Consider the following 72,089-nt stretch of genomic DNA (forward strand, 5'->3'; position numbering starts at 1 on the left):
TATTTCTAGCAAAGTCAACATTGACATTGTGTGGTCCATGAGGAGAGAGGATATTGCGAATTTCCAGTGTGATCTGAGTGACTTGTCTTGACCAAGTCTCTTAATTTGACTGTGCCAACTTGCTGTCTGTATCAGGAAATCAGTAGGCTGAGGTGGATCCAAATATCTGATCTCACAAAGCGCTAAGGAGTTCAACAATTGTAAACTTTATTCAGATACTAAATATAGTCAACAGTATTAAAACATCAATTCACTAAATACATACATCTCAGAAAGGATGTCCCCTGTTCCTTCAATGTTCCGTATTCAGTGACGGTCGCGGCAGAGCTCACCTCGCATTAGATTTCGATAGTTAATTTGTATTCCGAGTACCAGGTAAATTATCAGTGGATTTATCTGATACTAACAGCAATTAATGTCTTTCCGTCCATTGTAAAGGGCAATTTTGATATCGCTCGAAGCTAAGCAAATTCGAAGAGACGCCATCTTAACCAGGAAGTAACTTGCTACTTTACATGTTTGACCTTATTTGACATGCATCAAAAATGTAAAATGGAGGATATGCACAACCGGTCTCTAATTGAAGATAGACTGGTTGCCTGTCCCATTCAATATGAATCTAATTGAAGATAGAACCCAGTAACCAGTCTATTGGGTCGTGACATCTCTAACTGAAGGTAGAGACCGGCAACCAGTCTACTATCGGATAAGCCGAGGACCTCATCCTCGCTTGCCAGGGGTCCAGTATCACTCCCAAACTCGCTTCCACCAGCCCCCTGGCCTCACGAAGCGTGATTTCATTACTGGCGCTGTTGCGCATGACGTCATATATCGATTTGCGTCATACTTCCTTTTTCGCTAAAACGTTCGCTGATTGGTCCATTTAACGGGAAAACCAACAGAAGTCTACTGTCGGTTTGTTACAAGCGCTGAGATTGGTACGACCGAATTCTGGTCGGCTAGTAACGACTCCAACGACTCGTGAGGTCAAGGGGTTCGGGGAACAGCTTTAGCGTAGTGGGTTCGAATCCCTTGGCGGGTGAAGATGCGAGGACCTGTGCATCTGAGTTAAACTACAGCGTCCCGTGAGAGTATGAGTCAGTCTATACACAAAAAAATTGAAATTTCGATAGCTGTGGTTCTGTCTTCTCTTGATCCGATCTTCATTATCACATTTAATGTTTCGAATTGATGATATCATTGATCTGAAATAAATAAATTACGAATAAATTTCGATTATTAACATGTTCTTAACATTATTCTGAGTGTATATAGTAAATAATCGAGTGCGGTTACTTTCGACATTTCGGCTATGAAATGCAAAGTTTTCATTTTCACAGGCCCCAGGTCCTCTCTCGGGACATGCTGCATTGCTGCAGTTTAACCTGTTTCGACCTGTGACGCCTTGTTTTGCTGATCGTTAAGATCGATCGACTACGGTACGCACGGTTTGTTTGAATTCAGATTTCTCATACCGTATTGACACATAGCCATCGGTGAAGCACTTGCTGGTGGATTTGTTTCTGTCCCATTTAATAATTAGGCCATAAGGCAATAGCCAACTACTCGTTGACGTTGTAAGTAAGACAGTGTTAGGTAACGAAGTAAAGTCGTTTTTTCCTGTTCTCCCCCACGAAAATTTTTTAATCTAACAACGCCACCTCAGAGTGAGAGTGTCTGAGACAGAAAATCACACTGGAATTTGTGAAAAGTTGATGCCAAGCCAAATATCACTATAGAAATAAATAAATAAAATCTATCATTAACGAAAACTGGGTGAATGGTTCAGTTACTAAGTCTATTTTTAGAGAAACTGACGACAGGTCATCCTTATTACCGAGATGACGTATTTTACCGAGATGTTCCGAGATGAACCGTGATGAAATTAAATATAGCATATTTATTTATTCCTTATCGATTTTAACACTTGAAATCATGTTATATCAGTAATAAATACCTTCTAGAGTCATATTTTACATATTTTTTTTATTAAAAAAAATTTTGACTTCAAATACGTAAACTTGGTTAGCAATAAAATTTCATTGAATTTGATTGATCGACGATCTCATCTCGGTAAAGTTAAGTTATTTTTCTACAAAAATATCCGACAAAATATGTAAAATATGACTCCAGCAAGTATTTATTACTGATATAATATGATTTCAATTGTTAAAATCGATAAGGAATAAATAAATATGTTATATTTCATTTCATCTCGGTTGATCTCGGTAAAATACGTCATCTCGGTTATAAGGATGACCGCTGACGACAACCTACGCACTCAGAATGAATCGCATGAACCGGTCCTCCTTATTACCGAGTTGACAGGAAATATAGCATATTTATTTATTCCTTATCGGTTTTAACACTTGAAATCATATTATATCTGTAATACGGGATATCGACAAATTCAAGTTCTTTAATTACTCGTTTGATGGCGCTAGTCAGAACCGGAATTGGAACATAAATCCGCCATGTTCTAGTTCATTTGCAATAAAAATCTCTCGCTTCAAGTTTTTAGTTAGTGATATTTTACTTACTATATATCGTCACGCGTAATCCTTTGAGTATGATATCCTGACAATCTGTAAACGATAAAGATTACTAGAAATGTAAAAAAAACTACCAAAAATAAATTTAGCGATGACGCTCGAAGCATATAATGGAAGTAATGACTGGTGCCGGGTGTCATCACTTTGTTGTTGAGTTCAAGACTCTAAGGTTAATTTATTGCAGGCAACACTGATAAACACTGATAAATATGAAATAATATTATGAAATAAAATTGATTTTAGAAGGACTAAACTCGTAGATTCATAATAAAAATATGAAATGCACCAGGACTCGAACCAACAATCGAAATTGGGCCGTCAAGTGCTGCCACCATGTGATACCTGGCAACCAGTCATTACATCGTCAGCCGTTGCAAAATGTTTTTTGATAATTTTAGGACATTTATAGTGATTTCTAGCCTTTGCAGTGAGGTTTTATCATATCCAACGTAGCGGTAGGATAACATATTTCAAGGTATTTAATACTGATATAACATGATTTCAAGTGTTAAAATCAATAAGGAATAAGTAAATACGTTATATTTCATGTCATCTAGGTTGATCTCGGTAAAAACGTCATCTCGGTAATAAGGAGGACCCGCATGAACAAACACTTACATGCAATTTTTTTAGAAAATAAAGCAATACGATTATGAAGCATAAAATATATTTTGATGAAATCAAATATAACATATAAGATAAGATATTTCATAGGCAACAGCGCTGAGGCAGCGTGGCGTGTTGCGAGAAGAACATGCCTCAACACGAGGTCTAGTTTTAGTTTTCCAGGAAACCAGGTAGGCCTACTTGGCACTTGGCCAGGGATATCAATACATTATCACACTCGCGTTGAGGCTGACGATCATCGCTACATATCACTTTTTAGCCCACTTGTTGGGACTTCAGTCCCAGCGGGCTATTGCGTTCACTTTTCATCCATCTGTCCTTTCATCCGTTGGCGTTATAGTGTCCGTCCGTAGACGGAATCCAGTTATTTTGGGTAGTTTTGAAGACGCTTCAAGGTCATGTCTTGATATTTGGTTCATACATGTATCTACTCTAGACACATCTTCAGCCCAAAAACTGGCCCTTTCAGATTCAAGATGGCCGACTGGCAGCCATTGTTGTTTGCCAAAATTAGCACTTTTTACACGTTTTTGAACTTTTTGAGGGAAATTTAGAAGACGCTTTGATCAATTACCTTGATCTTTCGTATATATGTGAATCCCCCAAGGGCCCATCATAAGAAGAATTGGGTTGATCAGACTCAAGATGGCCGTACTATGACCTTTTTAGTGCTCAAAAATGTAAATTTTTGCCCGAATTCTTTAGTCCTTTAGTTTCCTACTGGTTTGCCATTTTTCATTGCAATTTGTGATGGGTATTCTTTGAAAAGAGATCTTTTATACCCGAGACAGGTATTTTTGATCAGGCAATTATGACGCAATTGGCGGCCATCTTGGTGTCATCAGTACTCATTCATTGATGGAAAAAAGTTTTCCCACATTATATTGATACTTAAGCATATTTTGTTACCACAATCGATTGCAAAGTTGTAGCTCATGACATGTTCTATAATTGTGATGAGTTTCAAGCCCATCAGTTTTTAGCCCACTTGGGACTTTAGTCCCAGCGGGCTATTGCGTTCACTTTTCGTCCGTCGTTCGTCCGTCCGTCCGTAGACGGAATCCAGTTATTTTGGGAAGTTTTGAAGACGCTTCAAGGTAATGTCTTGATATTTGGGTTAGGCCTACACATGTATCTACCCTAGACACATCTTCAGCCCAAAAACTGGCCCTGTCAGATTCAAAATGGCCGACTGGCAGTCATTGTTGTTCGCCAAAATCAGCACTTTTTACACATTTTTTGAGGGAAATTTTGAAGACGCTTTGATCAATTACCTTGATCTTTTGGATTTATATGAATCCCCACAGGGCCCATCAGCATAACAAAAATTGGGTCGATCGGACTTAAGATGGCCGTCCTGTGACCTTTTTAGTGCCCAAAAATGTTAATTTTGGACCGAATTCTGAGTCCTGTAGCTTCCTACTGGTTTACCATTTCTCATTGCAATTTGTGATGGGTATTCTTTGGAAAGGGATGTTTTATACCTGAGACGGGTATTTTTCATCAGCCAATTATGACCAGCAATTGCGGCCATCTTTGTGTCACCAGTACTCATTCGTAAGTGGGAAAAAGTTTTTCCACATTATATTGATACCTAAGCGTATTTTGTCACCACAATCATTTAGAAAGTTGTAGCTCATAACGTGTTCTATGATTGTGGTGAGTTTCAAGGTCATTGGATTTTGTATATGGCCACCAGGGGGCGTTGAATAATGCAATATCTTAGCATTTCTATATTATATTCGTACCTATGCATATTTTGTAACCACAATCAATTGGAAAGTTGTAGCTGATGACATCATCTATAATTGTTGCGAGTTTTAAGGACATTAGTTATTCTATATGGTCACCAGGGGGCGTTGAATAGTAGAATAACTTAATATTTCCTTATTATATTGGTACCTAGGCATATTTTGTTACCATGATCAATTGCAAAGTTGTAGTTCATGACATGTTCTATGATTTTGGTAAGTTTCGAGGTCATTTGATTTGAATATGGTCACCAGGGGGCGTTTAATAGTAGAATAACTTAGTATTTCCATATTAAATTGGAAACCAGGCATAGTTTGTTATCACAATCGATTACAAAATCGTAGCTGCTGACATGTTCTATGATTGTGATGAGTTTCAAGTTCATTGGTTTTTGTATATGGTCACCAGGGGGCGTTGAATAATGCAATATCTTAGCATTTCTATATTATATTCGTACCTATGCATATTTTGTAACCACAATCAATTGGAAAGTTGTAGCTGATGACATCATCTATAATTGTTGCGAGTTTTAAGGACATTAGTTATTCTATATGGTCACCAGGGGGCGTTGAATAGTAGAATAACTTAATATTTCCTTATTATATTGGTACCTAGGCATATTTTGTTACCATGATCAATTGCAAAGTTGTAGTTCATGACATGTTCTATGATTTTGGTAAGTTTCGAGGTCATTTGATTTGAATATGGTCACAAGGGGGCGTTTAATAGTAGAATAACTTAGTATTTCCATATTAAATTGGAAACCAGGCATAGTTTGTTATCACAATCAATTACAAAATCGTAGCTGCTGACATGTTCTATGATTGTGATGAGTTTCAAGTTCATTGGTTTTTGTATATGGTCACCAGGGGGCGTTGAATATTGAAATTGTTAAATTGTTAGATTGTTGAGCATTTGGAACCACTTCCCAAGTGGGCATGGTGTCCCTGGACCCCTAGTTGTATATGGCCATCAGACCACAATAACTTAGTATTTCTATATTATATTCATATGTATGCATATTTTGCTACCAGAATCGATTGGAAAGTTGTAGCTCATGACACGGTCTCTGATTGTGGTAAGTTTCAAGGACATAAAATTATTCTATATGGTCACTAGGGGGCGATGAATAGTAGAATAACTTAGTATTTCCTTATTATATTGGTACCTAGGCATATTTTGTTACCATGATCAATTGCAAATTTGTAGCTCATGACATGTTCTATGATGATGGTGAGTGTCAATGTCATTGGGCTTCGCGTATGGTCACCAGGGGGCATTAAATAGTAGAATAACTTAGTATTTCCGTATCGTATTGGTACCTAGGCATATTTTGTTACCACAATCAATTACAAAATTGTAGCTGTTGACATGTGCTATGATTGTGGTGAGTTTCAAGGTCATTAGATTTTTTCAAGGTCATTGGATGGGGCGTTGAATATTGAAATTGTTAGATTGAGCATCTGAAACCACTTCCCAAGTGGGCATGGTGTCCCTGGACCCCTAGTTTGATGTGTTACCTTTACTGTTTAATCTCAGCTCAAAGAAAACCCTACTAGATATATATGACACAATATCAATGATGCAGTCAACAAAAATGTATATAAACTTCATTTGCGCATACATTTATTGATGATCCACAGACGCCAAACGAACATTATTGATCAGTGGCACGTGCCATATGCAGGGTGAGCTCTCGTAGATACTGAAAAGGCTCCAGACACTGAGCTGCCAATCATTCTTGTGACCGCCGTTATCTTAAAAGTTGGCTAAGTCCAAGTACTAGAACAATTCACGCATCTGATTTCACAACTTAGTAGGTACATCGTGATTTAGCTTCCCGTAAATACGACAACGAAAAAAATTTAAGAAGGGCAGTATAACCATCAGGCAGGGCGCTGAGTTTTTAGCATGGTGGCATATAATTTTAGCAGGGCGGCTGGCCCTGCTAAAACAGCCCGTGGAGAACACTGATACGTTTAAAAGATAATGGCCTCTGACTCCACACATGGCGACCTCACAAAATACTGAAGAAACTTCGTTTTTCAATCTAAAATCAAAACATTTATTTTATACGACACTTACTAGTGATATAACAGTTATATATCCTATTATTCCATCCGACTGTGAGACACTATGAATTTTTGAAACGTCTTGAGTAATATAAAAGAAAAGGTAGTTGACGAAGCATGAACGTATTGGAAAAACTTTACAGGCGTTGAGATGGCAACACTGAAGTCTATTTTTTTTTGATTGTCCACCATCTTCATGGGATATTTCGCTTAATTTTGGGTGTGCATGCCTCAAATAGGCCTAGGTCTTAATCAAATCAGTAGGGTGGTGCAGTCCAGATAAATCATCGTTTTTATATCCATTTTGTACCGAAGTCTATTTTTTTTTTATTGTCCACCATCTTCATGGGATATTTCGCTTAATTTTGGGTGTGCATGCCTCAAATAGGCCTAGGTCTTAATCAAATCAGTAGGGTGGTGCAGTCCAGATAAATCATCGTTTTTATATCCATTTTGTACCGAGTTGAAATATTGATGAATATTTTTGAAAATTGAGCTTTAAATCGGTAAGAAAGACTTGAAATCATCAGTCAGAGATCACCAGGGGGCGTTGAATAGTAGGATAACTTAGTATTTCCTTATTATATTGGTACCTAGGCATATTTTGTTCATGATCAATATTGTTGAAGTTCATAAGTTCAGTATTTCCATATTAAATTGGTAACGAGGCATATTTTGTTATCACAATCAATTACAAAATCGTAGTAGTATGTTCTATGATTGTGGTGAGTTTCAAGGTCATTGGTTTTTGTATATGGTCACCAGGGGACGTTGAATATTGAAATTGTTAGATTATTGAGCATTTGAAACCACTTCCCAAGTGGGCATGATGTCTCTGGACCCCTAGTTGTACAGGTATTTGCGTTGAATAGCACCTGGCCTCCCATTCCTATAATCCTATTAGTGACAGTAACTTTAACTGACTGGAAAATGCATTTAAATGCTTAAGTGTTCAGAATTCCTAGACTAACCACACCCCCATCAGTATATCTGTCTGTGGTTTAATTTCATAACCAGATATCATAACAAAGCCTATCCAATTATAAATGTTCACCACCAACATCATAAACTATGCATACATCGGCATGAGAAGCATAAATCAGCATCAGAGAACTGTGCCATGCATTATTTTGATATTGTGTATGTAACCTAAGTTGGTCAGTAAATCACTGTAGTACAGTACTTAGCTGTTGATGGCAAACACCTTTTTAACCAAATTTTAACCCTGGCTTAAAATGAATATTGCAACTTCCTCAGATCAACAATCTTTTTAAAACATGTAACTTAACGGGAAAAATTTGAGTTCAGCAACGATGAGTGGGTACATTAATTGCAGCCTTCAACGCAGTATTTTATTGTATAGATGATATTGTTGAACATTTCATGAAGTAGGGATGGTGTAGCTGAACCCCTAAAATTCATCACTACTATTACATGTAATTTTGTTTCAGGGAAATGATTGAGGTCACTTGTAATGATCGATTGGGAAAAAAAGTAAGAGTCAAATGCAAGTATCCTTTTAAATAGTACAATATAGAAAGATAAGTTTTGGGCGTATGCGCCTGCTGCCAAATAAGTACAATTTTGTTGTATTTCACGATGTCCATTAGCTTAAAAAGATTGAAACCCACTATCTACAGATTAAAAGAATTTAAAATCAAGAATTTATTAATTCGAACAATTTGAAATATATAATAAACACGACGTTTCGATCTCACCCTAGAGATCATCGTCAGGTGTGAGGATGGACTAAAAACAGGGGTATATATACTTAGGAGAACAGGTTAATTGAGAATACATGTTTGTCTTATTTTTACCAGCCAACAGGCTTCCAAAATTCATCCGTTCAATGTTTATGTTTGATGATTTTCAGATATTTGTCTTTTTCGACATTTTTCAATGAGTTTAATTATATGAATAGAATATATTTAACGGATATGAGCTTCCTTGTTTTCTTTAGAAATCCAAATTCAAAACGAACCAGTTATCTGAAACAAGAAAATTAATTTTAGAAAATTATTTGACGCCTGCGAAAAAAATGTATAATTTCTGGGCTAAGCTAATGTGGAATTGCAAATTTGAAATCGAAGTTTTAAGAAATTTGGGGAATGATGAGATTTGGCGATTGGGTAGATGATACAGGTCTTCGACTCTAGTAGTAGTTTAAATTTTTTTTAATGAAAATTCTCAATAATTGATCGCGAACTTGCGACCGACTTCATTTACTTATGCCTCTAAGCTGGTCTGCAACTTCATAGCCTCCATGGTTGAAGAGAGAGCTCTTCTGATGTCTGCTTCATCATGACTTCGAGCATATCGTGTGGCCTAGCCAGCCGGCCCGGGCCACGGGTTTGGCTGTCACTCGATATCCTAGAGTCTTGAGTCTGGGTGGGTTGAAGTAGACATTGTCATTTAAAATAACATGCTTATGTTGTTCTGTATGAATTACCCGTGTGTCATGTATGTTGTATTAATTTATTTTAAAATTTGTATTTATTGAATTTGGGAATTTTATCCCGAAATTTCAATGTAATAAGGATCAATAAAGAATTGAATTGAATTGTCACCTAATACACATGCCATCAGAGGACGCGGAGCCGTATATGATTGCTATGCTATTATAAATTGCTAATCTCACGAAACCTGCATACTCCTAATATCAAACATATTTTCTAAAACGTTTGAATATTGAAATTATATGTTTACACATTTTCATATTGACCGCTTTTAGCCGCTGATGAAATTCACGCCGGCCCTACACACATCGTAGATAGCTTCGTCATTCCACCGGCATGCCCACGTCAGGGTCTGACTTTTATATCAGACTTCCAAATCGTGTATACATCCGCCATTTAACCGAATAATCCGATTTACTTATCATTTCTATTTATGCCTGCCCCTTCTGATATAATCATACATCCTTTACTATTACAATACGTCTTCTAATGATATTCAATGCAATATAACATTTCGACGTTCAAATATAGGTCATTATATAATCACAGGAAGCCATTCTACATCTATGTCAATAATATTTTGCCAGATAGCTTGTTTGTGTACACATAGACCTGTGACGTTTTGCACATCGATTTACGGCTGTCGTTTGTAAAATGACGCTGAATGGTTAACATTGTTTAGGTTTCATAATGGTAACGTTTTATAAGGCGTCAAAAAAGTCTGCACAATATGATTCCTCACAGCATTGCCAATATCTCGTCCTTCATGCGGCTCCAACCAAATTGGAATTTATTGTTGTGGCTCATATTCCATGTCGGGTTCTCCAAATTCTATAGCTAGATTATGTAACACAAAGCACGCCGCAATTGCATGACAACAACATTTTGGTTTCAATTGCAGTTCACCATGAAGAACCTGAAAATTATGTATAGAAGAATTAGTATCCTATTTCTCTATAGTTGATTTGATTGTTTGATAGATTCTCAATCAGTTAATCAGCTGCAATTAATTGTTTATCCCCTTGAAGTATGTATCCGTGTTTTTAAAGAGTATGGAAAATCGCGATTTAATCGATGCATCCTAAAAACCTAAAAGAAATGTAGTTCTTGAATAGTGGAAGTTGAATTCTAGTCATAGTTGCTTCCCAGCAATTGGGTAATTTGATAATTACCAATAAACGTTTTTTCAATTCCCCAAAAGCCATTTCAATTCGTACTCTTGATGATATATGCGCTCGGTTGTAACGCTCCAGTCCTAGATTACTTGGCCGCAAATAATGTGTCATTAGGTATGATGAGCAACCGTAGCCACTATCACCAATAATCAATCCGTCTTCAAGGGTTCTGTAATTATCTTCTCAATATCTTCAATACAATTTTCAGACAATATATATGAATTAATTCAGACAATATGAATTTAAACTAGGTACCAATTTTTTATCTCTTGAGTGCCGAGTTGCAGAAAATATGTCAGTCATGGTCATGGCAGGAGCCTGGTCACTTTGCTACAACATTGATTAATTTACCTATTTAAAAGAAAGTTGATTTACTGATAAACTCGATACTGACAGAATAAACCAACAAACAAGAAGCAAAACTTACCTGTATGGTCCAATACTGCCTGGGTATTTATTGAATGAAATCCTTTTCTATTGACATATGCATTTTCATTCTCTTGCGGGCCCTTGATACGAATCTGCGTACAATCAATTGCACCTAACCAATACAATCAGGAAAACCTCCAAAATCGTAGAAACCTTGTAGTATTCGATTTTTATCCTGATCTGTGGTCAGACTATATATTCGTTACTTTTCCTGGCAAGCGCCTCTGATACTCTATGGACACATTTCCAAACAGTTGATTTAACAAGACCAAATGTATCACCCAGTGCTTCCAAATAACTACCCGTTGCGTAATATCGGAGAGCAACCTTCACTTGTAACTCAGCAGAAAGTGCTTTGGAACGTTATGTATCATACGTTATATCTTCTCGAATTAAATCTGATATACGTGTGATATTTTCGGGACTTAATCTATTCTTCTGTCTCACTTCATTTTCTGAATAATCATTAATTGCAAATTTAACTGTTTCGTGATATCGATATCGGTGTGTCTGTAAATTCGTTCTTGATAGATATAAAAAATGGCAGCCATTTTGATGATTTATCCTGGTGATAGTGTTGCTATCACCACGTTGGAGGTGTGGTGACTTTATCACTGGGATAGCTGATTTTATCCCGGTGATAAAGTTAACACAGGTTTGAAGCACGCACTATCCCATTGATGAAAATATTTAACTCCGGGATAGTGATTTATCATCGGGAAAACGCAGTCCCGGGCAGTTGTTAAAGCAAACAGATCTGCATAATTTAAAGAGTAGTAGAATGAACAATGTAATATGTTTTAATTGATATTATAGAAAAACTTTACCTCGAGAACGCAGGACCTTTGGTCCTCCAGAGCTGCCAACCCATACAGTTTCTCCGTATTTTCATACGGCAGTGGCCTATTGTGTACGGTGTTACGGTCGCTCTCTATGTAGTAAGGGTCTTGAATAGAATTCTGAAAATTGATAAAATAATTGACTCAATAGTCAATAGTGGGCCTACAATTAGTAGTGGAACCCTATCAGCTATTCATCTTATCAACGTCAGTATTGTTTCATCTTTCAACACCTGTTGGCATGCAGCCAGAGCAGCCTATGCTTTCGTAATACTATAGTCTCACACACAGACACACTTCCCTGCTGTAGTAGCAGTGATCAATAGAGAACATATATAGCTATTAATACATGCCCTGTATTGTAACACTACTGAGACGCACCCGGAGAGCTCTGGCACGCGTCTTATGATTTAATTCAATGATAATAAAAGCTTTAAATTACGAGTAAATTAAGACCTTTATGAATCATAAACTGTAATAAGGGGCTATGAATTAATAAAGCAATTAGATTTAGAATAAGAACCGCTATCATTAGAACCAAAAACTCCAGAATCTTTGATGATCATAAAAACATCAGCTTTTTTCGTGTCGCGTTATTCTTGGAAAAATACTGACAACCTCAAGAAAATACTGACAAACTCAAAAAATTGTACTGACAACATCTTTCTGAGGTTGGCAGCTCTGGTCCTCTAGTTAAGAAAAGGGACTGTGGATACGGCTACGATTTAGGAATTACGAAGTACCTATTATCCAATGGAAATTGGAGGGAATAACGATGAAGGAAAAATTGGGATCTTTCGTAAAAATTAGGTGGTTATACAAATTAATCGACATCGAATTAAGCGAGTCAACCTCTGAGGCTGTATGCACAATATCCGTATATTCATGTAACAAAAACAGAATATCGATTTTTAATGCTTTCATTGAATTATGAATTTGATAAGGAAATAATAAGTAGTGAATGTAGCTGTAAAGCAGTGATAATGGGTTTCTGCCTTGCTGGACGTATCGGCCCCACTCCGCGCGGTTGCGCCACCGCGCGGTATTTACGTGAAGCAGCAGAACACAAACATGGCCACTCTCTCAATTTTCAATGATAGAAATCGTGTGTGCATTTCAATTATTTCGGCTGTTAGGGTTTTAAGACACAATATAAGTTGATGATGTGATATGGCGATGTTAATTAATGATAATTCCGCAGTGAAGCTAGTCACGAACGGTGCCAATTGAGTGTACAGCTGCAAAAAACACTGAAATGTGCGTAGTTGCGTAACTATTTGCAGTGAATTGCAGACGAAACATGAGGCCTTAACGGCCGTTTAAAAGAAAAATTATACCAATCGCAATTGTAAAAATATAGCAGCGATGACGGGTTTTCTGCAAAGCCATTCAGAATGATGGGAATATTAGTCAATTGAAATATCGATACATAGAATAAAATGCATTGACAGATTCGAACCTATTATACAACCACTGTGTAAACGTCAAATATGATTCAGCTTTGAAACCAAACATACGCGTACGTACAATCAACAAATATTAATTGTGTTTCCTAATAAACGGGAGAGTCACTCTTGATCTGAGTTATTAGAAAAATAATGTTCATTTAGTTATAGAAATTCATTGCCTTTTTGGAAATTCTGTAATAATATTTGTTCTGTCCTAATTTTTATTACTGTATGAACCAATGATATGCTTTGTAAATATGATGTAATAAAATAAATTTGAATTTGAATTAAAATTTGAACATGAGAATCAAGCATTACTTGTGTTTTTTCAACTTGTCTTACTTGTCTTTTGTTAACAGTTCCAGAGTTTCAATTACGATCAAATCCAAATTGGCTAAAAAGTACATAGGACTAAATCAAATGAACTGTTAGTTACTGCAAACCTATTCCAGTGTTATGTCGATCGTGTTGAATCACTTTCCTTGAGTTGAAAGAATCAGATCTTTTATTGCGCAACATCGGTCGAAGAGAGATATTTTGGTGTTGACTGTCCTTGACCATCTAACTTCATGCGTTTGACATTGGAATCAGCATCATACCCATTTGAACTGCAAAATATTCACACAACATGAAAACCTACAGTACATGTATACAGTAATCAAACTTTCACCGATGTTGGATGTTTGAATGAACGTTTGGCTTATTTCAGTATTCTAAAGCAGGAAATAATAAGCCCAATCAATAGGCCCTATTCCCATTGGAACAATTGCATAATGCGTACAGCTGTACCGTACACTTATCAGTCAAGAATGGAGAAATCGGTATACCAAACCTACGAACAGCAAAATGTACATACCTACAATGATTTCTGGTATACAAGCCATGACCACATGAACGTTTTGGTTTGACTATTAATGTCAGCAGGTCAGAGGAGGCTTGGCCAAATTTAATCACATGGCTCAAATCAATTAGCCTTTCTGCCTGTGAATACTTCACTGTATTGTTTTAAAAATAGGCCTATCGAGTGAATTAGTACCAGTGCTTCAACTAGCCAAAAATGGAGGGGCGGTCCGCCCCGCCCCCGAAAATAGCCGCCCTTGTGCCCTTCAGATGTGTCCCATGCTCGCCCTTGTGCCCTCATCACTTGCCGTAGGTCTGCCCTCGAGTCACGAGTAATCAGTCAGGGCTTTCAAAATAGGCTTTCACACCCGACTGTTAGTAAGAATCGTGCGACGGCTATGAAATATCTCGTATGATATCAACGATAGTAGCTCATGTGATCAGTGATTATATTTAAATGTCCTGCAGTCAGTGTGCATCGTGTGAAAACGTGCCTCAGACGCGTGGCCTAGTTTTAGTTTCCAAGAAATTGGCTGCCTTCCAAACTACTGCCAATCATTCTAGCGACTGCCGTTGTAAAGCTGGTAGTGTATATTCGATGGATTGTTTCGTTTTGAACACATCGTGATGCTCTGGATCTTTGTATCTAGACTATTAGACAAATTTTATATACACAAGGTGAAAAACTTTTTGCAGTGAACTCACAGAGAGACTTGCAGAGACAATTTAGTTTGAGTGGCCTAATAGCAATATTGTGTTCTTAAGCTGGCTGCCTACCAATTATCAACAGTCACTCGCCAATCACTAACACTATCAATTTAAATCAATTAATTTGATATTTCTAACATTAAAAAATGCAATTTCATGTAGGCCTATACACTATTGCTGGCTTTTTTTCGCTGTATCATTTGCTTTTTGAGATTGCTTTTTTCTGCCATTTTTGTCTGCAACTGGTTTTCCAAATAATTTTGAAAGCCCTATCTGATTATTTTTCTTCATTGACAGACATAGGTGTAAGGATGTACTGTGGTCAAGTGTGTCACTCATGGCAAGAGTTAAACATAGTTTCTAGTCCTCAATTGTAGTAGGGGGTACCTCGATTCTATGCAATAGGGAACATTGCAGGTTGCCCCTAAAACGGACGTGAGTGCGTTATTATGTGCCCTTGCTCCAATGGAATCACGCATAAAAATGCCCTTATTTGAAATCAGCACCCTGCCCTTTTTTAATGCTAGATGAAGCACTGTAGTACATAGACTGAATTAGACTTTAGGCTAGTCCTGACCAAATCCTATCCATGTTATAATGGCACCAGTTATAGTAACATCACTGTAGGGCCGATAAGAGGGAAAAAGTGTGTCTATATAGTACATAGGCATGGTAGGCTTGTCGTACTCACTTAATACTTAAAACGCTGTTGTAACCTGTATGTGACTGTACGGTGATTTCTACAGGTTAGCCGTATGTGAGTACGTTGACGCTCAGACTTGCAATATTGGGATTCGAAACCAAACGAAAAAAAATCCAGTAGTAGTCCAGTGATTTACTCACTGTGCCACAGAACGTAACTGCATGGTGGATGAAATTTGATTTACAAATAGCCTCGCCTCACCTAACCCAAACTCTATTCTTTCACGCATGCGCGTTTGCAGATTATAGGAACTCACGTACGGCGTTTTTAGGGAACTCACGTACGGTTAACCTGTGGATATCACCGTACAGTCACGTACGGGTAACAACTTCGTACCAAAATGGTATTGGCTACTAGGAACTCACGTACGGCGTTAGTAGGGAACTCACGTACGGTTAACCTGTGGAGATCACCGTACAGTCACGTACCGGTAACAACTTCGTACCAAAATGGTATTGGCTACTATATAATAGGCCTGCTATAGACATATAAATACCGGTAGGCTTTCTTAGCTTCCACACTTCACAACCGAACCAACCGACCAACCAGTATATTCAGTCCCAGTAGGCACCAACCGGCGCAGGCCTAACACTGTTTGTCAACTGTGTGTACCGTAGTAGGCTATCGATAATCACCTGATACTTTTCTGTCATTTGTTTTCTCTCTGAGATGAATGTAAGTCTAGTAGCCTTCCGCGACTCAACGACCTTGATTTATACTTGATCAATTCCAAATCTGTTTATTGACGCTTTTGGTTACATGAACTGATCAGCAATATACTTAAATAAAATAACCGGAATAACAAGAAATCAAAAATATTAAAGAGGTAACAAACAAATGCCCGTAAACCTGTCAGACACGCGAACGCCGGACTCGTTAACTCTTGGACTCAGACCCGCTGAGCAATAAATTCATAAAATTGACTTTGAAATTGATTGTTGAGAAGAGAGGGAATTATTCGATAGCTCTTCCTCGAAAAGAAGAGAGAAATATCGGAAAGAAAACACAACATGGCTACTAATTGAACGGAGCCAAATTTCCGATGTTTACGGCTCGACAGTGCCTTTATAACGTGGATTTATCAAAATTCCCATGCAGTATCTGGAGATTGAAGTGAGCTGAAGGATATCATACGGATTGTATCGGCGACAGCGGTAAGGTTAAGGAAGCCTTTACACTTTTAACAAAAACTATGAGGAAAAGGGAAAAAAAAAATAAATATAGCTGCAAAGCAGCGATAACGGGTTTTCTGCTGTCTTAGAATCCTGTTCATCGGAGGATTTCGACAAAGCATTTGATAAGGCACAACATCAGCCATTACTAACTAAACAGGCTATTAGGAAACAGTATCAATGATAGGTCGCCAAAATGGCTCAGCAGTTTTCTCTGAACGAAAACTTATAGCCAAAATCAACGGAACGCCTCATCTTGGAAAAAGTCGGTCTAACTAGTGGAGTCACGCTAGGTAGTATTCTAAGTGGTGTACTGTTTAATGTCCTGACAAATGACATACACAGTAATCCAAAATATACCGCAAATCAATTGTGACAAAGTATTGATGCGAATGACCTATTTAGTTCATCGACCATGTACCGAACACTATTATTGTGCCTCAGCAACAGATACAAGTCGCCATATCTATGTCGATATATCGCATCAAGTCGACATGGATATGTCGACATATCGTGACGTTTTCACGACAAATTTCGCTTTTTTGCTCATTTTCCACGGGACAAGCCGTCATTTGAAGACATGTCTAAATGTAAGATGAGGATGCCAGTAATATGACGACTGAGTTTCAAGTCGTCATGAATATGTCGACATGTCGTGAGGAAAATGGTCGGGAAAACGAAATATGTCGTCAAAACGTCACGATATAGCGACATATTCGTGTCGACTTGACGCGATATATCGCGGTATGTCGACATAAATATGACGACTTGTCGAGTTGGAACGCGACATCTCGAGGCCCCTTATCGCTTCCGTACAAAATGACCTTAATATTCGACACTATATCTACGGAAGCGATAAGGGGCCTCGAGATGTCGCGTTCCAACTCGACAAGTCGCCATATTTATGTCGAAAAAAAAGCGAAAAGCGAAATTTGTCGTGAAAACGTCACGATATGTCGACATATTCATGTCGACTTGACGCGATATATCGCGATATATCGACATAGATATGGCGACTTGTCGAGTTTGAACGGGACAACTCGAGGCCCTTTATCACTTCCGTACTATATCAGATTAATCGACTTGTAAATAGGCGAAAGCATAAGTCTTTATTACGTTATTAATCGGCCTAATTATTCAAAAGCTAATAAAGTGGGCGACAAAACCAAAAAAATTAATTGTCGCGGGCGATAAAACCAAAATAATCGATTGTCGCGGGCGATAAAACCAAAATAATCAATTGTCGCTGGCGATAAAACCAAAATATTGAATTGTCGCGGGCGACAAAACCAAAAAAATAAATTGTCGCGGGCGATAAACCAAAATCTTGAATTGTCGCGGGCGACAAAACCAAACTAATGAATTGTCGCGGGCGATAAAACCAAAATAATGAATTGTCGCGGGCGATAAAACCAAAATAATGAATTGTCGCTGGCGATAAAACCAAAATAATGAATTGTCGCTGGCGATAAAACCAAAATATTGAATTGTCGCAGGCGATAAAACCGCGCCAAAAAAAAAATTGTCGTGGGCGATAAAACCAAAATAATGAATTGTCGCGTGCGATAAAACCAATATAATGAATTGTCGTGGGCGACAAAACCAAAATATTGATTTGTCGCGGGTGACAAAATCAAATTAATGAATTGTCGCGTTATTTTAGTTTTGTCGTTTTTTCATAATGTCGCCCTCATTTGCATATACGTGTTTTTTTTACGCATGGCCCTTATCAGCCACCATACTAAAGCCTTAAGGTCGCGTAAACTCGATAAACACTTCAAGCGACACAGCGAACGATCTCCTTTCCCCCACAGCAAACACTTAACCTAGTAGAGGCTACTAGCCTATGTATATGCGTAGGCCTAACATCCGGACAGATTGGTCGTAGGCCTATTGAATAACAACCCACCTAAATATCCTAAATTTTGTTATGAAGTTCAATCCAATGAGTCCGTTAATAAACGCAACAATTATACTGTGTTTGTTTGAGACAGTAAAGCTCAGTACCGGTAGGCCTAAAGCCGCGTCAAACTCGATAAACACTTCAAGCGACACAGCGAACGATCCCTTTCCCCCACAGCGAACGCTTACTCCGAATGTCAAGTGTGAGTCCAGCATACGGAAAGGATTGTGTTATATACTTGTGTTTAGTAAATACCTTGTGCATTTGACAATGATCGGTATGTACTGTAGGAAATATAGAGTATTGATGGTATTGATATAGAGGTTGAAGCGGCCGAATAAAATAATATATTCTTTTATTTTGATACCTCGTCGACATAACAGCTTTTCTCCGCTATATCTCTTCGGCGTGTTTCCTTTAGGCCTACGACTCCCCGGTACACTTATGATTTATCTTAGTAAATACACGGTTAATTTGATAAAGAAAAATAGGTATTGCTAAATTAACTGCTTGACGCCCGCAGCCAAATCACTGGTAGTAATAAATTAATTTGTACTCGATTTGATTCTCATGATGAGGTGAAACTCGCAGCTGATCCACGGAACGACGATGTAGTGACACACGTCGATTCGTCGATGTTTACGGCTCGACAGTGCTTTTAAAATCTCAAGTAGTAAATTTGCTGTATATCGGTAATGCGATTTGATGAGGAAAATGGGCTATTGTTAAAAGTAGTTTTTTAAAACCGCGACAGAATGTGCAATCTTTGGGTAATAAATTTGTTAATTTATGCTTGAATTGATAATTGATGTGACAAGAAACGTGCGGTAGATTTCGGAAAGAGGACTTAGAAAAACATGTCGGCTCTTTGAATGGGGCTCAATTTTCGATGTTTACGGCCCGACAGTGCTTTTGTAACGATGATTCTTCAAAATACGCACGGGGTATTTGTAGATCGAAGTGAGCTGAATGATATCAGACGGATTGTATCGACAACAGCGGCAAGGTAACAAAGCCTTTGTTATTTTAGTAAAAATAGTGTGGAAGAAAAAAATAATAATAATCACGCAGATATCAATAGGGTTTTCTGTGAAATAACTAAAAACCTTAATAATAATCACGCGAATTTCTATAGGGTTTTCTGTGAAGAAACAGAAAACCCTAATAAAAATGATATAGAACCTAAGTTAAAATTCTGGCCATTTCTGAAATGTTATTACTAATTTTTAGTCAGTGCGGAACGTTTAGTTTTCCAACAATAATGAGGGGTGGTAGGTAGTCATGCAATTCAGGTCATCATTTATTACACGTTATTTCCGTGAAAACCTCGCTAGTCCTAGACCAAACCCCAATGAACAATGTGATCTGTGTGCTGGCCACAAATGCACACAGATCACACTACACTACCCATTACACACTCAAGTACCCACAGCTTTCATATATCCATCCAAATATTTAGTGTCTTTCTTCCTGGATAAAATGTTGTACTTGGAGGTGTACTAAGATTTCATCAAAATAAGTTCATAATATCCGTTTTTTTAAGGACCACCTCCAAGCAGTCAACACATACTAAAGAAATGCTATGAAAATTCTTCGGCTCCATTCACTCAACAGGATAACCTCATTTAATGCGCTAGGCAGTTGATGCATAGAAGAGAAAAATACCACTGCTAGGTTCACTACTGATATGTGCCATTCACAATATAGCCTCATTAAACAAATGGATGATATGGGGTACTTTCAGTAGGATACAGTGTGAAAAAGAGGGAAAGCAGCAGAAACCCTGATAACAAAGGTACACTGATTCAAATGTTTTGAATTTGTCCTTAACCAAGCTACAGTGCTGATGATACAGTAGGTGATTTGAAAAAATTAATTGCTGCACAGACTGGAACTCGACATGATAAAATTGTCTTGAAAAAATGGTAAGTTATGATATTATATGTATTATACAACATTGGGATAACATGTAACAGGGACTTCCTCCAATCTAATAAATATCCTTCAGTGTTGCCAGACTTTAAGAAATTTCCGAAGTTCCAGAAATCGAAACTTTCAAAAACAAATAATAAACGATTTTTACTGAAGTTGCTTTTGTTATCATTTATGACTGATAGTTTCGCAGCATACGGCTCCAGTAATGCTGAAAAAAAAACCACTCTCGTGGAGAGATGTTGCTATGACGTCATCACCTATTCATTAGCATAACAAAACAATGTAGGTGGTGCCACATTACAGGCTGTGAAAGCCGTTTTTCAGCATAACGAAAGCGTATGCTAGGTAAACTAATGCTGATAGATGAAAACGCAAACAAATTTATGCAAATTCATTTCTGAATGCAAATTCCTTACTGAACAAATTGATGCATAATATTCACAGATAAATTGATTATAAATGAATTACGGACCATAATGTCACACGGAGAGCATATGTGACGGATGGTAGTGATTTTTGTTTGCCAATTACTAAGCGATCCGAATCCAAGCACGCTACCAGACCTGCCAACTCTTACGGTTTCTCCTTATTTTCATAAGGCTGTGGGCTTTTGTGTATGGTGTTTCGGTCAACCTCTATTTAGTATATATTGAATAGAATACGGGATATCGACAAATTCAAGTTCCGGAATTACTCGTTCTAGTTCATTTATAATAAAATTCTCTCGCTTCAAATTTTTAATGAGCGTTTTTTTTACTTACTATGTATTGTTATGATTGATCCTTCAAATATGATATCCTACAATTACGTTGGATACGATAAAACCTCACTGCAAAGGCTTGAAATCACTATAAATGCCTAAAATTATCAAGAAACATTTTGCAACAGCGGACGATGTAAAGACTGGTTGCCAGGTATCACATGGTGGCAGCACTTGACGGCCCAATTTTGATTGTCGGTTCGAGTCCTGGTACTTTTCACATTTCTATTATGGATCTACGATTGTAGTCCATCTAAAATCAATTTTATTTCTTAATATTATTTCATATTTATCAGTGTAGCCAGCAATAAATTCACTTTAGAGTCTTGAACTCAACAACAAAGTGAGGACATCCGGCACCAGTGTTTACTTCCGTTCTGCCTCGAGCGTCACCGCTAAATTTTTGATTCTTGGTAATTTTTTTTGACATTTTTAGCGATCTTTAGCGTTTGAAGTGAGGTTTTATCGAATCCAATATATTGCCAGGACATCATACTTAAAGGATTATGCGTGATGACGTATAGTAAGTAAAATATCGCTAACTAAAAACTTGAAGCGCAAGATCTTTATTGGAAATGAACTAGATCATGGCGGATTCAGGTTCCAATATCCGGTTCTGACTAGCGCCATCAAACGAGTAATTCCAGAACTTGAATTTGTGGACATCCCGTATTCTGAGCTGCTAAAATAATTGACTCAATAGTTCATGGGTTCAAGAACGCTCTAAGTGCTCGGAAAACCCTTTTAATTTCTGAAATTATTGAAATTGTGTTACTTCTGACTAAATTCTAGGCCTTTTTTATATCCAGTGAATTGTTGTAACCGAGTTTGTGGCAATAGGGTTCCACTGTACTATGTTCGAACCAATCTTGGTCACTTATTAGCGAGGACTGTCTATTGCAATGGCTTTGAATTGCGATGGCTTTGAACTGTCTATTGCAATGGCTTTTTAGCCCACTTGGGACTTTAGTCCCAGTGGGCTGTTGCGTTCGCTTTTCGTCCTTCGTAGCGTCCGTCCGTAGACGGAATCCAGTTATTTTGGGAAGTTTTGAAGACGCTTCAAGGTAATGTCTTTATATTTGGTTTATACTGGTATCTACCCTAGACACATCTTCATCCCAAAAACTGGCCCTGTCAAAATTAAGATGGTCGACTGGCAGCCATTGTTGTTCGTCAAAATCAGCACTTTTTACACTTTTTGAGGGAAATTTTGAAGACGCTTGAATCAATTACCTTAATCTTTCATATATATTTGAATCCCCCAAGGGTTCATCACCATAAGAAAAATAGGGTCGATCGGACTCAAGATGGCCGTCCTATGACCTTTTTAGTGCCCAAAAATGTCAATTTTGGCCCAAATTCTGAGTCCTGTAGCTTCCTACTGGTTTGCCATTTCTCATTGCAATTTGTGATGGGTATTCTATGGAAAGGGTTGTTTTATACCTGAGCCAGGAGGTATCTTGGTATCATCGGTACTCATTGGTAGGTGGGAAAAAGTTTTTCCACATTATATTGATACCTAAGCATATATTGTTACCACAATTAATTGCAAAATTGTAGCTCATGACATCATCTATGATTGTGGTGAGTTTTAAGGACATTAGTTATTCTATATGGTCATCAGGGGGCGTTGAATAGTAGAATAACTTAGTATTTCCTTATTAAATTGGTAACGAGACACATTTTGTTATCACAATCGATTACAAAATGCTGACATGTTCTATGATTGTGGTGAGTTTCAAGGTCATTGGTTTTGTATATGGTCACCAGGGGGCGTTGAATATTGAAATTATTAGATTGTTGAGCATTGGAAACCACTTTCCAAGTGGGCATGGTGTCCGTGGACCCCTAGTTTGTCTATGGCAATTGCTTTAAACTTCTGAAAGAAGTTAAATTTCAAACACGCATTTTCATCTTTAACTAGCGATCCTTCAAATCTTTGGACTAAAAATTTGCCCAAGGTCGATAACCTCGATAAATGAGCCGTGTTCATGCAATTTTCAAAATTAGCCAAAATAGCAGTCTTTTCGCTGCAAGTGGTTTTTATCCTGTAACATGTGCAAGCCTGTAAATGATTTTTTTGCGAGTACCTGCCACATTTCAGCCACCAACTATAATGCTGCCTGACATTAATGAGTTGGTGCCTGCCATTTACATTGCAGGCACCAACTGTATGGTGCCTGACATAAATGATTTTGGTGCCTGCCATTTAGCAAAGTACTACTGTTTTATAGAGAATTTCCTAATTACTAACTTTAAAAATATATGAAGAATTAATATTGGAACTTCAACATTAAAATTTACTTTCACAATACCATAAAATCTCTAACAGCAATCAGGATGAACCTTACCAACTATACCATAAAATAAATCTCTAATAGCAGCAAACAAAACCGGAACCAACAACAAGCGATAGAATACATTCATGATTAAACTTACAGGGTGTCACTTGACTTTGACTGATTACAATATTTTGTTTCTTATATATTTACATGTGTGTACGATATATCGTGATCGGCTTATTGGGCGGATATGATCTGACATAAAAAATCACTTCCCGATCTATGCCACTCTAATGCTCTCAATGATCGTCAAAATCAAGAAAAGTGGTCGATATTTATTTGAGGTCATTATTTACTACCAATTATAATCTATTTTGAACTATTTTATTTTTACTTTGATTGTTTCATCACGGCACAGCGGCAATGGTATACATTTATATAACGCGCGAGTTCATCGTACTACGATAAGGTCGAAACACTTTTTTTCGTTCCTTACATAGGCCTCCCTTCGATTATATTTAGCAGAAAACTCAAGAGTCTATTCAAACAATATTACAACGTGGATATTCGTATTGTCTTTACTCCTTTCAAAATTAGGAACTACTTTTCACTCAAGTCCCATAGTCCTTCACCCTTGTTGGCCAATGTTATTTATAAATTTAAATGTTTCCGTGATGCAAATAACACATACATTGGTAAAACAATGCGACATTTGGCCACAAGGGTAAAGGAGCATGGAACTTCACCTTCAGCAATTAAGGAACATTTAACACCATGTATAAATTGTGCATCAAATTTTTCTTTAAAAAACAACTTTTCAATCGTTGATTCTGGAAAAAATGACTTTGAAATCACCATCAAAGAGGCATTATATATAAAATCCAAAAAACCAAGTATTAACAAACAACTTTCCACACATGGTGTCTCATTTTTACCGAACGTATTTTGATATGTGTATGATGCATTTGTACTTTGTAAACTAGGCCACTTCACGCCTGCATGATATTCTCTGTAATTAGTAACAGTATACTATACATAGTTTGTATCTTTTCATGTCATTTCTTGAAAAGGACTCGAAGAGATGAGTCGAAATCGATTGAAACGTTTGAACATGTAAATAAACTCATTATCATCATGAAGATTGTGATAGTTGCGTTCTTATTATTATTTAACTATCTGGACACTCTTCCGAAATTATATCATTGTACTACCACGTGTCAGTTCATACGTATGCAAATCAGCAGTGAGCCGCGTACTGCGTCTATGGCTGTGTGTATAGTAATCAGCTGAGTGAGTCTATATATAGCACAGTCACTCGGCGATGATAGTATACACAGCACTCTCACACATCGGCGGGCGCTATTGTCAGCCTCTTAAATCATCAATTAAGACGAACTAATTGACAAATCAGTGAATTAAAATCTCTGATGAAGGGCCCCGGCTTATTGGGCGAAGCTTTATGAAATCCATGTATTTTAGGCTAAAAAACTGCCCTCGGCTTATTGGCCGAGTCGGCTTATTGGCCGGAAAATACGGTAGCGCGATTTCACCGCAATAAGCAACGGAATTGATCAGAAGACAACTGGCGCGATTTATCGCAATAAACATCAGAATTAATTGATCAGTGATAGGAAACGGCGCTATTTATTTTCATATCGGTTCAAAAAAGCTAAAACTATTAGAACCATGAAAATTTTCGTGCCGGTCAGCGTGACAGGCAGGAGCGATTTTGCAACGGACATCGTAGGGTTTTTAGCCGGCCAATGTCCGTGACCGGCCGCTTATTTACAGCCTCGATGTGCACGTCATTACATGTACATGTAAATGTCGACGCACCTTTGATCCATTAATGAGTGTTTAACGGGCTCATCGGAAGAAAAGATTGGGGCCCAAGATTGGTTGGGTAGGCCCAGACATGATTATTTATGGTAAAATGGCACAGGTTCCACATGTGAAAGTGAAAATATTGAGGCAGCATATTTTCTCCATGTGTAAACCTTAGTGAAGTGTGTTAGAGAAATCCACCCCAAGTAAGCGCCGGGGCTAAATATCTTTTAATGTGCGCTGATTGGCTAAATAAACAAATATGTTGAAATCTAAAAAAGGGGCAGTGAATCTTGTTAATTGTTCATTTTATACAGTAAAAACTTCATTTTATTATCATACACAGTGTAGGCCTATGTTATGTTTATGGTGCGTCAAGTTGAAATTCGTTGGTTTCATATTTTTTGGGAAAGTTACCAAAAAGGTTAATAAATCTGATTTATTTGAGCACGGTTTTTTGTAGCATCTTTAACTGTCCAAAATGACACATGTGAAAATTCAATGATATTTGCTATCTCGTGCTATTCGCTATCTTTATCTCGTCAAAATCCGATGCTTTGTTCGGTGGTTATGGGCTTTCAAAGACAAAACCCCTCAAAATATCAGTTATTATGGACTTTCGCTTTAGCGAAGTCCATTTTGTTATCGCATATGAAACTTTCTTCCTTTGGTACAAAATAACTGTAATGCATGAGATGCTGAATGTCATCGAATGAGGATGTACCACATTGGAACTAGCCATTACCTTCCAAAATATAATAGTCGTTCATGGGTTCAAGATCGCTCTAAGTGCTCGGAAAACGCTTTTAATTTCTAAAATTCCGGATTTTTCAAGTCCGAGGTCATTTTTCTGAAAATCCTAAAAACGATGAGAAAATGTGAGGGGGTATGGCTTATTCGAAAGTTTGTTGGTACTGGTGGTCGTAAAAGGGCCACAGACCGGACAACATTTATTTTAGTTTTACGTTTAGATTCTAATACTGACGTTTAACCCTTAGAAATCCACTACTGTATGGCATACGGTACAAATTGGCAAGCTAGCATACCCATACCGTATGTTATACGGTATCGCTTAACCCTTCTTCTAGAAGGGCATATCTATCAGTATCAGCCGGTGCTGCTATCTGCATAAAATCCAAGATGGCAAAAGCCAGGAAAAAACAATTTGGCTGGATGAAACGGTTCAGCAGCTTGTATATGATGCTGACAGTGATGCTGGTGACTTGGAATTTGGTAGTGAACAAATTGAGAGTGACAACGCATATGACAGCAGCAGTTCAGATGATGAGACTTAGTCAGAAAATAGGTTTATAGTTCCGGCCAGTGCTTCATCTAGCCAAAAATGGAGGGGCGATCCGCCCCGCCCCCGAAAATAGCAACCTTCAGATGTGTCCCATGCTCGCCCTTGTGCCCTCATCACTTGCCGTAGGTCCGCCCTCGAGTCGTGCCCTCGGTCCGCCCTCGAGTCATGCCCTCATCACTTGCCGTAGGTCCGCCCTCGAGTCACGAGTAATGAGTCAGGGCTTTCAAAATAAGCTTTCGCACCCGACTGTTAGTAAGAATCGTGCGACGGCTATGAAATATCTCGTATGATATCAACGATAGTAGCTCATGTGATCAGTGGTTATATTTAAATGTACTGCAGTCAGTGTGCATCGTGTGAAAACGTGCCTCAGACGCGTGGCCTAGTTTTAGTTTCCAAGAAATTGGCTGCCTTCCAAACTACTGCCAATCATTCTAGCGACTGCCGTTGTAAAGCTGGTAGTGTATATTCGATGGATTGTTTCGTTTTGAACACATCGTGACGCTCTGGATCTTTTTATCTAGACTATTAGACAAATTTTATATACACAAGGTAAAAAACTTTTTTCAGTGAACTCACAGAGAGACTTGCAGAGACAGTTAGTTTGAGTGGCCTAATAGCAATAATGTGTTCTTAAGCTGGCTGCCTACCAATTATCAACAGTCACTCGTCAATCACTAACACTATCAATTTAAATCAATCAATTTGATATTTCTAAGATTAAAAATATGCAATTTCATGTAGGCCTATTGCCTAAAAGCCAGCACTATTGCTGGCTTTTTTTCGCTGTATCATTTGCTTTTTGAGATTGCTGCCATTTTTTGTCTGCAACTGGTTTTCCAAATAATTTTGAAAGCCCTATCTGATTATTTTGTTCATTGACAGGCATAGATGTAAGGATGTACTGTGTTCAAGTGTGTCACTCATGGCAAGAGTTAAACATAGTTTTTAGTCCTCAATTGTAGTAGGGGGTACCTCGATTCTATGCAATAGGGAACATTGCGGGTTGCCCCTAAAACGGACGTGAGTGCGTTATTATCTGCCCTTGCTCCAATGGAATCGCGCGGAAAAAATGCCCTTATTTGAAATCAGCACCCTGCCCTTTTTTAATGCTAGATGAAGCACTGAAAATATGTCTCGTGATTCTCGGCAATGATTTTGATGATGAAAATGAAATCAGTGACAATTTTTTTAGACCCTGTTGATACAATTGTCATGGCAACGGACACCAATAACAATAATGAAAAACCAGAAACTGTCCATCCTCAAGGTCACATATATCCAAATAATTTGTCTTATTAGTAAGCCCAATGGTTATCAACACCATGGTATACAATGTATCAGTGTCAAATACATAGGTTACTATTTTCTGAGGCCTGAAATTATACCCCAATGAAACCCTTACATCCGGCCTTCCGACATATTGGTGGAGAAGTTGGTAAATGAGTGGAAAAATAAATTTTTTAATTGTTCTATTGCTTTGAAATTTTTACTACATAAAGTAAGGATATATGGCATACAATTTCAGTTGGAATAGATCAGTGCATTTTGCTGGGAGACAGAGCAGTTTATCTGAAACTTTCTTGGATTATGTAACCTTGACCTCAAGTTCATTTATATCTACATTGTTGGCCCAAAAGTTATCAACAACATGGTATATAAATTTTCTGTGTCGGATACCTTGGTAACTATTCTATGAAGTTTCAAATATACCCCAATAAACCCCTAAATTCCCTCCGGTACAGCAGCAGAGACACTATGTGGTATTGAAAGGGTTAAACAGTGTATTAATTTCCTTCTCTTTCAATAATCGATCTTTGGGCGATAGCTGTGCACCTGTGTGACGTGACCTCATTTGTACGCGTAGGCTATTTATAGCGACCTCTTCTGCTTGAGATCCTGATTGTTAGTGAAATATGGATGTGCCGCATTGGAAATTGACATTACTTTTCAAAATATGGTGATCGTTCATGATGGGCTTAAGATCGCTCTGAGTGCTCGGAAAACGCTTTTAATTTCAAATAATTTTCTAAATCCACCCCCCCCTTGCGTTTATTCATTTACTGCAGACGTTTCATTTACTGCTTAGCAACAGTACTACGCGAGGCGGGCGCCTGTTGGCAGTAGTGTCTCACACTGCACACACTACAGTGACAGTTATGAATACGCGCGGTTCATACAGTGAAATAAGTTGTTTTGAATGAAATAAACTTTATCATAGATTTTCATTTAAATTATCATCGGTCCAATTATTATTAAAAAGACTTTGAAAGTGGTACGCATTGGTCTGTCAGAACGATCTGACGTATGACATATTTGTTCCTGCCTACCACTGTCTGAGGCGTCCAGTCTCACCATATTGCCCATGGCAGTTGTTAGAGTAGTGGAATAAACAATTTAAATGTTTTCAAAAAACTGTACCTTGAGAGCACAGGACCTTTGGTCCTCTAGTTTATAGAAACTGAAGCATAAACCACCCTTTTGTACTGGGGAATAAAATGATAGATGAATAAAGTGAGTAGAAACATGAATTATGAATTAGAAACATCAATACGTAAACATATTTGCTGCAACTGATTTCTGCTGCTATTTTGATGTGAAATTCAATAAATTACCAAGTTATTAATGATAGACTGGGACTTTTTTCCTACGTTACAAATGGGACAATTTTTCCGGGGACATTTTTTCCAGGAATATTTTTTCCCTGGGACATTTTTCGGGGTCATATTTTCCGGGACATTTTTTTGGGGACATTTTTTCCTGGGACATCTTTACCGTATACTGGGAAGGAGCGGCTTTACTTGGTGTACTACAGTACGATGTTCTGATTGAAAAGGGTGACAAGTCTCCTGGGGATACGAGGTTTTGAAAGAAATAACAATAAAGGCCTGTCAGATAAGGTACATATACCATGTTTATTCAACATAGATTAGTATAAAAAGGATATTTTGAGCCCACGTGTCTGCAACAATTTGTTTTATGACAAAATTTGCAGACCCTATATACCTCGGAAATCGCATACCTCAGAAAAAATTTTGCAGTCCCAAGAATTCTGAGGTAACAAAGTGTGCCGTATTTCCAAATCGACTGGGAATTGACCAACATATACATAGCCTACATGCTGCTGGATGCATAGCGGTCCTTGAAAGTCATGGAGACTATGAACCCTGTACATTTATATCTTAGGTGTATCCGACTTACGCTTATACTATAGCAACTCGGTTTTCCTAAGTTGAAAGGGGAACGTAACTGACGGCAATTAACAACCAGACAACCGATGTAGAATATTCGATATAGCAGTTTTATTAGGCCAGCCGTAGGCTGAGCCTATTACTATACAAATGGAGCGAATTTAAATGACATGGTTTCCAGAGCAAAGCCTCTTTGAATGTGCAACTGAGCATATATTCATTCAGATCATTCATTGAAGCATTATCCATTCTACAAACTCTCCGTAGCTGAATTTTGAAAGAGGGCCTCGTTAAAATTTATATGAGCTTTTTCGCGAATATCTAATCGCAAAAATATAGGTTTTGAAAAGCCAATCAGAAAGCTAAGACTATGATAGGCTTAGCCGCAGAAATCAGCAGGTGTTCACGTGAACCTACGGTATCGTCTACCGTTTACTTCCGGGTTTTATTTTAAGATCTAAAATTGTATTTCAAGATCGATTTCTGTGAAAGCTTTTAGTTGATTTGGTTTTTGGGAGGAATATTTTCATTAGCACTACAGGAAATATCATTGACCATTGTGCCAAGTCCAAAAAATTGCTTTTTCTCAAATTGGATAGATGACCTTGATATGCTAATAAGCCATGTGCTCAAACTACAAATTCAATCCAATTTTATTCTGCAAAAAATATCAAATCCAATTCAATTTAACTTTATTGAACAAATAAAAACCTCAAATCCAATTCAATTTTGTTTTTATTGAGCAAATTCAATTCTATTCCGCATTGAAATCAATAAGACCAAGGGGAAAGATTTATCTGAGGTATTTGTTCCTGCCAGATCCAGTCGCTGTCTGGGCTACTTTTGTATTCTACGAGTGTAAATTATTAGATATTGACTCTGTGCTGGGAGTTAGTCAGTAATCTCACTGTGGTTTAATTTCACGATCGGATATTTTCATGTTGGTATAAGCTCATCCGATTATAGAAAGCTTAAAGTAACTAAGCTTGGAGTGTATTTTGACAAATTTAACCCATAGAATGCATCATCATTTCTCATTTTATGAAAAGCTGACAGGCTGACCATAGTGCCCCTTGGGGCTCTTGTTCTGAATCCAAAGTCGAGATATCCAACTTGGTTGACAAGGGTACAATTTCTTATGGTTCATAACATTCATATCACATTTATACACATACATAATACTTAAACAAAGACAGTACAATATGTTTCACACTAGAATAGCTATGAATGAGCCAGAGACAATTCAAGTTGAGACCGCCAGTTTGATTTTGGCAAAGACAGGCATTGTCAGGTGTACACCCGATTGACACTAATCAATAAACAAACTGGTTATAACTCTTTGCACTCCAAGAACTCGAGCTTGGCGCGACTCCCCATATCCGGGCGTTTTCGGCAAAAATACCCAAAATTCAAAATAAGATATCTTAAAAACTACTTACCCCAGTTAGTTGAACTATATCTCATTTGAAAGATCTCCTATTCTTCTTTCTATTGATATATAAAACTTATGAAGTGAATGTCTACAGTAATCCACAGTAATCCATATTTATTTTGATATTTTGGTATATTACGAGTCCATAAATTACTGGCACAAAATTGCTTTCTCTTGAATCATATAGTTTATATCATATAATGTAATTTTCAGCTACCACATTAGAAATCCAGCTTATAAACAATAACTTAACACTCCTATATACACTTTGAGTACCCGATTTATATATTTCCAAGTGGTAATGCTTCACGGTATGATATTCACCAAAGCACGGTACCGGACAAAGAACAACGCCACACTGTTCACACCAATACATTGTTTCCTTCCTCTTAGAGTCACCTCTCTGTGTATTCTGTACTCTATGTGCATGTACTGATTTAGCATAGCATACTTTACATTGCCTGGTTGGCTTTTGTTTTTTTTCTGTTGGAGGAATGACTGAAGGGAAATGTCGAGCTATAAGTCGGGTAACATCGCCGTCTCCAACTGGTGCTGGAACATTGTGCATATCTTCACCTGCAGACTCAACAAGTCCTTCACATACATCAATCAGGAATCGCTTTAGACCAACTGTAGACTGTCTGTTTGTTACTAAAACTTTATTGTAGATACAATGTGAATTGACCAATGCCAAATAGAAGAAATGAAAGAATAATTTCTTCCACCATTTCAGCGTCTTGCGGCGAAAGGCATAGTACTGCATCATTTGATCAGAAAAGTCCACACCTGACATATACTCGTTGTAATTCTGGACTACCACAGGTTTTTGTTAAGCCTTTCTACCACCTGGGGCCCTAACCATTACCTCTTGTGTGCTACTATCGTCTGTGTAGACAACATCAAAACATCTTTACGATCTTTCCATTTCAAACAAAGTAGAGCGTCGCGACGAAAGGCAACAATGTCTCCTTTATTTCGAAGAGGCTCCTTTATATTTGGTGGGCCTGTCCCTGTGGCAACTGTTTGTCTTCTCCATAGTTCATCATACAACTTTGGGCTACTATAGTAGCGATCCATGTAAACTATGTGGCCCTTGTAAATACAGTTCACATAGATCCATCACTGTGTGGTAGGTGGCATCCTGGGTCACTGCAACCTCTCTCCCAGTACAGACCTTGAATTCGAAACAGTACCCCTTATTAGGCTCACAAAGTTCATGCCCCATTTCTCAGGCTTGTCTTTGTTGTACACGCGAAATGACAGACGAACTTTGAAACCGCATGTGGCTTCATCTTGGCTGATATGTTGCATAGGGTTCACAGCTTCCCTAAATTTTGTTTGAAAATGGTCCACAATAGGTTTTACTTTGAACAGAGGATCATGTCCATCCTGCCCTCTAGGGACATAGTTGTCATTATCGGCAACATGCAGCATCCACAGAATACTAAGCCACCGATTATGAGGCATAAGTCGACTGGCAAATGTCGTTTTCAAGACATCACACGAACTCCAGTTGTCTTGTAATTCGGGTTTATGGACCAGTCCCATATGTAGAACTATGGCAAAAAACAATTTCAACTCAGCTATTGTTAGTGTTTGCCATGTGTCTATGTAACTGTTTGGAGAGCGGACACCTGCTGCACGTTTCTTCTGTCGGCTGTATTTGTTCGTCTGTTGTTTCAAATGAGTAAAAAGATCATTATCCTAAAATTGTGACACAACTGTTAGTGCACTGGGGATCTCATTCCCAAAATCTATATTCTCTCCAGGTTGTCCAGTAAAAACCGGCTGAGCCCAGATATCGACATTTCCAGTCCAGTTGTTTTGAGGAAGAGCTACACGTCCAACACCACGACCACGGCCGTGACTTCACGACCAGGAGGTTGACCAGCAATAGGCCCACCACGTCCACCCTTTGCCCATGGCCACGTCCATTCCTTTAACCACGGCCACGTGTGTTATCATTTACTGGGTTAGGCCTTTGGCGTTTTGGTGAAGCAGCCCTTTCATTTTCACTGCTGGAATAATTTGAATCATCAGAATAATTTGATAAATTTAGATCTGCATCGAGTCAGATGTATAAGAATTTTCATCAGATTCATCACCTTCATCTCCAGACCTACTAGTTTCATCTAATTCTGATACGTCTAGTTCGTCTAAAACCTCTCTTGCTGAAATAATTGTCTTTCTCTTGAAGCCATTTTGACAGTATTTCCGGGTTTTCTGGGGATTCCCTGATATGCTGTAAGTTCATGATTAGTACAGTTTACTCAAGAAATGCATTAAATAGTGTCTAAGGTTACTTTCAGATGGCAGCACTTCATGTTGAAACATTCTTCGCGGGTAGGTATTGAATTGAATTGAAAAAACGTCATCTCGTATATATCCGTGACTAGATGCTCAGGACTGCTTTGCTATCACGGATATATCCGAGACCAGTGCAAAGAGTGAAATTATGAATGACTTTAGTGTCTGGTTATCTATGTCTAAATAGATCCCTAATTCGTAGTTGTTATAACTGTGGTACAGTATATTTTGATAATTTGATTCATTTATTTTTTTAGGTACACCATATATAAAGATCACATCAAGTTAGAAGACTGTATCCTTAAAAAGTATTGTATTTATTCATATCTATGTTCCTGTCCTGAATGTTGCTGTCACTCAAAAATGGGAGAAAAAATTATACATAATTGATTTCTACATGCATTGTGAAGCATTTTGATAGATCGCATCACTAAAGATCCTGATTTGTGCTATTAAGAACTGAATCTTAATGTGATTAGTTGACATGCTGAACAAAATAACAGAGATAAGAATATATCACTGTTGATTAGATAAAAGACAAAATGTTATATCCATCTTTGAAATTCACTTTTGAATGGGAACAAAATGACCAAATTCCGTTTTAGATGATCTTATTCACAATAAATATTCTCATTTGATTTTCTCAGTCTACCGTAAACCTATCAACGCCGAGGCATACCTCCACTTCTTTTCGGTAACTGCTAAATCAATCAAAATTGGTCTCGCTCAAGGCCTCTTTCTCCGTGCACTACGGATATGCGATGAAACCTTCCTTTCAGCTGAATTTGACCATATACCAGGGTATCCAACTCTCTTAAGAAATTGGCTAACCCTGATGACATTATGAAAATCGCTATTTCTAAAGCTAAACTTACTTTCTTCAATCCTAAACCTCCAGAAAATAAAAAACACATTTCAAAGGTCATTGTAGTTCCATATGTACCTGTTTTGGAAAAGTTTCGTCACTCTCTCCCTTTATTGGATAAACAAATCATTTTCACATATGAAAACAAAATTAGTAAGACTTTGGTTAAAAACAATCAATCTAAACCTTTGGACTGCAGAGTTCACAAAATTCCTTGTTTTGGCTGTGATAAAATGTACTTTGGAAAAACTGGTCATGAATTAAAAACTAGAATTTCGGAGCACAAAAAGGATATTGTAAATAAAAAACCGGCTAGTGGCGTAGCCAATCATGTTTGGAACACTGGTCATCATTTTAATTTTTCATAAAGCCAAAATTATTTATAATTCCAGCAATTACACTAAACGCCACATAGTTGAGTCTGCCCTAATTACTCGTCACTCAGATATTAGTATCAATTTGAATAATGGCTTTTCTCCGCACATTTCCCTCTTTCTAGGTATATTACTTCATGCCTTGCCAAACACTAATTATTCACTCACTCACCAATTTACTCAATTAACCTGTTCTCCTCTGTATACTCATCACCACAAGTAATTTTTTTTTTCTAATAAATGGGTAAAGTATCAGCAAATTTAAGTTACTGTAATGTTAGTACAACGTGAGAATTTAAAGTATTTTTACCCGATAAATGGGTTTCATTGAGTACAGAGGAATTAAAAGATTAAGAAGGATTTAAAATAATTTACCATGGGAAAAATGAAGACGGGCATCATGATTTAGAAGTTGTTGATTAAAAAAAATAAATTGATAATAAAATTAATTAAATATTAGGAATCCGAAATGACTTATCTGGAAAATTTAATTGCTCCCCATAGATAGACAAAAGTAGTGAGATATTTAATTAATTAAAAATGAAATTATTTTTTTTTTCCTTTTTCTAAAATATTAATCCATTTCTTATATTGTGAATTTTGGAATTTCAGAAGTATTTTCATTTTTGATAGCAGTTTTAGAATTATTAATATCATAAATTTTATTTGATTTTTTATACCAACTACACCCAATCAAAATGAACACAATTACAAATCCAGTTGTAAAATATTTATCAAATATTCTATTATCAGAGGGAGTAGAAATAACAATATTTTCACCATTTTTATTAACATCTTTATTATTTATTTTTTCTTTTATAGCTTTTTTAAATTCTCTTGATTTAATTCCTAATTGCCGAGACCATTCAATTTGTTTCTGTGATCTCGGTTTTTTCTTCACAGTTAATCCTTTCACCTCTTCCACCCTGTCATTTATTGTAGAAAAATCTTTACTTTCAATATTTGAGAATGTTATAAATCCAGTGGATAATAATGTCATAAATCCACCTTATTGAAATGATAAATATCCAATCCATTTATTTAATTCAGTCTTAACTAAATAATCATTTTTTAAATCGGAACATATTCTATTTTCATCTTGAATTGGTAGCATATATTAACATAATTGACTATAACCTTTTACTACATTTCCTGATATTGCATCATTAATTCTAGCTATTCTCGCAGTTTCATAAATCTTAAATAATGTAATAATTTCATCTTATTTCATTGTATCTAGTTCATTATAAGTTAAATTTTTACTAATAAAACTTTTACATTTCCCAGATGCTATTAATATTTCTAATTGATGTTTGCAATAAAGATAATATTCATAATTATTGTTTGTAATAATATCATTTAAAGCACCATTATTATCTGGTGTTAATTTTGTTTCTGTTATACCTAAATCATCCAAAGTTTTTTCAATTGGAACATCACTATTTTTAGATTTTATTTTCTTTACACCTCCCTTATATATACTCAAAAAAATTAATTGTGTTGTTGCAACTAGAATTTAACTACAATGTAACTAAAAATATACTAGATTAACAAGCTAGTTGAAATATCATTGTTTTTATTTATTTCTTGTTGAATTTTATTTGATTTTTGTTTCAACTACCAATAACTAGAATCAACTAGAATGTAACTAAAAATATACTAGATTAACAAGCTAGTTGAGTTTAAATAAATTCATATTTAAATGGGTGTTGTAATCAAAATAGTTATTTTCGAAATAGTAATCGAAATAGTCATTCATTGAATTTATCTGGCCATCCAACCCATTTTACTAAAGAATATTTTTTCTATTAACAGTTTTTGTTTTTAATACTTTTTCAATTTTATATTCTTGTTCTTGATTTTTGGCGAACCATACTTTTGCCTATGCAAACCGTCTGATGAAGCTGTTTTCATTGAAAATGAATAGAGTACCGGTGTGTCAACAAGGCACAAACATTGGCTGTTGAACCAATAGTGTTGATTTTTGGTGTCATGGTTTGGCTTAATGAGTTCTAGAGCCCACAAAAATTTCATAGTGATCGAGTTATCTTTAGGGGACTTATACTTGAAAAAAACGCAAAAACCCTGCTTTTTGCACTAAGTAACGGCACTTAATAAGATAAAATCCCACTATTTACAGATTAAAAGAATTTAAAAAGCAGAATTTATTTATTAAATCTTAAATATATAAAAGACACGACGTTTCGATCTCACCCTAGAGATCATATTCAGGTGTGACGATGATCTCTAGGGTGAGATCGAAACGTCGTGTCTTTTATATATTTTAGATTTAATAAATAAATTCTGCTTTTTAAATTCTTTTTATCTGTAAATAGTGGGATTTTATCTTATAATCCGTTCACCACGTTTGAGTTTGGTCATCGTTCTATTAAGTAATGGCACGTTTTTACATATGACAATTTGCATGCTTGGAATTGAAATATATAAAAGTTCAATCCTTCCTGGAAGTGTTGCTGTTTTTAGTTCGACTGATCTCAATTAACTTTTCGACCTACAGCCCTCACTTTATAAACCCCTTAAATTTCCTCGCTTCTATTTATTTGAGTTGACCTTGTAACCTGAGCTACAATGAATGTGAGATATACGGGGCATTCCGGGAATTTTGCCGTTTCTGATGTCATTGGGAAAGCCCATTGGGAAAGCCTAATGTGAAACCCAAAACAAAATGGCGCGCATTTTATTGTATTTGTTTTGATTTCTAGAAAAAAAGTCTGTATATGTTTGTATTTTTTACATTTTGTCGATGGATGGATTCTGACTTGTGAAATTGCGGTCAATCTAATATTGCATCGCTAGTACATTTGTATATACGCGCGTCAGCTGTCAGCCGTGTGTGTGCGAATATAGGTTACAGTTTGTGGTGTGTTAGTAATCACCTGAGCGAGTCTATATTGGCAATTATAGTATACACAATTCAAATCAATTCTTTGTACACAGCACTCTCACACATCTGCAGGCGCATAAATTGTCAGCCTCACATACTTTTCTAATCCAAATTTATTCATATTTAGTATAATATTTTTGACAATATATGCACTCAATGATTTAATGGTAAGCCACAGGGCCATTGGACCTTTATCATTTGTTAAACTTAATTCTTCTTCATAATAGTACCCATCAACTTCTTCACAATCTAAATCTTCTAATTTATAGACATGGTTTTGTTGTTATTACCTTTTATATATTTCTCTAGTAAAATTACGATCGTATCCTTTGTCAAATATCTTTTTATACTTTCTAACATTATTTTCTAACTATAAATTCTAACATTTTGACCAACTTTAAATTTAGGTTCACCAAAATCATCTACAAGAAATGCTCCATATAAATTATTCCAAACGATTTCAGCATTTTCAGGTTTTCTAGCATCAATAGGTTTCATTCCAATAGAAGAATGATAAGAATTATTATAACCTTCTATAAAAATAATATGGTAATTATAACCTTCTGTAAAATATTACCACATTCTTGTTCTTAATGTTCTATTAAATCGTTCAACTGCTGCTTTTTTATCCGATTTTGTTGAAAAATATTCAATATTATGATAATCCAAGAGTTCATGAACAGATGAATTATCAAATTCTTTTCCATCATTTGTTGCGAGCGGGGGACTTGGTATCCGCCTCCGTCCGTCCGTCCGTCCGCATGAGCTTGCGATTCAAGAAGAACCGTTGATAGCAGGACCATGATATTACGTAGTATGATTACCCATAGGGCGAGGATGTGCCCTATTGATTTTGGGGTCCCAGGACCAAACGTCAAGGTCACTACAGGTCATTCATGTGAAAGCTTGTGAACATGTTTTAAGAGGAACCGTCGATAGCAGTACCATAATATTCCGTAGTATGATTACCCCTAGGGAGAGGATGTGCCCTATTTCTTTTATATTCGATTTTATTTTTTCTTTATAACTTTTCATATTTAATTTTGAACTTATGTCGGTTAATACACTTGAACTTAAACCTAAAGCGCCAATTGAGATAGCTAAAGGTGTTAATGGTGAAAATATTGCTAGCAATTTTATTACAGAACTAATTGTAACTGAACTACTAATAATGAAATAATATATAATTTTACTTTTTAAATATTTTTTCTTTTTAATTTTCAAATCATTTTCAAATTCTAATATTTGTTTTTCCAAATATAATTTTAATTTAGTTTTATTCATATCATGAGGAATAATATCAACATTATCAACTTTATCATCCATTTAATTAGAAAAGAACTTACTAATTAGTAAATTTATAAGCAACAAATAATAAAATAACTGTTCCACCTAAAATCCAAATTATTTCATATTGTTGTTGTTCTTTACTTGGTGTATGATAATCTGATGATTTAGGTTTGTATAGATGTAATTTTTCTTTATTTGTTACTGCATTATATAAACTCATAGCTTCATCAACTGATTGAAAATCTCTATGTGTAATTTTCTGATCATATAATTCTTTATTAATATAATCCATGTAATTTTGTCTCTTTTCTCTATATTCTTCTGCTGCTTTATTATATTTCTCTAATGCTAAGTTGTCTTCTTTGTTCTGCTAATGAATTATTTTTATCAATATGCTAAAATAAATAACCACCACCTGTAAATGCTAAAGCATTAACAATTGCTGATCCTATTATCAGTTATAATTGCAGATGCCATTTATTTAGTAAAAAATTATGTATTTATATAGGAGGAATATATTTTTGTTTTTCTAAATAATCGATTGTTGAATTAGATAAAGTTACTGCTAATGTTATTTTTAAAATATCATTGATATCAAATTTATCAACATTAATACTTCCCATTCTAAATACTTTTTTTAATACCATTGTATAACCAACAGTTCCAACTGATAGTAATGCTCCATTATATAAACCAGTGATTATCCCCTTCTGAACCGCCATTCCTTTAGAAAAAAAATTACTATCTTCAAAATATTTTTTGATCTTAGTTATAATTATTTCAACATTTATAGTATTATTAGTTTCATTTCTATATATTTCAGTTATTATTTTTTTATTATCATCAATGATAAAATCCTCATCTAATTCATAAAATCTTAAAGATTCTCTAATTAAATCAGTAATCTTTTCTACATTGATAGTTTCTTTATTTATTGTTGTTTCATATTCAAATGTTGTTTCATTAGAAAATGTAATATTTTTAATACGTGTTATTACATCATTAATATCAAATTTCATTACTTTCTCAAGTTTAAGATCAAATCCAAAACATATACTCGGTCCTACTGTAATATTCATTAATATAATGAAAAAAATTAATCTCTACATCTTATAACTAATTCATAAATTACAGGAAAGTTATTCAAATCAATTAAGTAACCATTATGATTTCTTACTTCTAATTTATAATTATTGAATAGTGAAATACAAGTTTTAAAATCGCACTCAGCTAAATTATAATTATAATTTATTTTTGTTCCAAATTGTTTAACATTTTTTAAAGGTAAAATAGTTAATATACTAGAATTACAAATTGTATCTTTAGTTGCTTCGAATGTGTTTGTAAGATCAATTAAATTGCAATAAATATAAAATTGTGTAAAGGGCTTAATTCCTAACAATTTAGCTATTGGTTTTTTTACTCAAAATGCATATTTATTTCATTATCAAACTTTATTTTGATTTTATCAGAATTAACACTTTTTTAAAAATCTAATGTTAAATCCAGCATCACTACCTAATTTGATCCGAGCTCTTCAATTTCTTCAGATAATGTTTCTAGATTATATAATCCTGGTTTTAGAAATAGAGGATGCCATTTATTTATATTTTTAATATGAACTAAAAAGGCTCTATGTTCAATAGTTTTATCCGATATATTATAAAAAGAATTACATAAACTTATATTTACTAATTTTAAATCTACACAATTTTTAAATTATCTAATTGTACTAGTAAATTATGTGATTTATAATTTGTAAGTTTTCTAAAATCAACAACTAAAATCAACCACCAAAAAAATTACTTCGAACCACCAAAAATTAATTTTAATAAAATTTTTCCTAAATAAATGGATGAGAAGATAGGATGTGAAATTTGTGGTGAACTTCAAAGAAAAAGTGATATGGCTCGACATATGAAAAAACAGGATGAAAATTATAAACCCCCTAAAATAACTGCCCAAATTGTAATAAATTATTCTCAAGAAATTATGTTAAAAAACATTCAGAGAAGTGTAAAATTAATGACTCAACGGTTAATGTTGATAGTAACGAAAGTAATAATACTTCTGTTGAAGTTGCACCTGAAAATATTTGGAAAAGACCTTTTTTATTTTATGACAAGAATAATATAAAAGATCATTTCTGTGAGCCTTGTCGAATAAAATATAGCCCTGAAAATATAGAAGATTGGGAGAATCATCAATTTCGTAAAGCACATATAGATAAAATTTCTAATAAATATGAAGCAGAATTTAATGAAAGAAAAAATAATATATAAGAAAAAATAAAATATGAGAAAACGTTACCAAATAATAAAGAAACACTTGAAAAATGGGAAAAGCAATATAATGAATTAGTAAGAAAAACATATTATTGAAAATATTGTAAATTGATTATTACAACAAGTAATTCAAATCTACATAATAGAACAATAAAACATAAAGAAAACGTAAGAAGATACCAAGAACTTAATGAAGATCTATTACCAAGCTATGATAGAAAAAAATGCCCACAATGTATTTATGAGTACTTAAGACAAGAAGATTCTGTGATATTTTGTAATAAATGTGGATGGCAAAAAAGTTTATGGGGTGATGAAAAAACTAGAGATATTCTTATTGAACCAAAATTAAAATATCTAGATGAAATTTTTACGATATTTTCTATGGAAGATCATACACCAGAATATAAGCAATGGCTTGAAAAAATGAAAATGATAGAAAATAAAAATGGTGAAATAACTAAGAAAGATATGATAAAAACAATTATTCCATCAACATGTAACACAAAAGAAAAGAAAATGTATTTATATTTATTATTTAACGATTATTATAAAAAACCTAAATTAACAAACAAAGATATGGAAAATATAAAAGAAACATTCACAAACATATTAAAATATTATGTGGATATTAAAATAAGAGATTCAATTAATTATGAATTCTTTTTAAATAAGATTGTTAATTTTTTGAACATCGATATTATAATTCCATTTGATGAATTAACAAACAAAAAGGAAACAAAGAGAGCGAGATGAAATGTGGAATAATATAGAATTTCATTTAAATGAGAAAAATGAAATGGAAGAACCTTAACAATTATATGAAAATGAAGAAGCTAATAGTGATTACGAGTATGATGATATTGATTTTCTGTTTTAATGACCGTAAGGTAATGTTTTTATTCCGTCACCCAAAATATCTTTTATCATCTTTTATCGTCGAATGGATTTAAGCTAGTTTTTTCAACACCATTAATGTACATCTCGTGATCTTCTGATCTTAAACAATTCATTTTATGTTTCATTACAATTGAGTTATATAAAGACTTTATATAATCTTGAAATTCTACATGTTTATCAACCACATGCTTTGTTATTCCTTTTAACTTTTTTGCTTCATGATCTTTTGTTCTATAACTATAATTTACCAGGAATTTTCTTATTATCATTGCTAAATAATTCATGATCTTTTGGATAATTGCTAAAATCAAAATGATGTTTTAATGTTTTTAAGTCTTTTGTTATGTCATTTGTCTTGATTTTTAGTATGTTCGCATCCGTATTTTTGGGGATTAATGGGAACTCAGAATTGAATGTTCCATCATCTGTTGATAAATCATAAACATAATCTGTTGGGTTATATATTTCAAATAAATCTTTAACTTCTTCTGTTAATTCTTTTTCTACATGCCTTAAATTTTTACTTTTAACTATTACATGAATATAGAATTCATCATTATATTTAATTGCAAAATCTTTAGGATTATTTACATGTATTCCATAACATTGTGATGATTTCATAACATCTATCTATTTTAAATGTTTTATTATGATAAACTTCTTCACAATATTTTTTAATTCTTTCTAATAATTTCTAATCTTGATTGCATAAATACTAACAATATTTATTACCCCAAACATAATTATAAACACCTGCTGAACCATCACCCATAAAAAATCCTTTAATAAAATATTCTTTTCTAATGTTTCAGGTTCTCTATTATAAATATTATCAATTATTTCATCAAATGACATATGATTCATTCTTTGGAAAAATCTTTTATGTAATAATTCATCTCCAATTTTTATTCATCTCCAGTTGGTTTTATTTCGTTTAATTAAACTGTGGTCTTCAGTAACATCTACAAACCCTAATTTAGTTCTAACTCTATAAATCTTTTTATTTGTTTTATGTCTAATTATATTCTTTAATTTTTCTATCCATTTCTTGTCCAAACATCCATTAATCCGTTTATTTATATTAATTCTTTTTCACCATATGAAATATAAAGTTTATTTTGATGAGGTATTATATCTGAAATTCTTCTAATTAATATTTGATTATTATATTTTAATAATCTTGGGGTATCAGCTGTTACAGAATCAAAATATAATATTTCAATATGTTTTTCCCCAAAAAGTGGTTGTAGAACATTATAATAAAAATCATACATTAATAATTTTGACACTTCTAAAACAGTTGAACCTATAAATATAGGTTTATTAAATTTCATTGACGTTCTTTTTAATTTTACTGCTGTTAAATAATCTTCAAATCTTTTATTTCCTCAATGTCTAGGACTTGATTGTAAATGTCTTAATCGTTCAGAATCATTTACTAATTCAATATGATTTCTATTTCTAATATTTTCACATGTTTTTCCATAAAAACTATTATTCATTAATTTAAAAAAATCTTTTTCAAAATCTGTTTTTGATATGGTTCTCTGTTGAGTATGGAAATCTATATATTTTTCTAACCACTTCGATTGATTAAATTCAATATATCTATGTACTTTCTTTAATTTCATTCCTTGTTTTAGATAAAATTTTAACTTTCTATAATGAACAATATACTTATATTTATTATTTTGTATTAATATTAATTTTTCTGTAAAAACATGATCTTTCGGTTTTATTTTTTTCTGATATTCACTTAAATAACTGTCATCTACGGCTAAATGTTCTGGGCAATATGGTAAATTTCTTGTTTTTAACTTTATGTTATCAGGATATTCTAAATCAACTATAAAGAAATAACCAATTGGTGCATCATCTTCTAAACTCATAATTGCGCTTTCTCAATTAGTTTTATCATCATTTTCAACTTCTGTTTATATAAAATTTTTATATGGTTGAGGTTGCATCATTGCCCAACCATATAAATTATTAGTGTCAATATATAATAATTTATATTCATCATTTGCTTTAAAATGTCTATCTCCCATAACACCACTAATTCAACCTCTAATTGATTTTTCAAATAATAAAACCATGTCTGGTTCTTTTAATAAATCTAATTCTACATTTGTATATTTTAAACCACATTGCCAGGTTAAACCAGGACTAGAGTAGCAATAACAAGGATCAACATTAAAATGATTTAAATTAACTTCTCTAAATTTTTCAAATATATCAGCCAATATCATAACATCTGATTTTAAGTGTAAATCTACTAATTCACCATGATTTTCTATCTTAAAATGATTCCAAAATATTTAATGTTCTATTAAAAACTTCATCTTTCACAAACTCCTCTTTTAATTGATCATAAAATTGTTCTTTTGTTAATTCTGTTACATTAAAATCATCATGTGTTTTATGCGCCTTTATATCTCAATAATTTAAATTCTAGTTCATTTGGGTAATAATGTCGAGTTATTACAAAATCATTATCAACTAAACTTTTTGCTAAATTATCTAATGAACTTGCTAACAATCTATAAGAATCTAAAAATCTAATGCAACCAAATTGAAATGAAATATAATTTTAAGATGTTTTAGCTTATAGTTTAAAATTATAATTTCTTACATTTAAATCATTTATAGCATTATATTCTTCTATTTCTTGATTAATTGTGCCTAATTTTCCTGATAATTGTTTCGTAAATAGATGAGTATCATAACCCGATAAATTATGAAATAATATTGGTACGAAATTAACTTTCTTAGCTTGTAAATTGCAATCTTTATGAGCAGCTCCACGATATTTGGAATTTTAATGATCATGATCTCTAACTTTTTTATCAAATGAATAAAAACGTTTTTCACACTTACAACAATGAGTTGCATAATTAAAATCAATTTCATCTTCTTTTGTTATAACTATTCTTTTGTTTTTGTTTAATAATTTTGCAAAATCACTTTCTAATTCAATTATTTTATTACAAAATTCATTTGCTACATCTTCACCTCTAAAACAAATATATTGACTTAAATATAATTCAGAATAATTTGATTTTATATAAATTCCATAAGCAGCACCTCTTTGATGAATTCTTTGGTTTACCTTTGTCAGTGATATGAGGTTGGCATTGAGCCAATTCATGTAAAATCGCGGTACTTTTTTATGTGAGCATTTGTTTCATTGGTTCTCGGCTTAAACAACGTATAATCGATGCGATTGAAGACATGGCGAACCTCCGTCGATGTACATGGTCAACTGATTTAAAATTCTATGAAAATTCTTAGCTCTCGCATATAAAATTGCAATGACCTCGATTTGGGGGCGTCATCTCTACGAGCGAATAGGATTGGCTGTTTTTGGGATATACGGGGAATTCCGGCACTACTAAAATAATTATGGGAATGGCGTACGTTTCATTGGATTAGGTGTCGTATACGTGCGAATTTTAAATGCTCATTGCTGGTGAGGATGTAATTATTTCACACATCCGCCATAGGTATTGTTTCATTTAAATACCTGGTGATAGTTTTGATAAACATTGATGTGTAAGCAAACATTCACTTACACGAGGCCTCCACCTGTGCGCGCAAAGTGCTACACGACACACACAAGCTCGTACAGTACACTACTCAAGGTGATGCTGTAACGCGTGCGCGTTTGACATGAAAATAGGCTGCATAATCGTAGCAGAAGATGAGCGCTGTGTTTTCTGTTTGATGGAATTTGTAATAAATTGTAATTTCTTGTGACCTGAAAATATTAAGCAGCAAACTAAAAGTATAGGTCGAGGTCTGAATATTGTAGTCGTAAATTCCAGGATTTAAAACGATCTAATAACCGATTTCTTCTGTACCGGTATTTTAACTTCCGCGGCCAACATTGGAAGAGGTTTCCAGGACCCAATATTCAGCCACCCTCTGATATGTGACATCATATGACATAGTCATATATCTCATAGTGACTATATCAAAGCTGGTAACTTAATTCAATGTACTGTTTCATTTTTAACACAGAGATGACGCTCTGGACGAAGTTATAATTTTAGAATAATTCTCGAAATCTACGCTATTAGACAAATTTCCCATGCACAACGTAGATCATTTTTGTTATATCCGGCAATTTGTATTCCAGATTATTTCCGATTATATTGGGTTGAATGGTGATAGAAGTTGATGTTGAAAAGATTTTTGAATAATATTTTATTAATAATTCATTCCAATAGATTTATTTTACAAGGTGAATTAATGTGCGGATGACTACATCACTCGGGTGTGAACGGGCACCTTGCACCAAGGGTCGGTACCGTAGCAGTCTTAAATTCCTTGTTTTTTGCTGAGAAAATCAGTGGGAGTCTTTAACTTCGAAAGCTTGGCAGACAATGTCCTTGAAAGTCCTAATTTTTACAGGCAGACCGAAATTATCACCGAGTTGTATGACAGTGTGGCGTGTGTTTATTCATGCAGACGTATTGCGTAGCAGCTGTTGGCGTAGCCATACTACGCGAGGCAAGCGTGCGCTGGCAGATAACTAGTATCTCACACTGCACATACTACAGTGACATTGTGGCATAGGCTCATATTGATGCACGCATTATGAATACGCCGATTTTTCATACAGTGAAATCAAGTTTTTTTGAATGAAGTTAACATTATCATAGATTTTCATTTAAGTTATTATCGGTCACATTATTACTAAAAAGACTTTGAAAGTGATATACATTGGTTTGTCGATCTTTTTGTACTTTAACCGGCCATAACAAATCGATCTGACGTATTTGTTACACCTACTGTAACAACTAGAATTTTCAGTGCACTCGGGAACTAGCTCATCAAAATAAATCCAAAGTCATCAATTCCATCTTGATAGAATATCTTTTATTCAAATGCTTGGTCGGCTTCCGACCGACCGCAACAACTGCTCAGTACAAACTGCCAACTAAAAGTGTGCGTTGTGTCCCTCATTCTGTTTCAACTGACTATTATATCTATATATATATTCCTGCATAGTAACAAAAACTTAGGTATGAAAAACAAAGGTGACAGACAGTGAGTAGACAATTTGAGCAACAACATGCCATAAACAAAGACAGAAAGAACATATGACTAATTACTTTACAAACACGACTAACAAATACATTTCTAAACAAAACAACAAGTTGCTATACTACCACTGTCTTGAGGCGCCTAGTTCCACCGTAGTGTCAAGGGCAGTTGTGAAGCGAACAGATCTGCATAATTAAAAGAGTAAGAATGATCAATGTAATATGTTTTCATTGATATTATAAAAAAAAACTTTGCCTCGAGAGCACAGGACCGTTGGCCTTCTAGTTATAGTTACTGGATATTGATCAATTTTATATAATGTTTCATATTTCCGGTAATCTGTTATTCTACCAACATTTTCCTGAGTTGGATGTAAGCAACTAATAATTGCCCACAGAAAACATTTGTTGTCTTCATTTTGAAAATTTATAATTGCTTTAGTTCAGATTTATTTTTTAAAGCTGTTTTTTTTACTTGTTGAGGTTTATCATCTAAATATTCTGTTCCTAAAATATTTCTATTTAAAACTTGTTTGTGTTTGTGTGATTCGAGATGTCTTTATAATTCCTTTTTGTTATAAATTCATTACAAACATCACATTTTATTTCATCCACATTCATATTTACTAATCATTCTTTTCTTTCATTGGAATTTTCTGGAGTTTCAAAATCTATTAACATTTTTTATATGATTTGCAGTTTTTTCATGGCGCGATTTTTGAGGTTTATCGATGAATTTTTTACAATACGCACAATAATATTGATTTTTATTAACATCATTGTTTTCTGTCTAATACTCACTGTCTCCAATTTATAAGGAAAAAAATTTACTTGTGGTGATGAGTGATTAAAAAAAGCAAAAAAATTAAATCATTTAACAATATTTCTATATTGAAAAAGTTAAATGAACTGGGGCCACCCGAGCGGGATCACCTTCCCCCTGTGTATAACAAACACGCAATCAACCGTTCTGGTCAATGCCTCGCTGCGTCGATCTATCCAAGAGCAGCTGTTGTTACCCGCACTCACTGTACATAGCACAACGCAATCGACCGTTCTTGTCAGCGCCTCGATCAATCAAATTGTCCAGATAAGTCATTTCGGATTCTTAATGTTTAATTAATTTTATTATCAATTTATTTTTAATCAACAACTTCTAAATCATGATGCCCGTCTTCATTTTTCCCATGGTAAATTATTTTAAATCCTTCGAATTCCTCTGTTCTCAATGAAACCCATTTATCAGGTAAAAATACTTTAAATTCTCGCGTTCTCCATATTTAGTTTTTATCTTTTCTAATTTCAATATTTTGTGTTCAATTTCTTTTGTAACATCGACTAACTTTTTTATTTCAAATTGTTTTTTTGCTGGTTTTATTCTGTTATTTATTGTTGCTAAGAATACCTTTCTATCTCCCATTTATTAGAAAAAAAAAATTACTTGTGGTGATGAGTGGTGTGTTGACCTCACGACCTCTGATCTGAACCCCTCATATTCCAATTACTTATATACCCCTGTTTTTAACCTTTATTTCATACCTGACGATGATCTCTAGGGTGAGATCAAAACGTCGTGTATTCTATACATTTTAGAGTGAATAAATAAATTCTTGTTGGTTTACCTTTGTCAGCAGTATGAGGTTGGGAGTATGAGCCAATTCATGTAAAATCGCGGTATGTTTTTTTATGTGAGCATTTTTTCATTGGTCTCGGGTTAAATGACATACAATCGATGCGATTGAAGACATGACGAACCTCCGTTGATGACATGGTCAACTTTGTTTAAATTCAACGAAAAACTGTTTTTGGCAGGAAAATTCTTAGCTCTTGCGTATAAAATTGCAATCACCTCGATCGGGGGCTTCGTCTCTACGAGCGAATGTGATTGGCTGTTTTTGGGATATATGGGGAATTCCCGGCGCTACTAAAATAATTATGGGAAAGCCATTAATGGCGAACGTTTCATTGGACTGGTGCCGTGTATGTGCAAATTTTAAATGCTCATTGCTGGTGAGAATATAATTATTTCACATATCGCCATAGGTATTGTTTCATTTTAATACCCGGTGATTGAGATTGAAGTGAAGCGAACGTTCACTACACAGGCCTCCACTTGCGCATGAGTGCTAAACATTAGACTGCTGCACACAAACACACGCTCATACAGACTACCGGTATGGTGATGCTGTAACGCTGCTTGGCGCGTGCACGTTTGGTATGATAACAGGCTGAATGATCGTCGTAGCAGAAGATAAGCACTGTGTTTTCTGTTTGATAGAATTTGTAATAAATTGTAATTTCTTGTGACCTGAAAATACTAAGCAGCAAACTATAGGTATAGGTTGAGGTCTGAATATTGTAGTGGTAAATTCCGCGATTTAAAACGATCCAATACTACGCCCTGGTGTTTTAGCTTCCACGGCCATACATTGGAAGAGGTTTCGTTCCCAAGACTCAATATTCAGCCACCCTCTGATATGTGACATCATATGAATTTTATTTGAATATTTTTTCATATTGTGAACGATATTTTTTTGAAAATATAAAATAGTTTCCCTCCCGCGCCTGCCTGTACCCTACGAAATTTTGGACGTAGACCATAAACAAATGTTTATCTTTGGTCTTATTTGACTACAAAGTATTACTGTAAGAAAGATAAAATACAATATAAACTTCTAGAGCTTCGAAGTCACATATTAATAAGATTTTTCAAGCAATGCCCTTACTCCAAACAACCTCTAGCTTTTAAGGTAAACCACACTTTTGCCCATGGGCTATTTATTTTTAAATTCTTTTGATCTGTAGATAGTGGGTTTTTATCTTATTATCTGTTCACCACGTTTGAGTGTGGTTATCGTTCTAACATAAAATGTTTATTGATATATTTCAATACATACGTATGTAAGTTGTAAATCGTCAATAAAGCACTATTATCATTATTATTAAAAGTTAAATTCATTCTGGTCCTCGGCCGCTGTTGATACTAGATTTTAAGGACTTCTAAATCCATACTAAAAAACAATGATGGAGAACAAACCTAGTTAAAGTTTGTGCAGCCGAATAAACTGAGCAGTCACTTCGTTATTAAAATCAAACACAATTTGTGATCTCCACTAGTATTTGCAAAACCTGGTTTACATTGTACGATCAAGCTTAAATCCACTTTTGGTCACAAATTGTCAATAAGTGTGAAGATATGTAAACCGACCGGCGATAACTAGCCGAAGTTATAATGCGTTTACAGATTACGAAACCATTAATGAAGCTGAAAGACATACGGACACATTTGATTGAGCCAAAACAGTGTTGATATTGTGCGGCTGGGCGTTGTTTGGTGAATAAAACGTAACGATATCTACCATGTCAATAATTACCCGCTTACAATAAAAATCCTGGCTATAAGAAAGGCCATATTCAAAATGACCGTACGACCAACACTATTGAAAACTATAATAACTATAAATGTCCATAAACCTATACAAATCAAATGGAAACCCCGTTAGAAAAAAAGAATATTAAAATGCGGGCGGCGGCCAGTTTTGAACATGCACACTACTGAATGTTAGTCCAGCACATGTTCCGCTGCGCTAATGGGTCTGTTCAGTTGACGACTCGTAGAGCTATTATATATTAGAATTCAATGTAGCTTAGATATTAGGTTCACACCTACGTTCATTCTTGTTCGCTCTTCTGACCTGGTAAAATTCTTTTACGCGATATTAATTCATAATAAATTACTATACGCAAATTCGAAATGATCAGACGCTGAGTTATATTTCTCTCTGAGTTGAAAATTACGTTTATAAGCTGTTAGTAGTTGAATCTGAGAGGAGATACATTTTATGAGGAATATCTGTCTGGAAAGTGGAAAAGGAATAATCATGAGAATTACAATACGGATTCTCGCAGCAGTAGTAACACTAATGATAGAAATAATGATAACACTAATAATAACTAATGTCTCTAATGTTAATGCTTCATAGAATATCTATTTGATCATTTATTTCTTTGTACTTGACTCATTTTACCAGATGAAATACACGATGGACAGAATTTGGAGTTATATTACCAGTAGTGTGAGTCAACTATATGCTCGACAGTAAAACAAGGTGTATATTTCCAGATGTATCCGATCTTAGTATGCTCCATACCACGAAGTTGTCTCTGCATGATTTTTCTAGCCAGAATATGAAAATACTGAATATTGTATTATGTATGAATAAAGAACTTGTGTAGTGTACTCTAAATCACTGGTATTTCACCTTCATATTATGATACATTATACATTTTATGTACATGTATACTGTTGCTCTATTGCTATTTGTTAGATAAGTCATAAAGGTTGCGATGTGCCAGTTTTCTGAAATGAAGTGTATGTTTGTTGTGTTAGTTGGACGTTTTCGTACGAATTTGTATGGGGTGTGTCCCATTATTTAATGCAGTGTCCGAACTGAGCGGATAAACAAAGAACACAAAATTGCCTCAATGATATCTAAATCGCTACCGCCTAATCGGTACAGGTTGAATCTAGATTGTTCTACCGAATTAGGCTTGCTGTTACCAGTTTGGAGAACATTTCTTTTAAATTCTGGTTTGTAATTATACAAAAATTGATAAGTTCAACGAGACTTACCTGGAAGTTGAAGTTTGACTGCGATTCTCCGGAGTGAGGTCGAACTGGTTGGGATAAAATGAGATATGCACCGAACCCTCAGTATTTAACAACTTTTTATGCAACTTCAACTTGCAGGTAAGTCTCGTTTAACTTATCAATTCTCCGTCATTTCAGTGACACTAGTAGGGATCCAATGAGACGTTAATGTGGGTGAATGAAAAGTATCTACAATCAACAGAGATTGAGAACAACAATCCATATCAAAACAATAAAATCACCTCTTTATCTACCAATTATATAAGACTTATCAGAATCTTACAATATACCAATTCCTGATTTCAATAAATCCCATGGATAGAATAAGATATACCAGTAATAGGGGATTGTGGCTTTCATACCAAAGGTCGAAAGGTCGAGCTCGTAAAAATGAAAATAACAATAATTTCCATTTGAATTAGTCGCGCACACTCCTAATTCAACTGGAAATTATTGTTATTTTCATTTTTTACTCACTCACCCTTTCAACCTTTGATATGAAAGCCACATTCCCCTATTACTCTTAAAATATTCATTTACATGGATAAAATATATATGAAAAACATATAAAAGTAATTAGTAAATGGCTTTTTCAGGTCGGAGGTCGAGCTCTTATAAATAGATATATTTTAAACATTATTTCAATATTTATATTGTTACGAGTTAGATTTTTAAACATTAAAAGTGTGAGTAAAGTGTGGTTGAAATAGTTCATATATATACACATGAATAACATATAAATGAATAACTTCTAAATGAATAAAATGTGTCAAATCAATTTAAAAAAAAAAATTAGTATTAAAATGGAAGAAAATAAGTACTACTGTTCAACATGTAATATCAATATAGATAAATCCCAAAAATCAAGACACAATAAAACTAAAACACATTTAGAGAATAAATTGGAATTATAATATGAAGATGATATATTAGAAACTAAATTAGATGAATTAAAGAATGAAAAAGAAACATACAAATGTGATACATGTAATCAATCATTCAGTGATAAAAGATATTATAATGAACATTTAAAATCAAAAAGTCATATTAGAAATAAGAATAATGATATTTTAGGTGAGGATTATTTTGATGAAGATAATGATAAGAAACAGATGACAATTAAAAGAATAAGAAATAAATTAAACAATAAAAGACCATACATGGAAGATGTAAGAAATTATATTAATTCATTAGATAATAAAAAAGATATAGAAATAACCGAAGCATTTAAAAGTGATATTGGTCCAGCAGCTATTGAGTTTAAATTTCATAAAGGGAAAACATTAGAAGAAAATAAAATACATTTAGAAAATATGAAAAATATTATAAAAATAATAACTGATGTTGAATACCCTAAATTTAGTATATCTTCTAAAGTAAAGTTTATAAAATCTGAAGATAAACCAATATATAATATAAATTCTCATTCACAACATATTATATCTAAACAACATATAGATGAAAAATTAGATAAATGTTATAATGAAGTAAAAACTAAAATAGAAGAGAAATATTTTGAAGGGTCTGGTTTAATATTTGATGAGATAATATTTATGACTTTACATGTTTATAACACAAAATATAATAAGTTAGCTAAATCAAAACCAATAGATGAAAATAATGTATCATATTATAAAGAACCAGATATTGAAGCATCAAGTTATATTAAACCACCATTTAAAACTAATGCTGTTATAAATGTACAAAATTTTGATGATAAATGTTTTCTATGGACAATTATTAGTTGCTTACATCAAACAGAAGATATTACACATAGTTTTAGATTAACAAATTATAAACCATTTGAAAATAATTATAAGATAGATAAGTATCCAGTTAGAATTAAAAATATCCCAAAAATAGAAAGAGATGATAATTTAAGAATAAATGTATTTGATTTAATCAAATTACCAAAAACAAAAGGCAACAATATAAAATATTTTACATTAGAACCTTTATACCTATCAAAAGAATATGATTCAAATGATGTTATAGATATATTATATTATGAAAATCATTATATGTGGATTAAACAAATCGATTTATTCTTTAGAACAGAAAGTGATCATCATCGTAAAATTTATCTATTGAAAATGTTTACATAGATTCAGTAATGAAAGTACATTATTAAATCATAAACAATTATGTGAAAATCATGATTATTGTAAATTAGTTTTACCAAATGAAAAAGATAAAATATTAGAATTCAAAAAATATGATTACAAGAATAAAGTACCATTTGTAATATATGGAGATTTTGAATCATTAAATAAAGAATTAACTGATCAAGATAGAAAAGAAATATATTATAAAAGAAAGAAATTAAATTCTAATGAAAATGATTTTTCAGATGAACCACCAAAAACAAATACAATTAAAAAGATTCATCAATCAGCTGCTGCTTTCGGGTTGTATATAAAATCTGATTATCCAGAACTAATTGAAAGTGAATATTATCATTATAGAAATGAAAATGTTATCAATCATTTTTGTGACTTATTAATTGAATATGAAATAAGATTTAGTAAATTATTGAATACAAATTATAATGACAGAAGAAGATAAAGAAGAATTTGTTGCAGGTAAATGTTATTATTGTGAAAAGATATTTAATTATAAAGATAAAAAAGTAAGAGACCATGATCATTTGAACGGAAAGTTTAGAGGTGCAGCGCATGAGAATTGTAATTTGCAAGCAAAGAAAATACATTTTGTACCAGTTATATTTCATAATCTATCAGGATATGACGCACATTTATTTATCAAACAGTTATGCCATTAAATAGAAGAAATCAATAATGAAATAGAAAGATTAAATTCAAATAGATCAAAAGATAAAATACCAACTTATAAATTTAAAATGTTAGCTAGAACATCTGAGAATTATATATCATTCCAATTTGGTTGCCTAAGATTTATAGATTCATATAGATTTTTAAATAGTTCATTGGATAACTTATCAAAATCATTAGTTGATGATGAATTAAGAATATTAAAGCAACACTACCCAAATAATGATGATTTGCAATTAATGAGATATAAAGGTGCAATTCCATATTCTTTCTATAAAAATCATAATGATTTTAATATAACTGAATTATTGAAAGAACAATTCTATGATGAATTAAAAAATGAATATGTTAAAGATGAAGTATATAATAGAACATTGAATATTTGGAATCATTTTGGAATGAAAAATCATGGACAATTAGTAGATTCATATCTAAAATCAGATGTATTATTATTAACTGATATATTTGAAAGGTTTAGAGATGTAAACCTAAAATATTTCAATATTGATCCTTGTCACTGTTATTCTAGCCCAGGTTTAACATGGGATTGTGGATTAAAATTTACAGATATAAAAATGGATTTGTTAACAAATATAGATCAATTATTATTATTTAAAAAATCTGTAAGAGGAGGAGTTTCAGGTGTATTAGGTGATAGATATTTCAATGTAAATGATAACCCTGGATATAAGTTATTATATATAGATGCAAATAATTTGTATGGTTGGGCAATGATGGAACCACAACCTTATGGAGTATTTGAAATAAGTGAAGTTTTACAACATGAAAATAATGACAAATTTGATTGGAAGAAAAGAATCCTAGATATTGCAGATGATTCAGATACTGGTTACTTCTTTGTTGTAGACTAGGAATATCCTGAAAACATTAAATTTAAATCTAGAAATCTAGCATACTGTCCCGAACATAGAACTGTAACTCATGAAGAATTATCAAATTATCAAAAAAGAATTAAACCGGAAAATCATATTCATACAGAAAAGTTAATGGTAACTCAAGAAGATAAATATAATTATGTAGTACATTATAGAATGTTAAAGTTTTATCTAAAACAAGGAATGATCCTAAAAAAAGTACATAGATATATTTCATTCAGTCAATCTAAATGGTTAGAAAAATATATAGATTTTAACACCAAACAGAGAACTGAAGCTAAAACTGATTTCGAAAAAGATTTCTTCAAGTTAATGAATAATGCATTCTATGGTAAGACTTGTGAAAATATTAGAAATAGAAATGATATTGAGTTAGTTAGTAATGGTAAAAGGATAAGGCATTTACAATCATATCCTAAGTTTTTAGGTAACAGAATATTTGATGAAAATTTAGCTGCAGTTAAAATGAGAAGAACTTCTATGAAATTTAATAAACCAATTTATGTTGGTGCTTCAGTTTTAGAAATATCAAAGCTATTGATGTATGAATTCTATTATAATGTATTACAACCTCATTTTGGAGAAAAGCATATAGAAATTCTATACTTTGATACTGACAGTTACATATTAAAGATAAAAACTAATAACATAACTGATGATTTAAAAACATTAAAACATCATTTTGATTTTAGTAACTATCCTAAAGATCATGAATTGTTTAGCAATGATAATAAAAAGCGACCCGGGAAGTTTAAGGATGAATTAGGTGGTGAAGAAATGATTGAATTCATTGGTATAAGATCGAAAATGTATTCATATAAAACTAAAGAACATGAAGCTAAAAAGTTAAAAGGAATTACTAAAAGTGTAGTAGAAAATAACATTCATTTCAAAGATTATATCAATTGTATATTCAATGAAGAAGTAAGAAAACATAAGATGAAATGTTTAAGATCAGAAGATCACGAAATGTTTATTGAAGAGATAGAAAAGGTTAGTTTGAATCCATTTGATGATAAAAGATATATTTTAGATGATGGAATTCATACAGTTGCATATGGTTGCAATTTAGATGAATCTAAAATTTAAAAGAGAAGAAACAAAAGAGAACGAGATTATGAAAAGAATTCTAACGTGTTAATTCAGTTTTAATAAAAACATATATTATAAATGGAGAGTAAACAAACAAACAGTGAGAACAACAAATTATTTCTAGATAGAATAAAAAATACTTCAAATGTCAAATCAGTAGATTATAAATTTAAGAAGTTAAAAGAATTAACAATCCATAAGAAATATCTAATTACAGATATTGTTACAGTTACTAACAAATATGGAGATAAATTAGTTATACACTTAGAATATGAAGGATTAAAAGGAAATACATATAAATTCAGAACATATTTACCAGATAGATTTCATAGATTATCAAGTGAAGATTTAGAAGAATTATGTTCTGGTGATTTCTATTTCGTATACAAAGGTAAGAATGAAAAAGGCCACCATGAAATAGATTTCGAATAAAATATGTAAAATAAATGGTAGAATTAAAAGAATATAGAATACATGTTGATTCTAAAAAACTTACAAATTATAAATCTCATAATTTACAAGTACAATTAGATAGAGAATTTAAGAATTGTGTTGATTTATAATTAGTAAATGTAAGTTTATGTAATTCTTTTTATAATGTCTCGAGTAAAACTATTGATCATGATATTTTTTTAATTCATTTTAGAAATATAAATAAATGGTTTCATCTAATTTTAAAACCAGGATTATATAATTTAGAAACATTAGCTCAAGAAATTAATAGAAGAGCACGGTTGAAAATTAGAAGTGAAGATAAATTTTTAATTAGATTTATAAAAAGTGATAGCACAAATGAAATTAAAATAAAGTAACATGATGAAAGTCAACATTCATTTATGGTGAGAAAACCATTAGCTAAATTGCTAGGAATTGCACCAGATATTGTTACAGGAAACGTAGATGGTAATTCAAATATAATGCCTTTTTCACACTTTTAAATTTATTGCAATTTAATTGATGCTACAAAAAAAAAATTTCGAAGCAACTAAAGACACAAGTTGTAATTCTATTATATTAAATATTATACCATTACAAAATGTTAAAAAATTTGGAACACAAATTAATTATAATTTAGCTGAATGTGATTTTAAACCTTGTATTTCACGATTTAACATTTTTAAATTAGAAATAGAAATCATAATGGTTATTTAATTGATTTGAATAACTTTCCTATAATTTATGAATTAATTATAAGATGTAAAGAGTAATTTTTTCACTATATAAATGAATATAACTGTTGGATCGAGTATATGTTTTGGATTTGATTTTAAACATGAGAAAGAAATGAAATTTAACATTAATGATGTAATAACACATATTAAAAATATTGCATTTTCTAATGAAACAACATTTGAGTATGAAAAAACAATAGATAAAGAAACTTTTAATGTAGAAAAGATAACCGAGTCTTTAAGATTTTATGAATTAGATGAAGATTTTATAATTGATGATATTAAAAGAATAATTACTGAAATATATGAAAATGAACCTAATAATACTATAAATGTTGAAATAATCATAAATAAGATAACTAAATATTTTGAAGATAGTAATTTTTTTTATAAATTAATGAGTGATAATAAGTGGATAATAACTGGTTTATATAATGGAGCATTATTATCAGTTGGAACTGTTGGTTATACAATGGTATAAACAAAAGTATTTAAAATGGGAAGTATTAATGTTGATAGATTTGATATAAATGATATTTTTAAATTAACGTTAGCAGTTACTTTATCTAATTTAACTATTGATTATTTGGAAAAACAAAAATATATTCCTCCCATATAAATGCATAATTTTTTTGCTAAATAAATGGCTTCTGCAATTATAACTATTTTAGGATCAGCAATTGTTAACGCTTTAGCATTTACTGGTGGTGGTTATTTATTTAAACATATTGATAAAAATGGTTCATTAACAGAATAAAAAAGACATAACTTAGCATTAGAAAAATATAATAAAGCTGCAGAAGAATACAGAGAAAAAAGACAAAACTATATGGATTATATTAACAAGGAATTATATAATCATAGAGATTTTCAATCAGTTGATGATGCAATGCGTTTATATAACGCAGTAACCAATAAAGAAAATTTACATCTACATAAACCTACAATATCAGATTATTATACCCCAAGTAATGAACAGAAATAATATGAAATAATTTGGATTTTAGGGGGAACAGTTATTGTTATATTTGTTGCTTATAAATTTACTCAATTTTTTTGCTAAATAAATGGATGATAAAGTTGATAATATTGATATTATTCCTCATGATATAAATAAAACTAAATTGAAAATATATTTAGAAAAACAAATATTAGAATTTGAAAGTGACTTAAAGATAAAAAAGAAAAAATATTTAAAAAGTAAAATTATATATTATCTTATTATCAGTGGTTCGGTTACAATTAGTTCTGTAATAACATTTCTAGCAATATTCAGTCCATTCACACCTTTAGCTATATCAATTGGCGTGTTAGGATTATCATCAAGTGTATTAACCGGCATAAGTTCAAAATTAAATATAAATAGTAATAAAGAAAAAATTAAAACTAATATAAAAGAAATTAATAAATCAAGGAATACACTAGATTATATAATAAATTTAAATGGTAATATTACAGTTGAAGAACAAGATAAATTATTAAAAGAATTAATAAATTATTAATTTTTTAATTATATAAATGGGGTTTCCAAAAGCTTTCCAATATAATAAATCAATTAAATATAATATTCCTGCTATAGATTTTAACAAAAATATTACATATAAAAATTTAGTTTTAAATTCATTGACTAATTTAGAAATTTATGTTACTGAATCACAGTTTTTTATTTCTAAAATGGAAAATATACATGTGAATACATATGAAGTTACTTTTACTCGAGATGAATATCATATGTATAAAGTAAAATGTAATATGAAATATTGGCAGAATCAATTAAATTTTGCTGTTTATTGTGCAACAACTGGTTGTGGTATAAGTTGGAATGATCATTTAAATAACTTAGATAAAAATTTGAATTATTCTGATTTAAAATTAATTCACACAATATTTAGATTTCACACATATTTTTCAAATCAGAATAATATTAAATGAATTAGAATGTCCTTTTCCCGGATCTAAATATTTCAAAGAATTGGATAATAATATTAATCTATGTAAGTTTTATAAAATATGTAAAGAATTTAATATAAATATTAATTCCTATTTTAGAGCGCATGGTAAATTGCAAGGTATTGGTGAAGAGTATGAAATAAAAAGAATTGATTATATGCATAGAATTTCAGCTTATCATAATTATAAAATTGATAATAATAATGGTTGGGTTTATTTCATTTTAGAAAATTGTGAAGGTTTTACAAAATCGGGCATACAAAGAATAAATCAATCTATTAGAACTTATTTGATATGTATTTTAGGTGCGCAAGTTGAAACAAGATCACCAATAGTTGGAAATGATAGTACTTCATTTGATGCGCAGAAACAATTCAAAGTATTATTTGAAGATTCCATTCATAATGATAAAAATAGATCGATTCCAGAAAACATTGTAAGATATCAAAATTACTTAGATAAATCAGATATTAGATTAAATTATTGTATAGGTCCTAATCTATTAATTATTTCTAATGATTTAGTATTAAAGATGGGAAATATAATTGGTTATAATAATCTAATTAAAACTGCAACAATAAATAATTCATTTGGATTAAATGATATAAATAAAAAGATAATTACTGCTCCAAAATTAATGGAAGGTGAAAAAAATAAAAAACATATTCAATCAACAGAAACTAAAACTAATAATATTAAATTAAATAATGATTCTAAAATAAAAGATTACAATACATCAGAAAATATTAAAACTGATAATATTCAACATGAAATAATTAAACTAAATGATGATAATAAATCCCATGAAAATGCTAAATTAGCTTTAACTTGTATAGGAATTGTTATAGGAGGAATATTATATTTTAAATTTTAATTTTTTATTATATAAATGGAAGAAGATATGCCAATGGATACTTTTGGTGACACCCCCGGTATAAGTGATGAACCACAACCTGATTTTAATGAAACTAATATCGATAATGATGATGGAGCAGCATATAATACTAATTTTGGTGAATATGATACTAGTGGGCCTATATTATATGATTATGATGAATTTAAAGATGATACTGAAACAAGTGAAAAATTAATAGATTATTTAAGAACCCACGATGAGATAATAATTACAACTAGACCAAAAAGAAAAGATTTAATTAATAGATTAGAAAAAACAATTATTATACATAAAACATAGTGTAACAAATACAGTTATTGAAGAATTATTACCAAAAAATGTAACATATAACATTGAATCAGAAGATATTTCAGAACAAATTAGAAAAGATGATCCATTTTTCATAAATAATTTAGAATTTAAAAATGATTCATGGTTTTATAAAATTGAATTGAATAACGAAACTGTATCAATTCAATTATCTAAAATGGGACAAGAAGATCTGTACCATCCTGAAATGCGAGCAAGATCTACAATTGAAGGTTCAAAAGGCGGTAGAGAATTTCTCAAAATTACATGGAATGCAATCGATAGAATAAATGAAGAAGAACCAATTCCTAAAATTGATATTAACAAATATTCACCATTTAAAAATCGAAATTCAAACCCTACTGATTTTGATCCAGAAATGGAAGAATATGGAGATCGATCAGATAGATTAAGATCTTCAACACCAGAAACATCGAGAAGAGATATTCAACAAATTGATAATGATTCAAATCAATTACAATTAGGAAAACGTTTAGATAACTTACTGGATAGAATGAATTCATTTGAAGAAGATATGATTAGTGTTTTAGATACGCCAGGTGCTGAAACTGGAATAAATCGAATACAATCTTTACTAGAAAAAGGATTACTTGATTTAACTGATGATGAATTGGAAGCATTTCCTGAACAAGCACGTAGAGAAATTAAAGGTATGCAAGAATCAGCTGGTGAAATTGCTAATATTAAGATGAGATTTTCTAAAATAACCATGTTAGAAAAAGAATTAACTAATGCAAATGAAGAATTAAAACAATTAGAATTAAATAGAGATCTTCAAGTAATAGAGGAAGCTGATTATGAAAGCAGAAAGTTAGCTTTAGAAAAAGAAATTGATGATTTAAAATATAACAAAGAATTTCAGGAAAAAGAAAGAGATATATTATTAAAATCATATGATCTTAATCATATTAAAAGATTAAAAGGTATTTTTAAAGATTTAATAATAAAACCAGATTCTAAAATATCATTGAAAGACAGAATAAAATTGTTATTTAAATTAGAAGGAATCACATTTCTTTCAATTCTAACAGCTGTAACTATGGTATTCACAACAATAGGTTTAGCTATATCAAGTTCATTAAAATTTACTCCTACTCCCAATAAACCGGATAAACCCCCAGATAATAATTCAATACAAGATAAAGTTAGAGATGTTTTGAAAAAATTAGCAAAATATTTATGGGAACTATCTAAAAAATCTGCTGCAGGATTACCCGGTGTTATTGCATCAATTGTTGGTTTTATATTGAAATCTGCTGGGAATATTCTTAACTTTGCTGCTGAACATATTATTTTTAATTACAGTTGTAAGTGCAATTATTTTTGGGTTAGTTAATATGATAAAGAATAAATAATTAATTTTTTGTCAAATAAATGAGTTGGAGTTATATAAGTCCTTCGAAGAATCATAGAATATCTAATGCTATTTAAGCAGAAAGATCACATCATATAATTACTCATAATCCTTCTAATTTTAATCCCGATGAAACTTTATATGTTAGAATGCCTCGATTAACACAAAATACTTTTTTATGTTCCAAATAGTAACTATTTATCAGCCGATATAAAAGTAACTGGTCATGATAATAATTATGTTGTCGATAATGTTGGGAGATATTTGATTAAAAAATTAGCTGTAAAGATTGGGCCAGAAACAGTTTTCTCATTAGATAATTATAATTTATTTATGCATTATAAAGATTTATGGTTAAACAAAAGAAAATAGAAATAATATGATATTTCAAGGCATCCAATCAGAAAACCAAAATGAATTAAGATCTGAAGCCAATAATGCAGTAGTAACTAATGCTGTAGATAATTTGATAAAAAAGATTTATGGAAGCAAATATAAAATTCCATTAGATTTTGAATTGATAAATAATAATGCGCCTTTATACAAATACGCAATTCAAGAAGATGTTATATTCGAAATAACATTTGCTCCTGTAAATGAAATTGTATTATCTAGCGTTAATAAAGATATGTGTTATGAATTATCGAATATATGTTTGGAATATAATACAGTAACTGATGAAAATATTGCTAGCATAATTCAAACTCAATACAACCAAGGATTTTCATTATTATATGATTATATTGAAAAATTTAAAATTGTATCATATTGATGCCAATGATGAAATAATTAATGAAAATATTAACTTCCCAAGAAGATCTATTAAAGGTATATTAATATTTTTTACCATTGCAACATATACTAATGGTGCAATAAATGTTGATAATTATTATAATCCTGAAATATCAAAAGTAGAAATAACAATTGAAAGCATAGCAAATAAAACATTTCGTCAAGGAATGAGAATGATAGATCAATGGCCAGAAATTAGAAAACATTTTACGAATGAAAAAGTAAAATCATTTGAAAATTGTTATATTAATCAAATTGATTATTATACCGGCAATAAATATGCATTATGGTTAGATTTTAGAACAACAGAGGATAATTCATTACATGGTTCTGGGAAAAAACTACAAAATACTAAAGATGGAATACAATTATTCATGAAAAAGAAAAAAGGAGGCAAAAATTTCAAAATGCACATTTATATTATTATCTGACGCGCAATTTAATATTGTAAATTCACAATTAGATAGTATTATGTTTCAAGTGTTATGAAATATTAAAATTTTAATTTTAATAAAAAATCTTATATTAAATGGAAGGTGGAATATATGAAATACAAACTCCAAGTGAAATGATTCCAGATATATATTATATATTACCTTATGATGAATACAGTAAGTATTTTGGAGAATACTTTAATCAATTTAAATATAGAATAAGTAAAATAGATAAGAATATTGAATCAAAAAAAGAAAATAATATTGAACCTAAAATAGAAGATAAGAATGATATTGAATATAAAACAGAAGATAATATTGAAACTAAAATAGAAGATAGTAATAATATTAAAACTAAAATAGAAGATGTAACTGCATCTACATCTTGTAATATACCCTCTACATATGATTTTGAATCAAAAAAAGATTATTATAATCCAAAATATTGTGATGTATGTTAGAAATATATATCATATAAAAATTGGGCATCACATAAGAAATCAAAGAAACATATAGAAAAAGAAAAGAATAATAATGATAATAATATATCTGGTAATAATATAATAGATAATATCATAGATAATGTTAATACAATTGAAACAAATGATACCATAGATAATATAACAGATAATGTTGATAAAATTGAAACTAATGATAATGAAACGATTGATGATTCTAAAAAACATTGTAACATTTGTGATTTAGATATTTCTAAAAGTAATTTTTCTAAACATAAAAAATCTCAAGCACATATCGAAAATGAAAGGAAGTTAGAAGAAATAGAAAGAAATAAAATGTGCCAATATTGTAATAAAAAAAATTGAACCTGTTTATAAAAATACTCATTATAAATCAAAATTGCATCTAATAAATGTTTATAAAATAATGGGTATGATACCATTGTTAAATAACCCAGAGAAATATATCAAATATTTTAATCCTAAAACTAACCAATATTATATATTCTATAAGTTGTTATTTGATAAATTATTAGCTTATGCAGAAGATAAACCTGAACAAATCTATTTTTTATTATATTTTAGAAAAATAGATTTAAGTTATCTAATAAAACATTTTGGATAGCAATTTGATTTTGATAATGATGATTTTGATGAATACTATAATGAAAAAGCTAATATACCTACTAATTATCATTCAAAGATGACTCGACTAAAACTAATAAATCTACCTAAGACTTTTGATGAATTAGATATAAACAGAGATGATTTTATAAATGTATTAGAAACAAAATTAGAATAATTATTATAAAACTTTTAATTTTTTTAATAATTTTTATATCTATATACTAGACGTACGTAAGAATCTTGGTAAGAATCCAAGAATCCAAGAAATCTTACTTTCTTACTCGTACGTCTAGTACATAGATATATATAATAGTTTTCATAAAAATTAAAAACATAAAATTTTTAATCTAAGTATAGAAATAGTTATAATATAATCTATTTTTATTTTTATTAAGAGAAAACATATAATTTATTCATTTTTATATAATTCATTTAATAATTTATATATCTATGTACTAGACGTACGAGTAAGAATCCAAGAATTCTTACTTTCTTACTTTCTTAGCAAGAATCTTGGATTCTTACGTACGTCTAGTATACAGAAATATAAATTAGTTTGTATAATATTCCAAATAAGGATTTTATTTTATAAATTTATATTCATAGGGAAATTGAAGCCGCAGTAATAATTTTGAACCTTTACTATTCTTTAATTTATTCATATATTCATCATGTAATTTAGTAGTTATAATTTGATTTTCTTCCAATGATTGTTGCATAGATTTTCTATCTTTATTGTAGAATAAAACTAAAAATCTTATATTCTCCCTAAAGTGTTTAACAATTGAATTATATTTTTGATTTAAAACCCATGTTGTTATCCCAAAATTTCTTCCAGAGAAAGCTAGATAACATAACTCACTTTCTCTTACTTTTGAATCATGTAAATTTGCACAATCATCTATAATGAATAATGTATTTGATCCTTTATAAATATCTAATGCTATTTTTATACAATTATCTAAATTTTCTTTTACTGTTTTAGGATCTAATATAATAAAATTTTTTATCTTAACTATATCTCTATTATATGTTTTATTCATTTCATAAGTAGGACAGAATAATATTATATTATCAAAATGATTCTTATATATAGTTTCTAACAAATCTAATATGAAATGTGTTTTACCACAATTGGTTACTCCAGTAACTAACATATTATGCGGTTCAAATATAAATAAATCTTTATTCATTTATTCTTTTAATTTTACTAGATAAAATCCATTCATTAAATTTATCATCATATCCTTTATATTTCACCAAAGAATACTTTTTTCCTTTAAGAGTTTTTGTTTTCAATACTTTTTCTATTTTGTATTCTATTTCATCTGGATTTGGTACAAGTGATAATTCTTGTTCATAGAAATAACCTAATATTTCTTAACATCTTTTATATCTTCTAATTTATAAACAAAAGGTTTAGTTAATATTATCTTTTTATTCTTGAATATTTCTTCAGTAAAATTAGGGGTATAACCTTTATAAAATGTTTTTCTATATTTAGATATTCTAACGTGTTGTCCAATTTTAAATTTAGGTTCACCGAAATCATGTGTAACAAACGCACCATATAAATTATTCCAAACTATTTCTGAATTATCTTCTTTTCTAGCTTGTATAGGTTTCATATTTATAGAACTATGTTTAGAATTATTATAACCTTTCACTAAATCATCTAACACATCGATATATTTATATGTTTCATAAGCAGTATAATATTTCCACATTCTAGTTTTCAATGTTTTATTAAATCTTTCTATAATAGATGCTTTTTTATCTGAATGCGTTGAAGAATATTCTACATCGTTATCAGATAATAGTTTTTAAAAATGTTTATTATAGAATTCTTTACCTTCATCAAATTGTATCTTACCTGGAATAGCTTCTTTAAATATTGATTTAAAAGCATTTGTCGCTTCTATTCCAGTTTTATTTTTGATTGGAATTGACCATGCGTATCTACTGAATATATCTATAACATATAATATCCAGAAATATCCTTTGTTGTATTCTTCTAAATTCTTCATGTCAATTAAATCTGCTTGCCATTGTTGATCAATATATGAAATCATAACTTTCCTTGTTAAATAAGTTTTATCCATTTTCTTGTGGATTTGATATGTTGGTTGATTTTGTAGCCATGATTTTAATTCACTATATTTTATATAACCATTATCAGATTTAATTTTACCCCATAATTCTGAAACGCTAGAATATGATACTTCACTTTCTGGGTTATAATATAAATCTCTTAAATATTGTTCTTTTTTCATCTTATTTTAATCAATTAATAATAATTTAGATTTAGTTTCAATGACTTTATGATTTGACTTATTTTCTGGTATAATAGGTTTATTATCATTGGAATCATTATTGTTATAATAAGATTTATACTTATATTTATATATTACACCGGATAATATAGTAATTGTGATTAACCCAATTGTAATATATAAGTAATTATTTCTTCCAGCAATAGAAGAATCAGATGGATTATTATTTGAATCAATATCAGATAATTTCTGTGATTCATTTATATCAGCTAATTTCTTTTTCTTAGCTCTTTTAAATTCTGCAGATCTTTTTCCCAACTCCTTTGACCATCATTTTTGTTTTTCAGTTCTAGGCTTCTTCTCAATATCATCACTCATTTATTTTAGTTAATTTTTGTTCTGATTCATTTTCTGTTTCGCCGTTTGGTTGTAGTACAATCCTAATTGGAATGAAGCGTAACCAACCCATTTTTGTAATTCAGTCATAACTAGGTAGTCATTTTTCAAATCACTATATAATTTATTTTCAGCATCAATTGGTATTAACCGTTTACAAAATTTTGAATAACATTTGACAATACCATCTGAAATAGAATCATTTATTCTAGCTAATCTAGCTTCTTCATAAATCTTAAAATATTTTATTACTTTATCTGGTTTCATAGAGTATAGTTCTTGAAAAGTAATGGTCTTAGTTAAAAACTCCTTAGATTTCCCGCCAGCAATTAGTAACTCAAGATGGTGTTTACAATATAAATAGTATTCATAATCTATATTGTTATTAACTTGAATATTATTTTCAATTTTGGTCGGAATATCCTTATTATCACTAATGCCCAAATCATCTAATGTTTTTCAATATCTGTATTATTCTTACCCGATTTCTTTGACATTTATATTAGAGAAAAAAAGCGAAAAAAATATTATAAGTATTATAAAATGATATTAGTATCTCTTTAGGTTAATACTAGCTTAGTTAAGTTAAAGAATTCTAGTATTAGTTATTGTTTTTTAGTATTTTTTATTTGTGATATAAAGTATTCTCTTTTGAAAAGAATTGTAAAAGAAAATATTAAAAAAAAACAATAACTAATACTAGCTTCGTTCAGTTAAAGAATTTTAGTATTAGTTATTGTTTTTTAAATATTTTTTATTTAAATTCTATTATTCTTTAACCACTCATTAAAGATTCAACGTATTGTTCATTATTTGGATCATTATTCCATAATTCAATAAATTTCTTTGCCTTTGTTAACTGTTCTAAATATAACTGTAAATCTAGTTTATTAGATTTGATTTTATTTTCTTTCTTTTCAAGAGGTCTTAGATTCTTCCAATTCCAAATAAGTTTTTTATTGTGTTCAACATTCATGTTAAATTTAGATATCGGTAACACGTGATCAATATGAAAATAATCTCCATAATTATCTATATTCATTTGACTATCGAATTGAAATATAATCCGTGATTTGAGAAATTCATCTGTACAACCCAACAAATTAGATAGTGTTTCTGAATGTGTTTCCTTGTTGAATAATTGTGTTAATCTAGATCTCAAGCATTGTTTCAATCTAAAATTAAGATCTGTTTGATATCTTTCTCTCATATATTCTGTCATATAATCATTATAGCTTCTCTATTATCTTCTCGATATTGTTGAGTATATAGTTTAAAACAAGTTTTACAGCAATATTGAAAACCATCTTTGCTAATCTTACGCTTACTAAATTCTGTTATAGCTAATTTATCTAATTCACATTTAGAGCACTTCTTGTAGTATATATTTATGACACCAGTGTTATTTGTAATATTGATAGTTTGTGGTTGTTCTGGTTCCATTTATTATACATATTTTTTTACTAAATTGGTTAATATTTTAGAATCCTCTTCCATTTCTTCGACTAACGTCATCCTTTTTCATTCCTCGCTGCTTTTGATAAGTCGTTTCGATTCCTTGATATCTAAATCATACCACTGGGCAAAAGCGCGCATACAGGCGCGCTTTTGCTTAATGCGCATGCGCTAATCATAATTATATATTCATTCTGTAAAATAGAAACAACCGGCATAAAATATCAAAACGCGTTCGCATTAGGAAAATGCGCGCATATAGGCGCGCTTTTGCTTAATGCGCATGCGCTAATCATGATTATATATTCATTCTGTAAATTCTGTAAAATAGAAACAACCGACATAAAATATCAAAACGTGTTCGCATTAGGCAAAAGCGCGCATACAGGCGCGCTTTTGCTTAATGCGCATGCGCTAATCATAATTGAAACGAATCATAATTGAAACGACTGAACATAAAAATTCACCAAACAGATTTAAACAATACATTATACAAGTTGTTCAGTCGTTTCTTCCAATACATCATTTGATTTCTATAAATACAATTTATAATTACAAACATTTTTTCAATTGCCGGTAAATATTTAACTACATCAACAAATGTTAAACTTAATCATTGGAGTCTTAATGTTTTTGAAATTCTTATATAGTTTCTTCTTCGATCTTTTGTGATTCTTGTGCTTCTACGTCAATTTCTATTGGTTCGATATCCATTGCTGTTGATTCCTCAGTCAGAAAGAGTATCTTGAGTTTCTCTATCACTTCTTGATGCGTATGACGTTTTATTAATCTAAAAGATATTAGTTGTAACTCTAATTATCTAAAAGATAAACTAAATACACTTAAATATATCTAAAGGTTTCATATTTAATAGCCCTAATAACTACAAAAAACTGTACTTACATTTAGATTTAGAATTGTAAACTATAAACTCCTAATTGCGTTTCGAGAGAGAATATCCTAAGCGTTATGTTGTATCATCTATTCAGTTCCGGTGCGATTTCTAGAATGAACACGTCTGCGATTATGACACGTCATCTATTCAATTCCGGTTCGCTTTCTAGAATGATATAATGTATGTGTCTGCAGTGTATTATGACTCATATGTCTCGGTGTCATAGTAACGGCTGTGACAGCTGTAGTTTATAGACTTGTTCAATAGTCTTTACATACGAGTAAGGGGGTAGAGCAAATCTCCCAAAGTCTTTATTCAGCGTGGGGTGTCTCAGGTATATGTAAAATGACTCCTGAACACCTCGTTCGAACCACCGGGGTTCCACCGTCAAAATGTCTGTGTTGCCTATATCAACAGAGTGATCAGGATTGTCAGTATGGATGTGTTGGGATACCTCTGACGTCATAGAGCTAGGTCGACGGTGTTCACCAAAGCGGGCTCTCAAGGAGCGCTCAGTTTCACCAACATAACTCGCATCGCAAGATTCACATTTAACATGGTACACCGGTCCTTTAATGCGTTCTTTAGGTACCGGGTCCTTCGGTCTAACTAATAACTGGCGTAACGTGTTCACCGGTTTAAAATACACACTAATGTTGTAGTCTTTCATCACCCGTCTGATTTGTTCAGACATGCCAGTAGTTATATAGGGTCACTTTGGGACCGAGTGAGAAGTGAGGAGCAGTGAGGAGCAATGACGTCATCGCTGACGTCATGGATGACGTCATGGATGACGTCATTGATTACATCATGTTGGTGGGGGAAAACGTGTTTGGGCGAGAATATCGATAACAATAAAGCGAAGCCATAAAACGTGTTCGGGCCTGATATTTGTGGACAATAAAAACGCGATATAAATCATGTTTAGACGTCATTTAACTCGGAGACTTCGGGCGGTTAACATCGGATCTCTTCACATCGACTATCGCGGATATCATGGATTCACCAAGCGGCCGAAGCACATGTAGTTTAGAAATATGTAGTTCTCCTAAAAAAGCGAAGCTTTCACCCGCATATAGGAAAAGGAAACCGGTTCATCTCAAACTTAATTTCGGTAAGTCTATTTCTGTTTCGAGACAATATTTCGTAAAATGATGTATGTATGTTCTAAATACTCAATTTCGTAACTTTATTTTCTATAGACTCAATCGTTAATGATAACGCCGTCGATACGCCTCAGTCAATGAAAACCGTCACATCGTCAGATGGTCAACCCGATCCTCATTATTTAGGACAACTCGTTTACGCGTGCGTGAAAACATGGCAGGGTTCAAAACGTATCGATCTCAGGACATACGAGTGCTGCGACCGGAAGCACCAGTTATACCCGACTAAAAACGGTATCGCGTTAGATTTGCAAGAGTGGGTACATATCGACTACTGTAAATCCGATATCGAACACGAAATTGAGCGAGTCAAACAACAAGCGGGATATGTGGGAGTTATGACTATCGGTCGTTCGAACTTTATTAAAATCTATCGTTCTAGTCATAATAGTCGTGTATACATCGATATACGGTTCTATATACTATGCGATGCGAAAGGCGAAACCGTACCTTCTAGAAAAGGTGTAAAATTATCTCTCTCTCAGTGGAAGAAATTAAAAGACATTAATTTTAGCGACGATGTACCCGAACTATCCGATATGAAACCGTGTTGGTACGAACAAAGTCATCAAAATCAAGAATATAGATGCGCATACTGCGCAAAGGACACTAGCGGAGTTCGTAATGCTCCAGAATATTCCGCATACGCTCCCAGTAAGAATAAATGAATACGTTTAATTAACGGTCTAATAATATGTATTGTTTTTCTAACTTTATTATCCACGATTAAATGAAAATAAACGTGTGTCAATAGAAGTCAATTGTCTTTGTCATTGTTTCGTCGGTCATTCATTCCCTTAAAGTTCAGTCATTTCGATATGTCGACTGTCTGTAGCATGATTCCATCAATTGCCTATCAATCAATCCTCTCATTGTTGGCCTTATCTACACGATCAAATTCCATCCTTTAGTGTAATCCAAAGCGACTATGATAATTAACATATCAATAAACGAATAACGATGTTCAATTTAACATAATATTTGATAAACTTTATTATATTAGTAAAGGATAAATATTCTATATAAATAGTAAATGTACAAAAAAATTCATTATTTAAATTCAAAAAAATAGTGGTGACTAGAG

The 72,089-nt window shown here is 32.5% G+C and overlaps 2 protein-coding genes across 4 annotated transcripts; both read left to right on the plus strand.

The window, feature by feature from the left end:
• Nucleotides 1-1,347: 1,347 nt before the first annotated feature.
• On the plus strand, nucleotides 1,348-51,624 carry LOC141908978 (ubiquitin-like protein 5). 3 transcript variants are annotated; one of them, XM_074799286.1, is made up of 5 exons: nucleotides 1,348-1,439; nucleotides 8,455-8,514; nucleotides 20,518-20,601; nucleotides 33,968-34,005; nucleotides 51,409-51,624. In XM_074799286.1, exons 2-5 carry the CDS (start codon nucleotides 8,459-8,461, stop codon nucleotides 51,450-51,452), a joined length of 222 nt encoding a protein of 73 aa, XP_074655387.1. In that variant the 5' UTR covers nucleotides 1,348-1,439; nucleotides 8,455-8,458; the 3' UTR covers nucleotides 51,453-51,624. The 3 variants fall into 3 exon arrangements, with proteins under 3 accessions (XP_074655387.1, XP_074655386.1, XP_074655388.1); XM_074799285.1 differs by having other exon boundaries at nucleotides 1,427-1,577; XM_074799287.1 differs by lacking the exon at nucleotides 1,348-1,439 and adding an exon at nucleotides 2,951-3,027.
• Nucleotides 51,625-69,928: 18,304 nt separating this feature from the next.
• On the plus strand, nucleotides 69,929-71,684 carry LOC141908872 (uncharacterized). The gene is made up of 2 exons (XM_074799130.1): nucleotides 69,929-70,953; nucleotides 71,042-71,684. The coding sequence occupies exons 1-2, from the start codon at nucleotides 70,836-70,838 to the stop codon at nucleotides 71,671-71,673; spliced, it is 750 nt and encodes a 249-aa protein (XP_074655231.1). The 5' UTR covers nucleotides 69,929-70,835; the 3' UTR covers nucleotides 71,674-71,684.
• The last annotated feature ends 405 nt before the right edge of the window (nucleotides 71,685-72,089 follow it).

This window comes from Tubulanus polymorphus, chromosome 7 (genome assembly GCF_964204645.1).
Source record: "Tubulanus polymorphus chromosome 7, tnTubPoly1.2, whole genome shotgun sequence".
In the NCBI taxonomy this organism is placed as follows: Eukaryota; Metazoa; Nemertea; class Palaeonemertea; order Tubulaniformes; family Tubulanidae; genus Tubulanus; species Tubulanus polymorphus.

Excerpts from the sequence above, each read along its gene's own strand:
- LOC141908978 (XM_074799286.1), top strand. The coding sequence starts at position 8,459 with ATGATTGAGGTCACTTGTAATGATCGATTGGGAAAAAAAGTAAGAGTC. Across the intron at positions 8,515-20,517 it reads AAAGTAAGAGTCAAATGCAA|TGCTGATGATACAGTAGGTG; the intron begins GTATCCTTTTAA and ends ACCAAGCTACAG. Across the intron at positions 34,006-51,408 it reads TCACATCAAGTTAGAAGACT|ATGAAATACACGATGGACAG; the intron begins GTATCCTTAAAA and ends TCATTTTACCAG.
- LOC141908872 (XM_074799130.1), top strand. The coding sequence starts at position 70,836 with ATGGATTCACCAAGCGGCCGAAGCACATGTAGTTTAGAAATATGTAGT. Across the intron at positions 70,954-71,041 it reads TCATCTCAAACTTAATTTCG|ACTCAATCGTTAATGATAAC; the intron begins GTAAGTCTATTT and ends TATTTTCTATAG.